Genomic DNA, 72089 nt, shown 5'->3' on the forward strand with positions numbered 1-72089 from the left:
TATTACCGTTTGAGTTATCACAACGGATAATTAACGTAATCAATTGCCACCCTTATTTCCCCTATATATATTATGATTCATAACCACCAAGATCTCACGCACTTTGCCTAATCATACTTTGCAATTACAAAAATTTGCAATTAACCTGTACGAATTCATAACCACCGCTTCATCTTCTTAAATAAAAATGAAGATTGACGAAGTTGATAGAAAGGTAGACCCCAAGGCTCTTATTACGAAACTACTAACCAGTCCGGAATCTAAATCAACAGCTTCCTCCGGCAGCCAAATCAAGCAGGAAAAACAGGCAATTCCTGTCGTTGATTTGACGTCGAAGTCGCCATCATCACAGCCAAGTTCCGAAAAACGGCCACTTCAAACTCCACCATCATCTCAGAGCAAGAAGCTCAAACAAAGCACTCCCCTGGTCGATAATCCAATTATATCGGATTATGAAGGGGAGAAACAAACTGGTATATCGCGTATTTTCACTCATATGTATGACGTTGCTTATTACACATTTCACTACTATAATACTTGTTTTGTTTTGTAGGAGGCTCCCCATTCAATCTACGCTACCCAAGCCAGGAGTCGATGGAGCAGATTACAGAGCTGTTCCGCACTCCTCCAGACTCGTATGGGGTGCGGATTGATGGGTTATCAGGGTACACTTATGCCTCTGCTGCTGCTGCACTTGACCAGCGTGAACAGATGAAGTTGGCCATTCCAGGCGAGCTTCGTCGTGAATTTTCCAAGCTCTCTGCGCTTGATGCGCACAACAGTTTTGTTCAAAACTTTTATATGTGTTTCAACTCGGCATACAATGTGATATGCCAGCAAGAACAATTTTTCAATGTGCTTGAAGCTGAACAGCAGAAGTACAATGCTGAGAGGATTAAGGCTAAAAACAGCGAGAAACGCTGTGTTGATCTCTCTTATGAGCTCACCGAGGCCAAAACCGTGGTAGATGAATTGAAGCTACAGGTGTCTACTGCAGCTGACAAACAAAACAATCTTCAGACAACAATCTCCTCGCTACAAGAGGAGGTTTCAAAGCTTACTGCGGAGCGAGACAATGCTCTGGCCTCCGCAGCCTCTGCGAAATTTGAGTTCTCCCAACTCCGCAAACACTTACCGGAGTTTGCTAAAAAGGTTCTCAATTCGCGTCCCGTGAATGTTCTGTTTTCTACTTATGTAGCTGCTTTACGACTGCGCGAGAGAGTAGAGTTTCTGGATGAAATTGCTCCACATTGCACCATACCAGATCCAATACCTCCCGCCATTGGAGATCGTGTTTGTTCACTTGCAGAAGCACGTGAAGCAGCTGCTACTGCACAAGCAAGCTTAGCGGATATTCCAATCGACAAAGTTACTGCAATAAGTCAACAAGATGATGCCACTTTAAAAGACATCTTTGAACTTGACTTATCTAAGCTAGAATAGAATATTGTAGAAATTAGCGCGCAGCTATCTCTGCGCCGTTATCAATGAAACTTTATTTTTTCATATTTATTCGCGAGTACTCTTTATTTATATAGCGCTTTTATCAACAATATTCATAACACAAACTTGTCCTTTACAATTTCCAACATATATTATTGAGCACATAATAAATGCGTACTTTTGCGAAACAATCTGTATGCGTATATGCTTATACGTTATGAATCTTCTAAGTCCGCCGAAACGATCCTTAGGCAATTAATCAGCATTGTAAAGCATCTAAGCATTGGCAAAATCAAATACTTAGGATATAAAATTCCTTTCGCAATAATTCGCATGCAAAAGTGGGCAATTTCATCACTTTGCTATTTAAACACTGCGAAATACAATAACATTATAAAACAAACTGTAAAACATTTCATAACTATTCACATTTCACAAATAAACTTTTCGCATAATTTTACAAGTGACTATTCTTAAAATTTCTACAAGCGTGATCAAGACTTGCAAAAAATTAAAAACAAGATCACATAATAAGTATATCTGCCATATGCCTTGTATCTAATTTCGCACTTTGTACATATATCCTTGATATTTTTCGCAAAGCTATGCATAATATCACTTTAATAAAACAGCATGCCACGCATTAGGCAAAGTTCTCCCTTCCATATTCGCGAGCTTATATGAACCTGCCGCATTAATTGCCACAATTTGATAAGGGCCTTCCCAGTTAGGACCCAACTTGCCAAGCTTTTCTGCTCTGCTTTCTTCGTTATTTCGCAGCACCCATTCGCCTATAGCGAAGGATAAAACATGCACTCTTTTGTTATAATACTTAGCTATTTGCTGTTTATTATTCGCTTCTCTGATAGCAGCCATTAACATCCGCTCTTCAATGAAATTTAGATTCTCACTCAACGCAGCATCATTTGCTTCATCCTTAAAGTTAGTAATTCTATGCGTCGGTACCAGAATTTCTGCGGGGATTACTGCCTCAGAGCCATACACCAAACTAAAATGTGTTTCCCCTGTGCTTTTCTTAAATGTTGTGCGATGTGCCCATAACACATTGGGTAATTCATCTACCCAGCCAGTTCGCTTTTCGCACAACCTCTTTTTAATACCTCTTACTATATCGCGGTTGGTTACTTGGCATAAACCATTAGCTTGTGGGTGCGCCACTGATGTAAACTTTTGTACGATATTTAAATCAGTGCACCATGTCTTAAAAGGATCTTTCGCTATTTGAGCACCATTATCGCTAACCAATTCTCGCGGAATGCCAAATCGGCAAACAATGTATTCCCATACAAAATTTCGCACTTGCACACCAGTAATAGTGCGAACCGCCTTAGCTTCAACCCATTTGGTAAAGTAATCGATTGCGACAATCAGGAATTTAACATTGCCAGGCCCTGCAGGAAATGGCCCTACAATGTCAATAGCCCATTTATTAAACGGCCATGGTGAATTAACAGGAATCATATCATGCCGCGGCATTCGATTCTGCGAAGCATGCCTTTGGCAACTTTTACAGCGTTTAACAATTTTCGCTACATCGCGGTATAGGGATGGCCAAAAGTATCCCAAGTTTCGCCGAGTATCGGTTTTAGCGCGGTTCGCTCATTAATCACCTCTAACTCTCCAGACAGTTCAGCGAGATAATCCGCCATAACCTGACCTTTTTCAGCACTACGCGGAAGGTAAGATATTTGATAAGCACCTAATTCTACAGCCCATAATGCGAGTCTACTAGATATCTCTGGTTTGGTTAAGACTTGCTTGATTGGCATATTAGTTAATACATGCACTGGATGCCCTTGAAAATATCTTCGTAGCCTTCGCGTTGTTAAAATAAGTGCATACACAAACTTTTCAATCGGCGCATAGTTTATTTCACTTCCCGCAAGAGCTTTACTAACAAAATACACCTGCTTTTGTATTTTGTTCCTTTCCGCAATCAAAACTAAACCGAAAGCTTCGTTTGCCACTGAGATATAAAGATAAAGAATTTCGCCCTGAACTGGCGCTGTTAATGTAGGCAAAGTTTTCAACAACTTTTTCATCTCTTGAAACGCTGTTTCTGCTTCACTGGACCAAACAAAATTCTTTTGCTTCAAACACCCTTTTAGAGTTTTGAAAAATGGCAACTGCCTTTCGGCAGCTTTAGACAAGAAACGCGTTAATGCGGCTAGTTTTCCAGTCAAACTTTGCACTTCTTTAACCGTTTTTGGCGCGGTCATATTTTCTATAGCCGCAATCTTTTTTGGATTAGCTTGAATACCTTGTTCTGTAACAAGATATCCCAAAAATTTTCCTTCAGTTTCGCCAAAGCTACATTTTAGCGGATTAAGCTTCATGTTTATTTTTTGCAGTTTGTCAAATGTTTCGCGCATATCTTCAATGATTCGCTCTTGTGTCGTGCTTTTGATGACTAAATCATCTACATAAGCTTCAAGATTACGCCCTATTTGTTTTTCAAAAGCGGTATCAATCAACCGTTGATATGTCGCACCCGCATTGATTAAACCGAAAGGCATCATTATATAGCAATATATGCATTTGCCCGTATGAAATGCGGTTTTATCTGCGTCTTCTTGTGCCATAGGAATATGATGATAACCTGCCGCATCCAGAAAACATTTATATGGAAAAGCATGTAAAGATTCCACTTTTAAATCAATTTCTGGAAGCGGATAGTTATCCTTGGGGCACGCTTTATTCAAATCTTTTTAATCAATACACATTCTCCAGGAACCATCAGGTTTTTTCACCAACACTGGATTTGCAATCCATGATTGGTATTGAATTTCGCGCAGAATTCCAGCTCTCACCAATTTTGTTACTTCTTCGCATAGCCATTTTACACGATCTGGGGCCATGCCCCTTCGCTTTTGCACTACGGGTTTTAGAGCTGGATTTACATTAAGCCTGTGTTCCGCAATATGACGCGGAACACCAGTCATATCGTTTTCGCACCAAACAAAAACATCCATGTATTGGACAAGTAATTGCACGATTTATTTCCTAGTATCCGCACTAACATTGCGTCCTACTTTGATTTTCTGCTCTGGATATGCGGGATTAATTATTTCCATAGTATCCGCATCATCAACAGGTTCCTGCCCTGTGGTTTTTTCGTTAATAGCTGCACAAATAGGCATAATGCTCATTGAACATATTGTGGCAACCCCTTTATATGTTGGAAACTTAATCATGCCATGAATTGTGGATGGGACAATTCCAAATTTACTTATAGCGGTTCTTCCCAGCAGCATGTTATAGCGAGATGAGGCTCGCATAACATAAAAATCTAATCGCGCTTGTCGCACCAAAGCATCATCGTTTACATCAGCTAGCTCGATGTTTAATGGCAAAACACCTATAGGTAATGAAGATTCTCCTGCAAAACCGGTTAGCTTAACCGTGGTTGTTTGCAGGTTCGTTTTAATACTTTCTGGCAGTTGAGCGAAACATTGTTCGTAAATAATATCAACGCTACTGCCGTTATCGACATGGACTTTCATGACTGTGATGTCAGCTTCCGCGATTTTGCACGATACCACTATCGGCATTTCAGAGAAATCATCGCTCTGCATTTTCGGGAAACTAATTGGCGCAAATTGCCAATTATGATACATTTTAGCGGACTTTCGCTTTTTTCCTCTTTTTTGGGCATTCGCTCGCACAACGACCAATATATCACTATCATTTCCAATATTACTCATTATTCTAAGCAATCAAGCAATTCACCGCCGATTTTAGATGTATGCACCTGCAAATCATCATAACAAAAACACGATTGGAATTAAACCAACGAATTAATTGTTTGATGTCACGAAACAAAAAATTTTCAGTTTAATTTGTAAAACGTGTTCCACGGATGGCTTCAATTGATCAATCCTTAATTAGCGATGTTACTTAATTACGGATTGAGTGCAATAAGATTACAATGGAGGATAGGATGTTTGATGATTATTTTGGGCCCCGATGATCGTCTTTCACTTTAACTATCAAGTGATCAACCACCCCGACCCGGTCTTGATTGTTAATTAGCATAATTCACCTTTGCTCGAAGTAAAAATCCCTTGGGCAAGATCACAAGTGGAAATTACAAAGGCTTAGGCAAAATGGCAGAGAATCAACAACCTATAAATGAGAGGTCAAGCTCCCTATTTATAGTATTCGAGATATCTGCGGTCTGCGAACTACTTATCCATCCGCAGAAACTCAGCGGATTAAACCGCAGTCCCTTATTAACGCGGAAATATAACTACTGCACTTTATTTTCAGTGAATATTGCATATCTTAGCTTTAGGATCCGCGTAATTCTGCTTTTAGCCTTTAGCAAATAAAACACACATATACAATGCCATGTATATGATCACTTATTGAACTTGGAATTGAGGCCACATGTTTTTTTTAGTTTGTTTAGACCGGTACCAACGGTGTTGTCTTTGCTCCATCATTTTTCAAAATATAAATGACACCATAGTTAGCATGATGTCTTTTTTCGTCGGTAGATTGAAGTTTTCTGAACTCGTCCATATAGAGAAAGTAAAGGACGGTTTGGCATGGACCCCACAAGCAATTCTCTTTCTTTTTGTTAAAGTATTTTGTCTCATTTCTACTTGGATCACCGATTTTTATATCTTTATTATTATTCCGTATTATTAACTAACTATTAAAATTATATTTTAATTATATAAATACCACTTTATAAAAAATATTTGTATTTCATTTTAAAAAGTTTATTTATATTTATTAAATAATGTGTGGGGTCTCGGTCTTTATTTAGAATTATATCATTGTTGGTAGCAATAAGTCTTTTTCAGTCTTTTTGAAGGAGTGGTGAAGTGGCGCTAATGTGGCAGTCCGTCTTTTTTTTGAACTACGTCATGGTTGTGAGTGGTCTTAGAAGAAGTTTAAAGATTAGCATGAATGAATTATTATTATTAATTTTTTTCTCAGTACTTTTGTTTACATTTCAATTTTTACTATTTATTTGTAATCCTATCCTATTCTTTCCTATAAGAAGTTGTAAACTTATGTTTTTATTTACAAGTGTCCAATTATAGAAGATATTAATATTAATAGTATCACCTCAGTGAATCAACTTATGAGTTATAACTATATTACTCTTTGACAAGTTTAATTATATGAACGAACTCGAGCTTTTGCATAACAAGCTCGAGCTTTTGTTTATCGAGCCAAGAGCAATTCGAGCTAAAGCTAAGTTTTTTAAAAAAATGAGCCGATAACGAGCCGAGCTCGAGCTTTTAACATGTTTCACGAGCCGAGCTCGAGTTTGAAAATCAAAGCTCGATGCGAGCCGAGCTCGAGCTCGAGCTTTATGAAAATCGAATGAGCCGAGCTCGAACGGTAACAAGCTCGGGCTCGGCTCGGCTCGTTTACACCCCTAATTATTAGTAGTAGATCATTATTATCTAAAGTATCATTTTAACAAATAAATCTTTGGTACATTATATATACTTATTACATATACTAGGATTATAGTAATATTTAATATAACAAACTAATGATATTTCATAAATGAAACACTAATTGCATATATATATGTATATAGATATATTAATATAAATAAATATATATAAATATTAATCATTATAAATCTATATACACAAAATCAATATATATATATATATAATATAATTTAAGATATAATATAAGTATACGTTTTAAAATGGAATTTAGTATAAAATCTATATAACTATAAACATATAAATAATACATATTAATAAATGAAAGTTTGTGATTTACATTATATGTATTAATAGATATACAATTGTTATAGGTTCGTGAATCCAAGGCCAATCCTGCATTGTTCAGTATCGTCGTATGAATATTTTTACTACAAAATATTGGATTGTGAGTTTCATTTGCTCCCTTTTTAAATGCTTTTACAATATATATTTTTGGGACTGAGAATACATGCGCTGCTTTTATAACTGATTTATGAAATAGGCACAAGTAATCGAAACTACATTATATGGTTGAATGATCGAAGCCGAATATGCCCCTTTTAGCTTGGTAGCCTAAGAATTAGGGAACAGACCCCCTAATTGACGCGAATCCTAAAGATAAATCTATTGGGCCCAACAAGCCCCATTCTGGAATTTGAAATGCTTTAGTACTTCGATTTTATCATGTCCGATGGGTGTCCCGGAATGATGGGGATATTCTATATGCATCTTGTGAATGTCGGTTACCAGGTGTTCAATTCATATGAATGATTTTTATCTTCTATGCAGTTTGCGAAATGGCTGATACGAGATGTGTATTTATGGCATTAAAATCTTGTGGTCTATTAAAAATTATGGAAATGATTGTTTATGATAAACTAATGAACTCACCAACCTTTTGGTTGACACTTGAAAGCATGTTTATTCTCAGGTATGAAAGAAATCTTCCGCTGTGCATTTGCTCATTTTAGAGATATTACTTGGAGTCATTCATGACATATTTCAAAAGACGTTGCATTCGAGTCGTCAAGTTCATCAAGATTATTAATAATTCAATTATAGTTGGATATATTATGAAACGGTATGCATGCCGTCAACTTTCGATGTAATGAAAGTTTGTCTTTTAAAAACGAATGCAATGTTTGTAAAATGTATGATATAGAGGTCAAGTACCTTGCGATGTAACCAACTATTGTGAATCATTTATAATCGATATGGACTTCATCCAGATAGATTAGGACGGGTCGTTAGAGTAAGTAGTTGACTTAGCTTGTTCATATCAGCAAGGGTACGACCTCCAGTAGGCCTAACCCACTGCCAATTTATCATTTGTTGCGAGTCAAAAGTGCTCATTCTTTCAGCAACAGTTACGTCCTCATTTGTTTCCAATACAAATAGTCTATTGAATCTAGTTTGCGAACATTGTTCTCCAATCCAAGTGCCTTTCCAGAAGCTTGTTGTTTCACCATTTCCGACTTTTTTCTCGAATGATTTGGAGAAGTTTATCTCTAGGCCATCAACTTGTTTCCCTGCTTTTATTATTTGAAGCCAAGTACTACTACCAGATGAGAACCTACACAAGTTAGATTCAGAAAGATCTCCATCCGACCCATTTATACTTGTGATTATTTTACCCCAAAATGCTTTAGGTTCGTTTTTAAAATGTCACCACCATTTTCATAATAAAGAAAGATTTTTAGCATGTAAAGATCCAATATTTAGGCCTCCTTTTTTATAAGATAGCAAAGCCCGATCCCATTTTACCCATCATAGTTTTTTTGTTGTGTCATTACCACCCAAAGAAATTGCGTCTCAAGGATTCAAGTATATTAATGGTACTAGAAGGAGCACGAAATAAGGAGAAAAATAAAATGGTAGACTACTAAGGATAGATTTCACCATTGTTAATCTTCCACCGAAAGATATCGCTTTGGCCTTCTAATCCACTAGTCTATTCTTGAACTTGTCTACAATGGGTTGCCAAGTCATTGCCTTGAATGTCTTTAACCCTATTGGCATACCAAGGTAAATAAATGGTAAGAAGCCCGCCGATCATTCAATGCGTTTTGCCAATTCTTATACTTCTTGCTTCATTACACCGATCCCATATAAATTACTATTTTAGAAGTTTATTTTAAGCCCCGAGAGTTCTTCAAAGCACTTTTGTAGTTTTGCGCTATCGGATGCATTGTGTTTACTCCATTCCCCGAAGAATAATGTGTCTTCGGTGTATTGTAAATTTGAGACCACGATTTTTTCACATTCCACCTCGACGCCTCTTATATACCCATTTTCCACGACCCTTTTTGTTAAAATGTTGAGGCCTTCTGGCGCAATAATAAATAGGAATAGAGATATTGGATCGCCTTGTCTGACCCCACGTTCCAGGTTGAATTCCTTAGTGGGAGAGCCGTTGATTAATACCGAGATGGAGGCTGATGATAAGCATGCATATATCCATTTAATCCACTTCTGGCCGAAACCTAAACATCTCATGGTGTTGGTTAAGAAATCCCAACTTATACAATCGAAGGCTTTTTCGAAGTCAATTTTAAACATAAGGCCTTTCTTCTTTTTTCTTTTAGTTCATCTACTATCTCATTTGCAATCAACACATTATCCAGGATGCTATGACCTTTCATGAAAGCCATTTGTTCCGAACTAATGATTTTATGTATTATCTTAAATAGCCGAATGGATATGATTTTCGTTAAGATTTTGTAGTAGCTTCCAATTAGGCATATTTGTCAAGCCCTATGGATCCATATACAACTATTCGCGCCCACCAGTTCTTATAACTGGCAGCTACTAGTTACCAAAGCTAAGGGATTTTCGGTTTAAACTCGGTGTAGAATTAAGTATGTACTTGTGTCCATTACATATAAAATAAAGTGCATGTATTCTCAGCCCAAAAATATACATTGGAAAAGTATTAAAAAAGGGAGCATATGAAACTCACGTTAGCAGCATATAAAGTCGTTCACCAAAATGTGACCGAAACTCGGATTACCAAATAACCGTAGATCTCAACCTAGAGAACATATGTTGGTCAATAAATGTCTATCAAGCTAGGTCAGGTCATAGTGTATCACAATCCTAATGCTCGAGATCGACATACAAAAGTTATCCAAAGTCATTTTAAAAAGTCAATTTTGACAATAGTTCAACAAAACGAGACGTGCCTTATATAAGGATTCATTTACTCGGCTGGTAATATTCAAAAATCTAATTTATCAATCTTACAAACAAGTTGTTTAAATATTAATTGTAGATTCAAAAGCAATTCCAATTAACGTCAATCATAATTCAGTTGGCCATATCTTTAATTCGTTCATCGAAATTACGCGATTTCTAAATGAAAAGTTATTGATTTTTTGCCAGCTTTCCAAAAACATGCATATCATATACCTTTTATCAGTAATATATGTATTTAATTCATGATCCATCATAAACTGTTTAACGACGAAATTTAGCATACAAGCATGCATAAATATATATACTCGAGCACTAGACATGGATACACAATTAATATATAAAAGATAAGATATGAATGCTCACGTATCAATATTGTGATTCAATATTGCAGGAAAGTACGTAGACGCAACATAGATGATAAACACTAGGTTTGCTTGCCAATAATACCCACGTACATTACCCATAACCTCCATAGCTATAGCCCATAGTTTCCTTAGCTTTGACTCATTTGAAAACTCGGTTTGAAATTATTTAGACATGACCTCGTCGTAGTATTTTATGTATAATACTAATAATATTAATATTAATAATAATAATTATATTAATAATAATATTAAACTTAATCTTAATAATAATAATAATAATGATAATAATAATAATAATAATAATAAATAAATAAATATTATGGAGTATATATCTATATCTGTGTAAATATGTGTGTGTGATATTCGTTCGAGAAAAAACACTTGAATTTATAGTACCTGGCCAGTTGTTTAGCCCCATACGATCGTATGGTTTAGAGCTGCAATGGCCATGCGATCGCATGGCCCCTTTTTCCAGCTCAGTATGTTTTTGTCCATAAGCTTGTCGACATATTTATTAATTATATTTATAATATATATATAATTTATATTAATTATATATATATATATTATATTATATTCTCGTGCATAGTGGACTTGTAAATTTAGTCCCGTTATTTTGTACGTTGATGCCCGATTTAAGTCCCGGTTTCGGTTTTTCAAACGTGGTTTCGTACACCTAGAAAACTAGCATTTTACGTTTCATGACTCGTACCTTTGTCAAAATATAGACTTAAATTACCAATAAACTATATTACTCAATATATAACTTATACATTTGAGTGTTTGGGTCATTTACTTCTATAAACCATCTTCTCGTTATTTGTTAATATATATATATAATAACAAATCATTTTATAACCAAGTTAATAGTATATTTTATCGTATTGTTAAATACATATTTTCAATATTAATAAACACGTTTTAAATACACGTCGCAAGTTATTCATACAATTAATATTCCAACTTATCATATATATTTAAATAGATATTTAAGCCAAAAACATATTAACAATCAATTGAATATTAATCTGTTTAGTTCACCACTAACTTTTATCTAACCTTCGTCATCTAACACTTTACCATTTATTCCGAATACCGTAAAAATAAATGATTTTTCAAATTAGTGTGGACCTTACAACAGAGACCCGTAACAATATCATAATCATTAAGAGGCCTGATAAATATCTTTTAATTCAATCGTTTGGCATTATCTTTTAACTCCGTAGTTAAATATATCAATCAGATAATTAAACCAATAAGTTTAATGCACAGTAACGCATAATTAATACTTTGTTACACTTTTAAGTTATAGCATATATATGTATCTATTTACATATAATTGTTCACGAATCGTTGAGAACAATCGAAGGGTAATTGAATAGTTCAAGAATTTTGAGATTCAACTTCATAGACTTGGCTTATCATATCAGAAATATTAATTCATTTATAGAATTTGGTTCAAAATAAGTCAAAATTTTCCGGGTCATCACAGTACCTACCCGTTAAAGAAATTTCATCCCGAAATTTGAGTGAGGTCGTCATGGCTAACAATAAAAATGTTTTCATGACGAATATGAGTTGATAAATAGAGTTTTATCACCGTTGAATAATATGGATAAAACAATCTGATTATTCGAAGCGTATGAGAGAAGTTATCGTAAAAGAGTGAAATGGAGAATAGAGATTCGTCTTATCTCTTGACGTAGTAACAAATGATTTCTAGAATTTAAGGAATAGAAAATCTTCATAATCTAAATAAGATTTGATTCTTCGAGAATTAAGGAGATTAAGATCTTCTTTAATTATATGCGGTCATCTGCCTCGATTGCTCTATCTGATATTTTGCTATAAATTGAGCTCTTCCATTTCATTTATTTTCACCACTCCTATAATCTTCTTCCTTATTTCATACTTTCAAAAGATTGTGAAAATGCTTCATCCAGTTCTGATTCTTGATATACTCCTAACTTTCATATATGTCATTCTTCTTTTTCATCTACTACCAGAGGAAGTTATTTTCTTCTACCACTACCTTGGGGTTATAGTATTTTTCATTCTCCCGTGTATTTATATTGCTATACGCATTGATATACACAGTTTGTAATATATGTGTTGTTGTCAGGCTTTATATTTTCCTTTATATTTAAGAGCTCCATGCTTTCATTTTTCATTCCCGACTTCTAGTCAAGCGAATAATGGTCCAGAATTCGTAGGTATGAAGTTTCAGATGAACATAACTAATGTTCGAAGAAAGAAATGGTAATAGCACGATCTGATTTGTCAAATTACTAGAATATTTGGAAAAGACCAAATCATCAAGAAAAATATTTTCTTGTTATGTTTAGAGGTTAAATAGAATGAAAGAGTTATGTAACATGGTTCATGATGAGGGTATGATCTGTGAACCTTTATCACGTTCCATTAGAAACTCAGCATGACTTACTGTAATATAATCACGTTAATCAAGTGTCATTATATTATACTAACTCATGCTTCAATTCCCAACATTACTTCAAACATCCATTTTTCGAATTTTTCAGATTTTTGAAACTAAAATAGTTTCTTTTATGATGTAACACAGATAGCGCGAAGAGATGAATGATTTCAGATAAGAATAGTTATGAAGATATCTACAGAAATATCGAGGATATTTATAATGAAAGATACGATGATATCTTAGAATTTCTAATATCAACGGATGGTGAAGAAGATTTGTCTGTGAAGGTTTAGAGTCAGAAGCAAGGTATTCGTTAATGACTTCAGCACACACTGAATCATTTGGATTCTTTGAAGGCACGTTTAGTCTTTGTGATCTGTCCGCAGCCTTCTTCATAGTTTGCTCAATCCGTTTTCCAGTTCCAAACCTTCTCTTTTTCTGTGCTTTTCCAACACACTACTCTTTATCATCAAACTTTTGACTGTTAAAGTCGTTTACAGTTTTTGCTGCTTCATCAACATTTTTCCAAAGTTCGAAGAACTAGTTTCGCAGTTCGGGGTGTTTTTCAGAAACTTCACATTCGGAGTAAGTGAGTCTAGGAAATAGACATTATATGTATATATATATCTGTTGGCGTGGAATTGCTGCAAAATTCAAAATACTGATTGCTAATTCCCGGTAGTTGGTATGGCAATTATTGTTACAAGATGTAGATGAGTACATGATAGAGTTTCAATGAGTATAATGATTTTTCAGAAGGTCAAGGATAAATGAAGTTGATGGTAAATTTACTGCTAATGTGGTGGGACATGAAAGGTTCCCCGGTAATAAGAACGTATATGTTAAGGTTATAATAAGGCTAATCTGAAAAGTCAAAGTTGACTGGTTGAAAGTGGGGTAAAACTGGATACTTTTAAAAGGAATTGCAAGATTAATTTCGTTAATAATAATGCTAAAGGATCTTGCACATTTTTGAAGTCAAAGTATAGCCTTGAAAGATGTAGAGATCTAAGAATGATGTCATCGGTTCAAAGTTATGACTTGAATTCTGATCCGTCAATATCAGAATATGCAATTGAATTTGTATGAGATGATTGTGTATCACTGTGAAGATAGCGAGTATATGTTAATGATTTTTGAATCAAAGTTGAAGAATGTAAAGTGTAACCTATTAATTGTGAACTTAAATATTTTTCGAGTATTACCTACCCGTTAAAGATTTCACAATTAATACTTTGTACAAAAGAATTTTTATTACCGTCTTTATGAAAATATATGTATGTATATTTTCTTCAGATGTAATACAGATTTAATGAGTTAATATCATATTAAGCTCATTTGATTTTCGGCTTGACTTAGAAATGATTAATCTCTAAAACATTAATGATTACTTAATCTTTGCGGAGTATTTCACTAATGAAATCAATACGTCATTATTTTTCTTATTGATATTCCTTGGTGAAGGATGTTGGTGCTCGTGGAATTTTTGGTGAACCTTACAAGGTACAGATGATGTTTTCTTGAAAGTTTAGAGTACATCGAAAATGAAAATGTAAAATCAATTATGTAATTGAATAATACACTTGGTTTATTAGGAAATGGAATTCATTGAGTTGAAATAGAGATTGTAGTTAACGATGGTTATGTTGTTAACGAAGGATGTACATCATAGCATATTAGTAATATGAATTAACCGAGTAGTATCTACCCCTTAAAATTCACGCGTAATAGCTTAGTACGAAAAGATATATTATGGTTTCAAAATTTATATATATATATATATATATATATATATATATATATATATATATATATATAATATAAATTCTTTGGAAATAATAAGTTAATACTTCATAACTCATTATTACAATATACCCATTGGTGATTGTGGTGTTGATATCATTGGTGGTTATGGAGCTGGTGGAGCTTGTGGTGATACAGGTGTTGCTAGTGGTACTTCTGGTGATGTTGTATAACAAGTCTAGCTTGTAAATCACGTACCATTCCTGTCAGGGTTTCTATTCATCTGATTTACGATTAGAACTGGGATAAATAATCTCTAAGATTTTGGAGATTACATAATCGCCGTAAAATGTTTCTCTGATGAAGTTATGAATCAATACTTCATCGTTTTGTTGTTGGTACTCCTTGGTACCTATGGTACGTATGATGTTGATATCCGAGGTACAGATTGTGATGTTGAGGCTTGCGGTGCAGATGTTGTTGGTGGTGGTAATGGTACTGTTGGTGTTGTTTTCGGTGGTACTGTTGATGCCGGTGATTTTGCTGGTGCTTGTAACCTTTGCACCATATTCTCCAAAGCCACTACCAGAGCGCGAAGCTCGTTGACTTCTTCTACTACACCGGGATGATTGGCGGTTCAGACGAGCAGATGAATAAGATCCAGAATTTGAGAGAGTATATAATTATGACGAGATATTCTGGAGATGAAAGAGAAAATGGTATTACGAACAGGTTCACCGGTAAGTGCTTCAGGTTCTTCGCCAAGAGGGCAATGTGGTGGATGGAAGGGATTGCTTTCTTCTTGTCTCCAATGATTAAGTAAGCTACGAACCCATCCCCAATTCATCCAGAATAGGTGATGGCTGATTGGTTGATCCATTCCGGTTACACTGTCTTCGAAATTCAGGTGAATATCCATATCGGAATAGCTGTCGGAGTTTAAGGAATTTGAACAAGATGCGGGATCCATCTTGTATAATTAGGGAATTGATTTTTGATTAGAATTAGATTATAGAACTTAGATTGATATTCTTCAATACATAATTTACATATGTATATATAATACCAAAATCCCATAAATTACGGAGAAATTTTTGGAAGATGTCAGGAAAAGTTTACAGTAACATATACGCTAAGATATGAATTTTTGTCTATACACTATTTATGCAATAAATGCAGAAAAACGTGTCTAGAATTAAGAATGATAAGCAGGTAATTTCCGACAAGAAATGATAAGCAAAACGTTTGACATGCAGACACGGTCGAAGTCCAGACTTACTAATGCATCCTAACAACTATCAGTTAGACACACTCATGCAAGACCTGGTTCGCTAAGACCAATGCTCTGATACCAACTGTGACGATCGCTCCAAATTCATATGGACGAACACGTCATTCATCGATATCATTGCGAGGTATTTGACCTCTATATGATACGTTTTGTAAACATTGCATTCTTTTGAAAAGGCACACCATAAATGAATATTTAAATCAAAAGTTTTCAACATCTGATGATTTCTACATATAGACAATCACCGTAAATAATAGTTAACAATAGTACTTCCGTTGACAATGCAGTCAAAATAAAATAGATGGTGATGATTTGTGAATGCAACGTTTTCTCGAATAAAGCATGTATGACTCCATGCACATAGCTTGTCTAACATATAAGCAAACAGCGGAAGACTTCTAGGGAACCTGAGAATAAACATGCTAACAAGTGTCAACACAAAGGTTGGTGAGTTCATAGTTTTAATGTTTCGTATAATCTGTATATAAAGGTGGATCACAAGATTTCAGTTGTTTCATCCAGAAACGTTTATCAAAATATTCTACAAGATTGAGCACCCTGGTAACTAAACTTTAACGTTATAATAAGTACCCCTGTTTTAACATACATGCAACCAACATGTACAATACACGCAATCTAACGTGTACTAAACTCAAATAGCATACGTCTGTTTTATAGTTCAGGCTAAGGTTTCTATACCTGGAACAGACGGGGATGTCAAGCCCTATGGATCCATATACAACTATTCGCGCCCACCAGTTCTTATAACTGGCAGCTACTAGTTACCAAAGCTAAGGGATTTTCGGTTTAAACTCGGTGTAGAATTAAGTATGTACTTGTGTCCATTACATATAAAATAAAGTGCATGTATTCTCAGCCCAAAAATATACATTGTAAAAGTATTGAAAAAGGGAGCATATGAAACTCACGTTAGCAGCATATAAAGTCGTTCACCAAAATGTGACCGAAACTCGGATTACCAAATAACCGTAGATCTCAACCTAGAGAACATATGTTGGTCAATAAATGTCTATCAAGCTAGGTCAGGTCATAGTGTATCACAATCCTAATGCTCGAGATCGACATACAAAAGTTATCCAAAGTCGTTTCAAAAAGTCAATTTTGACAATAGTTCAACAAAACGAGATGTGCTTTATATAAGGATTCATTTACTCGGCTGGTAATATTCAAAAATCCAATTTATCAATCTTACAAACAAGTTGTTTAAATATTAATTGTAGATTCAAAAGCAATTCCAATTAACGTCAATCATAATTCAGTTGACCATATCTTTTAATTCGTTCATCGAAATTACGCGATTTCTAAATGAAAAGTTATTGATTTTTCGCCAGCTTTCCAAAAACATGCATATCATATACATTTTATCAGTAATATATGTATTTAATTCGTGATCCATCATAAACTGTTTAACGATGAAATTTAGCATACAATCATGCATAAATATATATACTCGAGCACTAGACATGGATACACAATTAATATATAAAAGATAAGATATGAATGCTCACGTATCAATATTGTGATTCAATATTGCAGGAAAGTACGTAGACGCAACATAGATGATAAACACTAGGTTTGACTTGCCAATAATACCCACGTACATTACCCATAACCTCCATAGCTATAGCTCATAATTTCCTTAGCTTTGACTCATTTGAAAACTCGGTTTGAAATTATTTGGACATGACCTCGTCGTAGTATTTTATGTATAATACTAATAATATTACTAACAATAATTAGATTAATAATAATATTAATCTTAATCTTAATAATAATAATAATAATAATAATAATAATAATAATAATAATAATAATAATAATAATAATAATAATAATAAATATTACGGAGTATATATCTATATCTGTGTAAATATGTGTGTGTGATATTCGTTCGAGCAAAAAAACTTGAATTTATAGTACTTGGCCAGTTGTTTAGCCTCATGCGATCGCATGGTTTAGAGGTGCAATGGCCATGCGATCGCATGGCCCCTTTTTCCAGCTCAGTATGTTTTTGTCCATAAGCTTGTCGACATATTTATTAATTATATTCATAATATATATAATTTATATTAATTATATATATATTATATTATATTCTCGTGCATAGTGGACTTGTAAATTTAGTCCCGTTATTTTGTACGTTGATGCCCGATTTAAGTCCCGGTTCCGTTTTTTCAAACGTGGTTTCGTACACCTAGAAAACTAGCATTTTACGTTTCATGACTCGTACCTTTGTCAAAATATAGACTTAAATTACCAATAAACTATATTACTCAATATATAACTTATACATTTGAGTGTTTTGGTCATCTTCTCGTTATTTGTTAATATATATATAATAACAAATCGTTTTATAACCAAGCTAATATTATATTTTATCGTATTGTTAAATATATATTTTCAATATTAATAAACACGTTTTAAATACACGTCGCAAGTTATTCATACAATTAATATTCCAACTTATCATATATATTCAAATAGATATTTAAACCAAAAACATATTAACAATCAATTGAATATTATGCTGTTTAGTTCTCCACTAACTTTTATCTAACCATCGTCATCTAACACTTTACCATTTATTCCGAATACAGTAAAAAATGAATGATTTCTCAAATTAGTGTGGACCTTACAACAGAGACCCGTAACAATATCATAATCATTAAGAGGCCTGATAAATATCTTTTAATTCAATCGTTTGGCATTATCTTTTAACTCCGTAGTTAAATATATCAATCAGATAATTAAACCAATAAGTTTAATGCACAGTAACGCATAATTAATACTTTGTTACACTTTTAAGTTATAGCATATATATGTATCTATTTACATATAATTGTTCGCGAATCGTTGAGAACAATCGAAGGGTAATTGAATAGTTTAAGAATTTTGAGATTCAACTTCATAGACTTAGCTTATCATGTCAGAAATATTAATTCATTTATAGAATTTGGTTCAAAATAAGTCGAAATTTTCCGGGTCATCGCACATATATACCTCATTTTCCTCGAACTTTGCCTCAAGCAACTCATTATCAAAATAGGAAATATATTCGTGATTTGGCTTAGAACTGAAATGACATGAATTATGCAGCTCTTTAGCTTTGAATATATTGCCAAAATAGTGCCAAGCATTTTATTTTATCGTAGTCGGATCTTCAGTCCATTTTCCATCAACTGTGATTCCACGAATGTTATTTTTATTCGTTCTACGCCTTATATAATTGTAAATAATTGTGAAAGTATTTTGAGTTTTCATCGCCTTCGAGCACCCATTTTACCCTTGCCTTCTGGTTCAACATTTTCGTTTTTATTTTCTCTTTATTCATCCATTTCTTTTTTTCCTCTAACCATTGCATTCTTTCTGAATCTGTTAGTACACGACTTTCGGCCTGTTGCTCCCATATCGCAATAGCTTGCAAGTGAGACTTTATTTGATCATCAATGTTACCATCAGCTCTATTTTTATCTTTTAAAGCGGACTCAACCTTTTTTAATTTATTTCGGAGGATACAATCAGGACGACTACCTATTATCAAAATATTCCATGTGGATTCAATGATAGACTCGACATCTTTATCTTCTAACCAAGTGTTGAAGATCCGAGTGGGTTTAGGACCAAAGTCAAGATGGGACTCTTCAAGAACAATAGGGCAATGATCGGGAAGACCCCTATCTAAAGTGAGTATAGATGAATTTTTCCATATTTTCATCCATTCCTCCGACACTAGAAATCGGTCGAGTTTGCTAAGTTTGAGACCATCGTCGCTAATTCTAGTGAATTTTCCCCCGGATGGGTAAGTCAATGAGACAAGATTTGTTGATGAAGTTATTAAAATATTCAGCTCATGTTTTGTTAAAGACACAGTTGAACCTTTCTTGTCCGTTTCTAATTTCGTTAAAATTACCACAAAACACCCATGGCATATCTTTGAAGTTTATTAAATTAAAGAGGCATTCCCAAAATCTAATTTTCTTTCCATTTGAATGTGGCCCATAAACGTTGATTATGGCTATTTCCGAATCTGACCCCGCCCAATGACCTTTGATAGCTAGATAATATTCCCCTTCTATGGCTTGCTTGACATTTAACAAATTTGAATCTCAAATTAAGATCATACCTCCGGAGTATCCCCTCGATCCCCTTGATTCTTTCTGCACATAGTTGAAGTGAGTCGAACCCCATATGGATTCAATCCAACATTCTTCTACTTGCTTACACTTTGTTTCCTGAAAAGCGATAACTGTAGGTCTTTCCTTAAGACATATATTCTTCATCCAATTTAGCTTCCCATCATCACCTACACCACGTATATTTAGGGATAGTATATTCATTGAAAAAACTTACATATAACGATTGATGATGATGGACTGGCTTTACGGGTTGCCACAGTTCCATCGTATCCCAAGGTTTTTGCCTAGTTCTTTGGTTCCAACACTCGAGTTAGTTGATGCCTTCGAACTCTGCTTCTGACTTTTCAAATCTTCTTTGGATTTCATGTTACCTTTCTTTGATGATACTCCACTTATTTTAACAGGTAGAGCTTTCCTAATTTTTTTCCCACTTCTAGCCAAATGTTTGACGTAAAGAAATTTAGAGGAACCATGCCATGAGTTGGGTTTATGATTACGTTTTTGTTTGTGCTATACCCTAGGTGTGTCAGTTGGAGCGGTGTCACGGGCCACCCTTTTGAAATTGCATTGATCCGGGCGTTTTTCTTTCCTTTTCCAGTTCGATGTGAGGCCTTTTTTTTCTTATCTTTGAAATTACATTTGGTATAAGTGATATCAGTCGTGGGTGAGTTCATTGATTTGGACAGGTGAGGTGTGTTGGTAGGGTTCGATTTTGATATTTCCTCAGATGAGTTTGTATGTTGATTGGGAGAAATAGGTTCATCAAAAATATCGAGACCAAACATTGGTGATGCATCTGAATCGTTGTATGTTTTGTTCTTTGTTTGTGGAGTGTTGGTTGTTGGGCTTGTGGAGTTAGGTTTAGAAGAGGATCATTGTTGATGGATGATTGTGGCGTGTTGGCCTGTTGGGCTTGTGAATTTTTATTGTTGTTATAGGGTTGTTCTTATTTTTGGGCTTTGGTTGATATTAGTTGCCTGTTGAAAATTATAGTTGGGCTTGGTTTGTTGTGTGTTATTGGGCTGATTGTTTACTGATGGGCTCAGTGATTGAGAGTGGGTTGTATTGGGTTTTGTGAAGTTTGTGTCCGATATATAGGTGTCATATGAAACGCCGTCATGATTTTCTTTACACTTACCGTTGTTGTTAGTTTTATTGGAAATCTTCACTTCATTAATGTGATTTGAAAAGGTTTTGATTGTTTCCATGCATCTCGATGACTGTCCCGATGTTTATTTACTCTGAGGGTTACCGTTGCAGTCCATGGTGTTGACTTTGCCGTTGCCGTTTTTGCTCCGATCATTGTTACCTGATTGATGTAATTTTCCGTCAACATTTATGAAGTTTTCGGCATCGTCAACATCAGAATCTATAGGGGATTCTTCATTTGAAACGAAAACATCTGACCCAGATCCATCGTCCCATTCGCTAATATCCTCTGATTCCAAGTCCATCTCCACTTTCTCAGACATATCTTCGAATACATATGTGTAGATTAGGCTATTACTTGTGATTAACTCGACAAAATTGTTTATGAATGATCTGCTACTTGTTTTAACGAGAACTTTCCCAAAGATTAAATTTTGATTACCAGAAAGATTGCAATTTTTCATGTCAATCACATCGCCCCACCAATTTGCAATCGACTTGAAGGTCTTTTCATTCCAATGAGACACCGGGACACCGCATGTTTTCATTTATTTATTCGAGAGTTTTGCAGTCAAAATAATAACATTCGTCACAAAGTATCTTTTTTAAATGTTCATATTTTCATGTGATCTTAATGTTTGAATTATTTTTTTTAATAAAAGAAAAAAAAAATTACTTTCCACACTTCTCTTCAAAAAAAATACTTCTCTATTGATTAAAACACTACATATATATATATATATATATATATATATATATATATATATATATATATATATATATATATATATATATATATATATATATATATATATATATATATATATATATAGGGGCAGGATCAATGGGGAAGTAATCATTCGGGGGAAGCGGGGGGAAGCAAAAATTATTATTTTTTCGTTTTTTTGGAATTTTTTTTTCCGGCATCAAGATCACACGAAAATATGAACATTTAAAAGAGACACTTCGTGATGAATGTTATTATTTAGGCGGGAAAACGATCGACAAAAATAACATTCAAGATAATATTGTTCGTGAAGAATATGAACGTTTTTTTTCTTCTTCATGTTTTGTGAAGTAAAATTTAGCCCGATTTAGAGTTTAGAGTTTAGGGTTTAGGGTTTAGAGTTTGGTGTTTTGGGTTTATTCCATAAACCCAAAACACCAAACCCTAAACCCTAAACCCTAAACTCTAAACCGTTCGTGTTAAAAACTCAATCTAAATCCTAAATCTAAACCATAAATCTAAACCCTAAACCCTAAATTTCTAAACCCTAATATCTAAACCCTATAAACCCTAATATCTAAACCCTAAATATCTAAACCCCAATAGCTAAAACCTCAACATACGCTCGAAAAACACGATAATTGTTATATATTATTTCTTCGAGCGTTTTCCCGCCAAAATAAAAACATTTAGCACAAAATGTCTTTATTAAATGTTCATATTTTCAACCCATCTATAACGTTCGTGAACAAAGTTTTAAAAAAAAAAAAAAAAAATTGCTTCCCCCCGATTACTTACTTCCCTCTTGATCCTACCATTATATATATATATATATATATATACTTAATCAAAAGTAAGAGAGAATCGTAGAACTCACTTATTGAATACAAGGGTCAACAATAACAACAAATCCAATACCACATAAGTGGTGTATGAGGGAAGTGAGATGTAGACAATTCTTCCCTTATCCGAGAATAAAAGCAACTCATTTCTCCACCTAGAGTGAAACACTCTCAAATATAGAGAAAGTCATCCCTCTCTCTATTCGACGGATAAAGAGATTGCTTTCTAGTGGTCCTCCGGCCAATAAGTAGGAAATTTTTTTTTTTAAAAATAGTAAAATAAAATTATAAATAAAATTGAGATGTCATGAAAATGTTAGAATCAAATTTTCATAAATTTTAAATCCTGCATGGAATTCAATTTAGGCTTTAAACGGCAGTCAATACGCCAATAAATCGACGCTCGTTAATAGAGCCGAAACGGTCAACTTACCGTAAATATATATATATATATATATATATATATATATATATATATATATATATATATATATATATATATATACTGATTGTTCTGTTTTTGCTTGCAACCTACTTACCCTGGCTTTCCCCTTCCTTCTTCACCAACATATAAATACAAGGGTAAGATATCCCTGAGATCACAAAGCATATTTAATACTATTATATTATGGCCGGTGATAATACAAAGTATGTCACCGACAACCCAAGTCTATTCTCTCCATACAAAATGGCCAACTTCAATCTTTCTCACAGGCAGGTTTTCTAAGAATATTTTTTTTTTTTTTTTTTTATTGGTCTGGTGGTACTATAGACGTATGTTTGATAGTTTGATTAATTGAATCTTCTTGTTGTTGTTTAAATAAATAATAAATATAAATAAAATAATTAAAAATAAACAGGGTGGTGTTAGCTCCGATGACACGGTGTAGGGCGCTGAAGGGTATACCAAATGAAGCATTGGTTGAATATTACAGGCAGCGTTCAACCTCCGGTGGTTTTCTCATCACCGAGGGCACTATGATCTCTCCTACTTCCGCCGGGTATTTCTATTTCTATTTCTTTCCCTTTCAATTAAATTCAAAACCCACCTACTTCCCCATTATTACATTCTCTTTCAAATATGAAAAATCAATTTTAGGTTTTACTAATCATATCTCGCCACGTGCTTCTTCTTACTTTGCCGGGCCCACCCACCCACCTTGCAATTCAATTCAACTTCAATTATTAAAGTTAGATCCACAATACTCAATTATTCATTCATGCCTTTTAGATATGCTGCTGCTTGTACCTATTGCATTAACATATGTGTTCACTCCCCTTTTTAGATGCGTCCGTCCTTTGCCTATGTCTTTTACACAGCTTATTGGATTTTATTTTCTTCATTTTTACTTACAACTCCATAAAATAACTATACTTAGTTTAAGGGCCGTCTCATATGCAGACATAAAAGGGGCCCCTAAATGTTAATTATCTTTTGATTAAACTAATTCGATTCGCATTGTGTGAACACTAATTCGGCTCAACATTAACTTTTTAGGTCAAATGTACTCATATAATTATAAAGGATTTACAAAAGTTTGGGCACCTTAAAAATGTTTGGGCCCTGCAACTGCACACTTTACACACGCCGCAAGTTAGTTTTAGGTACCACATGTGACCTCAAACGTTTAACCTTTAAAAAACAACGAACGAGCAAGGAAGAACATACAAACTAGTGTCCCCCGGCCACCACCTTTTATAGAGGGTGAGGGGTCGGGGTATAATCACAATGGAACAACCTTTAAAGTTTAAACGCACTTGAAATATAGCAAATTAAACAAACCATAGCTAGCTTTGCTAACATGTTCAAATGCTTTGCTTTCTCATTCCAGTGTACACAACACTTGAATCAACTGGCTTAATAAATGTTTGGCTACTTTTTCAATCAAGTGCGTGTGTTGAATATTATTATTAATTGTTGGGCGCTGGATCAGGTTTCCACATGTACCAGGTATATATAATATACAACAAGTCGAGGCTTGGAAAAAAGTCGTCGATGCAGCTCATCAACAAGGCGCTGTCATATTTTGTCAATTATGGCATGTTGGTAGAGCATCTCACCAAGGTACTACTAGTATATATGTTATTTCATCTCTCAAATTTCTGCTTAATTTCTTCAACTCAATACACACCATCAACTCTGTATTCCTCTTCTTTGGACTGACTGCAAGTACAACTGTCGTATAAATAAAAAAAAGTACACAAGTTCTTTAAAGCATTGAGCTAAACATAACTGCATTTAACCATATAAGAAATAATAAAATATAACCATGAATTGATGGTAAAGAATAGAAGATCAGTTTACCATATATATATATATATATATATATATATATATATATATATATATTAATATTAACCCTAAACTCTAAATCGGGCTAAATTTTACTTCACAAAACATGAAAAAAAAACGTTCATATTCTTCACGAACAATATTATCTTGAATGTTATTTCTGTCGATCGTTTTTCCGCCTAAATAATAACATTCATCACGAAGTGTCTCTTCTAAATGTTCATATTTTCGTGTGATCTTGATGCCGGAAAAAAAAAATTTCAAAAAAAACGAAAAAAAAAAAAAAATTTTGCTTCCCCCCCTTCCCCCCGATTGATTACTTCCCCATTATTGATCATGCCCCTATATAGTGGTAGGATCAAGAGGGAAGCATAAACCCAAAACACCAAACCCTAAACCCTAAACTCTAAACCGTTCGTGTTAAAAACTCAATCTAAATCCTAAATCTAAACCCTAAATCTAAACCCTAAACCCTAAATATCTAAACCCTAATATCTAAACCCCAATAGCTAAAACCTCAAAATACGCTCGAAAAACACGATAATTGTTATAAATTACTTCTTCGGGCGTTTTCCCGCCAAAATAAAAACATTTATCACAAAGTGTCTCTACTAAATGTTCATATTTTCATCTCATCTATAATGTTCGTGAACAAAGTTTTTTCAAAAAACGAAAAGAAAAAAAAAAGTTTTTGCTTCCCCCTTCCCCCGAATAGTTACTTCCCTCTTGATCCTACCACTATATATATATATATATATATATATATCAGTTAAGTTTTAGGGGAAGTTGATTTTGTGGTGCTATATTTTGTTGAAAAAACAGAGTACCAACCTGGTGGCGCGGCTCCAATATCATCTACAAGCAAGCCCATATCAAACAGGTGGAAAATATTAATGCCAGATGCAACCTACAGTCCATATCCTGACCCTCGCCCATTGGCAACCCATGAAATACCAGAAGTTGTGGAAGACTATCGTCTAGCTGCAATTAACGCTATCAAAGCAGGTTAGCTTTTTACTTATGAAAGTAGGATAGTTATAAGACAACAGGTATATATTTACTATAGTAATCAATCTCTTTAATTGCTACATTATTATTATATGCTTATATATAATATAAGACGTACTCTAGATAGATAATTGGCCAAATAGTATACTACTGCTTTCTTTATTCATTGTCTTCTAACCAACTATAATAATAGTTCTTCATTATTATTACTTTTTGTTGGAAAAGGTTTTGATGGCATTGAGATACATGGTGCACATGGGTACCTGCTTGATCAATTCATGAAAGATGGGATAAATGACAGAACAGACGATTTTGGTGGATCATTAGAAAACCGCTGCAAATTTTTAGTGAAGGTGGTACAAGCAGTAGCTGCAGCCATTGGTCCAGACCGAGTTGGTGTTAGAATCTCTCCAGCAATCGATCATTTGGATGCCATGGACTCGGATCCACTCACATTGGGACTAGCAGTCATACAGAAACTCAACAAACTCCAATCTGAATTCGGTTCAAAGCTAAGTTATCTTCACGTGACTCAACCACGTTACACGGCGTACGGTCAAACAGAATCAGGAAACCATGGAAGTGAGGAACAAGTGGCTGAGTGGATGACAACTTGGAGAAGAGCTTATGTTGGTACTTTTATTTGCAGTGGTGGCTACACTAGAGAACTTGGGCTCCAAGCTGTGGCTCAAGGAGATGCTGATTTGGTGGCCTACGGTCGCCTTTTTATTTCAAATCCGGATCTCGTTTTAAGACTCAAGCTCAATGCACCATTAAACCGTTATGTAAGGGCTACATTTTATACACATGATCCCGTTGTAGGGTACACCGACTACCCTTGTCTCGAGAAAGGAAATGAACCGCGTTCACGCCTTTAGTTGTGATTACATTATTGAATAGCACTTGACAAGTAAGTATATGCTATATGCTATATAATTATAATTTATAAATAAAATAAAAATCTATTTCTTAAAAGCAAAATAGCTCTTTCTTTTGAGGGGTTGTTCTTTTGTATGTTCATGTATAACCCCGGCCACTCGTGCTGTTATTTCTGATGATTGTACAAGTATATGACAAGTTATATATCTATTTATGTGTATATATTTGTTTGGGAGATATCTAACACACAATAGAAATTTGTGCTAATATCCGAGTTATTGTATCCTGAACACCTTCCGCAATGGGGGGCTATAAATCATTTCAGAATGGGAACTGTTGGGAAATTACGGTCTCACTAATTCCCACCACCCAGCCCAACAATAATAGTAAAGAAATAAGAACAATACACAACACAAGATTTAACGTGGAAACTCAAAAACAGGAGAAAAACCACCGGCCCTCAAAGAGAGAAAATACACTATATCACAAATTGTTACAATGATATAGACGACTCTCTTAAGCCAACTACACTCTCCAAAATATTTAACTAATACAACTCTCAAACAAGGGTAAGAAAGAAAGAAATAATCAAATACTTAAAGTGTATTGATCGGTGCAATTTGGAATGAAGACTTAGCCCCTCTTATATAACCAAGTCACTCACCCCTCACATCTTCCTCCCACCAATGTGGGATAAACATATCTTCTACTAGCCAAAATAAACCAACAAATCTCCACCTTTTGGATAGAAGAAGATAACCATGCTTCCACATTGCTAGGATAACCGATGTAGACGCTTCCTCGACGACAACTTCAAGATCCTCATCTTTATGCCGTTGACATTATCTCCCAAGAGACAAAACTTGCATCTTCATCGAACATTGTCTAAACCGACAATCATTGTCATCACAGACAAGCATAACTCTTAACAAGAATTATCATACTCCACCATTAAGAGTATAGCACTTAGAATATCACATTCCAAGCATTTCACCTCGGCACATGTTGTTGAACAACCAGCTGAAACTTTATGGTGCAACTTCCCTGTTTGGCTTTTCCGAAAGTCCCATCAGCTACAACATCAGTTTCCACCACACAACCTGCATAAATGCCAAACCAATGCCCATGTGTAATTGTGGAACCGCTAACGAACATCCCTTTCCACGGTGGCGCGGACACACCATGAGGATGACGTGACTTCAGAGGAATTCGTCACTCTCCGTAACAACGGAGACAATGTTAGCATCTTTGGAGCCATTTGCCGGATTAGCTCCACCGGGACAATTAACCCTTACATGCCCAGTCTTCCCGCACTTCCAGCATATCAGATTCTTTCTAGAGTTTCTCTTCTGCCTATCCGAACACAACAGTACCGTAGCTTCTGATGACGAGACCCCGTTACCTTCCAATCTTTTCTCCTCGGATAGGAGCTTGCTAGTAACATCTTCAAACTTCAACGTTTCTTTCCCGTACATTAGAATAGGTTTCATGTGCTCATAGGACGATGATAAAGATAATATCAACCTCAAAGCTTTATCTTCATCATCCGTTTTAACTCCAATAGCCTCCAGTTCCGAAACAATACCGTTAAGAATACTTAGATGATCTGAAATCTTTGAACCCCCATCCATACGCAGAGTATGAAATTGTTCTTTAAGACACAACCGATTTGAGATGCCCTTGCCCTGGTACAACTGCTCTAGTTTAACCCAAAGCTCATTTGCCGTTGATAACCCGTGCACATTTGCAAGCACGTTCTTTGCAAGACACAAACGAATCGCACTTGCTGCCCTCAAATCCATATCATCCCATTCTTCTTCATCAAACTTACTGCTAGAATCACTGCCAGGAAACAAAGGTGGGTTTACCTTTCAATGCCTTGTGTAACCCGGACTGAATCAACACATCCTTGACTTGAACCTGCCATAAGCCAAAATTGATCCTCCCATCAAATTTCTCTACATCAAACCTCATTGGACTGAACTTCGACATCGTATCCGTATCCTATAGACAACAACTTTCTCTGATTTTGCTCACGTTTCGAATAGCCAAAAGATGTAGCAGGTAGCCAGGACCCTTTAAATCGGAAATCCACAACTAGGCCACTAACAAATCCAACTATTACTACGAATCAGAAAAAATATTGTCTAACCAGATACCCTATACGATCAATAGAACTCGTTTCTGATGTGGACGATCCACTCACGTGGCAACCACAGAGCATACTCCGACTCCTATAACCGAGACCCCCGTCAAACCTGACGCTCTGATACCAGTTGTTGGGAAATTACGGTCTCACTAATTCCCACCACCCAGCCCAACAATAATAGTAAAGAAATAAGAACAATACACAACACAAGATTTAACGTGGAAACTCCAAAACAGGAGAAAAACCACCGGCCCCCAAAGAGAGAAAATACACTATATCACAAATTGTTACAATGATATAGACGACTCTCTTAAGCCAACTACACTCTCCAAAATATTTAACTAATACAACTCTCAAACAAGGGTAAGAAAGAAAGAAATAATCAAATACTTAAAGTGTATTGATTGGTGCAATTTGGAATGAAGACTTAGCCCCTCTTATATAACCAAGTCACTCACCCCTCACATCTTCCTCCCACCAATGTGGGATAAACATATCTTCTACTAGCCAAAATAAACCAATAGGAACTTGGCTAAATACTTATTTTCATTAATAAATGATGATTATGTTTATGATATTTTCTTGTCATTACAAAAACTAATGAAGAGACTGCAAAGGTTTAGACCATACACAACAATGATAACACTCCGTTATGTAATTGTTGTGGACTCCATTGTTGTGGTGTGGTGGTAAGAACCACGATGGCCACAACAAGATTGGCCCCAATCACCTTTTTTTTTTAAATTATAATATTAATTAACTCAATACAAATTATATTTTACCCACAACATAACAATATCGCAACAATGCATTTACCATAGCGCCCCTTCATCCCCCAACAATGCCACATCAGCAAAAAGCACTCTCACAACATCAGAACAATACTCTTACGTGTAGAGAATGAATGGTCTTATGTTTAGATGATAGAATACTCTTACGTGTAGAGAATGAATGGTCTTATGTTTAGATGATATGTAGACTGTAACTAAATAAATATACGATAGAAATGCCCAAAAGGATAGGCAACTTATAAGATCCACACAATTTCTCTGGAGAGAACAACTTCCAAAATGACAAATTGTCAAAAAGTGTCTTTTTGCCCCAATGGTTGACATAAGGAGTAAGGACCACTGACATCTTTAGATATTATAATTTTCTCTATTGCTCAATTGAACAGTAAAAAAATCTAAACAAACATGATTATGCTATAAACCCGAATCATTTTCAATCATCTTCATTGAAATCCCATAAGTAGATTTGTAGAGCAAGGACCTCCTAAGCTTATATGCATACATTTGATTCATTCCTTTTCCCGCGTGGGATATGATTTGCACACCTTAACCGATTATACTCCAACAGATTGTATAATAAGGAATTAACGCACATTATATAAGATAGTGACTTCCAATTGGAATTTTGACGATTTGAGGCATCTTAATGTATAATGGCATATAGTCACAACACAATCATTTTAAAGCTATATTTTGGTTTAAGATGCTGATGGAGTGATGTGCTCCTATGTCCGAAAACTGTGGGAGAATAGCGATTCAACAGTTTAGCGCCAGCTGTCAGTAAGCATAAAGATTTAAGGCTAACAGAATGAAGAACATATATATCATCTGACTATCCATATTTATGACTAAAAACATGCTCAGGTAGCTAAAAAGTGGTTTGATTAACGTACTATTTTGATATCGTCTTCAGATAAACTAGCATACATACAGAGTAAGGAATCCCTTACGTATCCGTGTGTATCAATGTGTGGGTGAAAAATTTTTTCTTATCGCCTTCTCTGTTATTTGGGTAGGATATGCTTTTAAATGCTCTGTATAATAAAACTTAAACAGTCAATTAAAAAAAATTGTTACTATCTGAATTGAAGTAATATAGTCACATGTATGATAGACAAAAAATATATGGCATTTCATTCTTAATAGTTGCTGCACCCAGGCCACACTCGTTCACGAGAAGCCCTAATATAATTGCGTGCATGGCCATGGCCATACCCATCGTATCGTATCATATCTCATCCCATCCCTTCCTTGCTTGTATATAAATTCCCTTCTTATATCTCAATTTCAAACACACACTCACTATAACAAAAACTCTCCAATCCAATCCAATCCAATTGCATTAAAAATGTATAATAATATTAGTGCCGTTGTTGTTGTTGTGTTGTGTCTTGTGTTTGTCGGCTCATATGCATCAGTGCAAGACTTCTGTGTAGCCGATTTGTCATTACCTGACACACCTTCTGGTTTCCCCTGCAAGGATGTCAAGAAACTGTCGGTAGCTGATTTTGCTTACTCAGGTCTTGGTGTTGCCGGTAACACGAGCAACATTATCAAGGCTGCTGTGACACCAGCATTCACAGCTCAGTTTCCAGGTGTGAATGGGCTGGGTATATCTTTAGCTAGGTTGGACCTTGCTGTTGGTGGTGTTATCCCGATGCACACTCACCCTGGAGCATCTGAAGTTTTGGTAGTCATACAAGGGACCATTTGTGCTGGATTCATATCATCCTCTGCTAACACTGTCTACTTCAAGACTTTATACAAAGGAGACATTATGGTTTTCCCTCAAGGTCTGCTTCACTTCCAGATTAACTCTGGCAAGGGACCTGCTCTTGCATTTGTTAGCTTCAGTAGTCCAGTCCCAGGCCTACAAATTACTGATTATGCTCTATTTGCTAATGATTTGCCCACTGAATTGGTGGTCGCCACAACATTCCTCGATGCAGCACAGGTTAAGAAGCTCAAGGGTGTTCTAGGTGGGTCAGGCTAATTACTAGCTTAATTAATCGGGTGTTCAATTACCTAATTTCTTGATTTGTCATGAAGTTAGATATGATATGATATGATGGTGGTAGTGGTGTTTAACTTAATAGTCTGTTTAATGTATTTTCTTTAAGTGCCAAACATTTTGTTGTTTGGAGTTTTATTTAAGGGTTTTTGTTTTTATGAGAGCTTAGGATTATGGTGCTGAATGTAATTCTGTCTAGGAGTAAGCTTTACATGAGTGTACGTTTTACTTAACTGGTCATAAGCTCTTGATGCCTATTTCTACCAAGGAATAGCAAGACTGAATAAATTTTATATTCAATAATTGAATCAATATCAAAATCCCTATGACACTAAAAAATACAAATATTAACACTCCAAATCACCACTACAACAACTGATAAAGTTTATAACACAATTATTGTACCATATTCATGTAGTCAAATAATTAGCATATAAGTATTCAAATGATACAATTATATTGTGCAAAAGGAAATTAAATAAAAGACGAATAATTTGTATAAAGGGAACGGCCCATCACTACTTAGCTAAATTACCAACCTAAGCCCAAGGCAGTCAGGTTATGTAACATTTGGGATGGTTCTTCTAATTGCTATTTTACTATTTCATCAATTACAATTATGTAATTGATTCCGTTGCCGCTTTTTTTTTTTTAACAACGATTGGGATCACACGAGGGGGTCATTTCCCGTTTCGACTATGCCGATGCAGCGATAATTGAAATATCCAGTTCTTATTGATTAAAATCGTTCCATATTAATTGATTTCGTTGCGAGGTTTTGACCTCTATATGAGACGTTTTTCAAAGACTGCATTCATTTTTAAAACAAACCATAACCTTTATTTCATAAATAAAGGTTTAAAAAGCTTTACGTAGATTATCAAATAATGATAATCTAAAATATCCTGTTTACACACGACCATTACATAATGGTTTACAATACAAATATGTTACATCGAAATCAGTTTCTTGAATGCAGTTTTTACACAATATCATACAAACATGGACTCCAAATCTTTTCCTTATTTTAGTATGCAACAGCGGAAGCTCTTAGTATTCACCTGAGAATAAACATGCTTTAAACGTCAACAAAAATGTTGGTGAGTTATAGGTTTAACCTATATATATCAAATCGTAACAATAGACCACAAGATTTCATATTTCAATACACATCCCATACATAGAGATAAAAATCATTCATATGGTGAACACCTGGTAACCGACATTAACAAGATGCATATATAAGAATATCCCCATCATTCCGGGACACCCTTCGGATATGATATAATTTCGAAGTACTAAAGCATCCGGTACTTTGGATGGGGTTTGTTAGGCCCAATAGATCTATCTTTAGGATTCGCGTCAATTAGGGTGTCTGTTCCCTAATTCTTAGATTACCAGACTTAATAAAAAGGGGCATATTCGATTTCGATAATTCAACCATAGAATGTAGTTTCACGTACTTGTGTCTATTTTGTAAATCATTTATAAAACCTGCATGTATTCTCATCCCAAAAATGTTAGATTTTAAAAGTGGGACTATAACTCACTTTCACAGATTTTTACTTCGTCGGGAAGTAAGACTTGGCCACTGGTTGATTCACGAACCTATAACAATATATGCATATATATCAAAGTATGTTCAAAATATATTTACAACACTTTTAATATATTTTGATGTTTTAAGTTTATTAAGTCAGCTGTCCTCGTTAGTAACCTACAACTAGTTGTCCACAGTTAGATGTACAGAAATAAATCGATAAATATTATCTTGAATCAATCCACGACCCAGTGTATACGTATCTCAGTATTGATCACAACTCAAACTATATATATTTTGGAATCAACCTCAACCCTGTATAGCTAACTCCAACATTCACATATAGAGTGTCTATGGTTGTTCCGAAATATATATAGATGTGTCGACATGATAGGTCGAAACATTGTATATGTGTCTATGGTATCTTAAGATTACATAATATACAATACAAGTTGATTAAGTTATGGTTGGAATAGATTTGTTACCAATTTTCACGTAGCTAAAATGAGAAAAATTATCCAATCTTGTTTTACCCATAACTTCTTCATTTTAAATCCGTTTTGAGTGAATCAAATTGCTATGGTTTCATATTGAACTCTATTTTATGAATCTAAACAGAAAAATTATAGGTTTATAGTCGGAAAAATAAGTTACAAGTCGTTTTTGTAAAGGTAGTCATTTCAGTCGAAAGAACGACGTCTAGATGACCATTTTAGAAAACATACTTCCACTTTGAGTTTAACCATAATTTTTGGATATAGTTTGATGTTCATAATAAAAATCATTTTCCCAGAATAACAACTTTTAAATCAAAGTTTATCATAATTTTTAATTAACTAACCCAAAACAGCCCGCGGTGTTACTACGACGGCGTAAATCCGGTTTTACGGTGTTTTTCGTGTTTCCAGGTTTTAAATCATTAAGTTAGCATATCATATAGATATAGAACATGTGTTTAGTTGATTTTAAAAGTCAAGTTAGAAGGATTAACTTTTATTTGCGAACAAGTTTAGAATTAACTAAACTATGTTCTAGTGATTACAAGTTTAAACCTTCGAATAAGATAGCTTTATATGTATGAATCGAATGATGTTATGAACATCATTACTACCTCAAGTTCCTTGGATAAACCTACTGGAAATGAGAAAAATAGATCTAGCTTCAAAGGATCCTTGGATGGCTTGAAAATTCTTGAAGCAGAATCATGACACGAAAACAATTTCAAGTAAGATTTCCACTCGAAATAAGATTGTTATAGTTATAGAAATTGAATTAAAGTTTGAATATGATTATTACCTTGTATTAGAAAGATAACCTACTGTAAGTAACAAAGGTTTCTTGATCTTGGATGATTACTTGGAATGGATTTAGAAAATTTGGAAGTAAACTTGCAATCTTAGAAGTATTCTTGATTTTATGAAACTAGAACTTTTGGAATTTATGAAGAACACTTAGAACTTGAAGATAGAACTTGAGAGAGATCAATTAGATGAAGAAAATTGAAGAATGAAAGTGTTTGTAGGTGTTTTTGGTCGTTGGTGTATGGATTAGATATAAAGGATATGTAATTTTGTTTTCATGTAAATAAGTCATGAATGATTACTCATATTTTTGTAATTTTATGAGATATTTCATGCTAGTTGCCAAATGATGGTTCCCACATGTGTTAGGTGACTCACATGGGCTGCTAAGAGCTGATCATTGGAGTGTATATACTAATAGTACATACATCTAAAAGCTGTGTATTGTACGAGTACGAATACGGGTGCATACGAGTAGAATTGTTGATGAAACTGAACGAGGATGTAATTGTAAGCATTTTTGTTAAGTAGAATTATTTTGATAAGTGTCTTGAAGTCTTTAAAAAGTGTATGAATAGATATTAAAACACTACATGTATATACATTTTAACTGAATCGTTAAGTCATATTTAGTCGTTACATGTAAACGTTGTTTTGAAACCTTTAGGTTAACGATCTTGTTGAATGTTGTTAACCCATTGTTTATTATAACAAATGAGATTTTAAATTGTTATATTATCATGATATTATGATATATAATATATCTTAGTATGATATATATACAGTTAAATGTCGTTACAACGATAATCGTTACATATATGTCTCGTTTCGAAATCATTAAGTTAGTAGTCTTATTTTTACATATGTATTTCATTGTTAATACACTTAATAATATATTTACTTATAATTTAACATAATTAACCAAGTGTATCAATATCTTAATATGATTCATATGTACCTAGTAAGACGTTGTTATAACGATAATCGTTATATATATCGTTTTCGAGTTTCTTAAATTAATAGTCTCATTTTTATGTATATAACTCATTGTTAAAATACCTAATGAGATACATACTTATAATAAAATCATGTTAACTATATATATAACCATATATATGTCATCGTATAGTTTTTAAAAGTTTTAACGTTCGTGAATCACCGGTCAACTTGGGTGGTCAATTGTCTATATGAAACCTATTTCAATTAATCAAGTCTTAACAAGTTTGATTGCTTAACATGTGGGAAACACTTAATCATGTAAATAACAATTTCATTTAATATATATATAAACATGAAAAAGTTCGGGTCACTACAGTACCTACCCGTTAAATAAATTTCGTCCCGAAATTTTAAGCAGTTGGAGGTGTTGACGTATCTTCTGGAAATAAATGCGGGTATTTCTTCTTCATCTGATCTTCAGGCTCCCAGGTGAACTCGGGTCCTCTACGAGCATTCCATTGAACCTTAACAATCGGTATCTTGTTTTGTTTAAGTCTCTTAACCTCACGATCCATTATTTCGACGGGTTCTTCAATGAATTGAAGTTTTTCATTGATTTGGATTTCGTCTAATGGAATAGTGAGATCTTCTTTAGCAAAACATTTCTTCAAATTTGAGACGTGGAAAGTGTTATGTACAGCCGCGAGTTGTTGAGGTAGCTCCAGTTGGTAAGCTACTGGTCCGACACGATCTATAATCTTGAATGGTCCAATGTACCTTGGATTTAGTTTCCCCCGTTTACCAAATCGAACAATGCCTTTCCAAGGTGAAACCTTAAGCATGACCATTTCTCCAATTTCAAACTATATATCTTTTCTTTTACTGTCCGCGTAGCTCTTTTGTCGACTCTGGGCGGTTTTCAATCTTTGTTGAATTTGGATGATTTTCTCGGTAGTTTCTTGTATTATCTCCGGACCCGTAATATGTCTATCCCCCACTTCACTCCAACAAATCGGAGACCTGCACTTTCTACCATAAAGTGCTTCAAACGGCGCCATCTCAATGCTTGAATGGTAGCCGTTGTTGTAGGAAAATTATGCTAACGATAGATGTCAATCCCAACTGTTTTCGAAATCAATAACACAAGCTCGTAGCATGTCTTCAAGCGTTTGTATCGTCCTTTCGCTCTGCCCATCAGTTTGTGGATGATAGGCAGTACTCATGTCTAGACGAGTTCCCAATGCTTGCTGTAATGTCTGCCAGAATCTTGAAATAAATCTGCCATCCCTATCAGAGATAATAGAGATTGGTATTCCATGTCTGGAGATGACTTCCTTCAAATAGTGTCATGCTAACTTCTCCATCTTGTCATCTTCTCTTATTGGCAGGAAGTGTGCTGACTTGGTGAGACGATCAACTATTACCCAAATAGTATCATAACCACTTGCAGTCCTTGGCAATTTAGTGATGAAATCCATGGTAATGTTTTTTCATTTCCATTCCGGGATTTCAGGTTGTTGTAGTAGACCTGATGGTTTCTGATGTTCAGCTTTGACCTTAGAACATGTCAAACATTCTCCTACATATTTAGCAATATCGGCTTTCATACCTGACCACCAAAAATGTTTCTTAAGATCCTTGTACATCTTCCCCGTTCCAGGATGTATTGAGTATCTGGTTTTATGAGCTTCTCTAAGTACCATTTCTCTCATATCTCCAAATTTTGGTACCCAAATTCTTTCAGCCCTATACCGGGTTCCGTCTTCCCGAATATTAAGATGCTTCTGCGATCCTTTGGGTATTTCATCCTTTAAATTTCCCTCTTTTAAAACTCCTTGTTGCGCCTCCTTTATTTGAGTAGTAAGGTTAGTGTGAATCATTATATTCATAGATTTTACTCGAATGGGTTCTCTGTCCTTTCTGCTCAAGGCGTCGGCTACCACATTTGCCTTCCCCGGGTGGTAACGAATCTCAAAGTCGTAATCATTCAACAATTCAATCCACCTACGCTGCCTCATATTCAGTTGTTTCTGATTAAATATGTGTTGAAGACTTTTGTGGTCGGTATATATAATACTTTTGACCCCATATAAGTAGTGCCTCCAAGTCTTTAATGCAAAAACAACCGCGCCTAATTCCAAATCATGCGTCGTATAATTTTGCTCGTGAATCTTCAATTGTCTAGACGCATAAGCAATCACCTTCGTCCGTTGCATTAATACACAACCGAGACCTTGCTTTGATGCGTCACAATAAATCACAAAATCATCATTCCCTTCAGGCAATGACAATATAGGTGCTGTAGTTAGCTTTTTCTTCAATAATTGAAACGCCTTCTCTTGTTCATCCTTCCATTCAAATTTCTTCCCTTTATGCGTTAATGCAGTCAAGGGTTTTGCTATTTTGGAGAAATCTTGGATGAATCTTCTGTAGTAACCAGCCAATCCTAAAAATTGACGTATATGCTTCGGAGTTTTTGGGGTTTCCCACTTTTCAACGGTTTCAATCTTTGCCGGGTCTACCTGGATACCTTCTTTGTTCACTATGTGACCGAGGAATTGAACTTCTTCCAACCAAAATGCACACTTTGAAAATTTAGCGTACAATTCTTCCTTCCTCAATACTTCTAACACCTTTCTCAAATGTTCACCGTGTTCTTGGTCATTCTTTGAGTAAATAAATATGTCATCAATGAAAACAATGACAAACTTGTCAAGGTATGGTCCACACACTCGGTTCATAAGGTCCATGAACACAGCTGGTGCATTAGTTAAACCAAACGGCATGACCATAAACTCGTAATGACCGTAACGTGTTCTGAAAGCAGTCTTTGGAATATCATCTTCTTTCACCCGCATTTGATGATACCCGGAACGTAAGTCAATCTTTGAATAAACAGACGAGCCTTGTAGTTGATCAAATAAGTCGTCAATTCTCGGTAGTGGGTAGCGGTTCTTGATGGTAAGTTTGTTCAACTCTCGGTAGTCGATACACAACCTGAATGTACCATCTTTCTTCTTGACAAACAAAACAGGAGCTCCCCACGGTGATGTGCTTGGTCGAATGAAACCACGCTCTAAAAGTTCTTGTAATTGGCTTTGCAGTTCTTTCATCTCGCTGGGTGCGAGTCTGTAAGGAGGACGAGCTATTGGTGCAGCTCCTGGTACAAGATCTATTTGAAATTCAACGGATCGATGTGGGGGTAATTCCGGTAATTCTTTCGGAAATACATCGGGAAATTCTTTTGCGATGGGAACATCATTGATGCTCTTTTCTTCAGTTTGTACTTTCTCGACGTGTGCTAGAACTGCATAGCAACCTTTTCTTATTAGTTTTTGTGCCTTCAAATTACTAATAAGATGTAGCTTCATGTTGCCCTTTTCTCCGTACACCATTAAGGGTTCTCCTTCTTCTCGTACAATGCGAATTGCATTTTTATAATATACGATCTCTGCTTTCACCTTCTTCAGCCAGTCCATGCCAACTATTACATCAAAACTCCCTAACTCTACTGGTATCAAATCAATCTTAAATATTTCGCTACCCAGTTTAATTTCTCGATTCCGGCATATATTATCTGCTGAAATTAATTTACCGTTTGCTAATTCGAGTAAAAATTTACTATCCAACGGCATCAATGGACAACTTAATTTAGCACAAAAATCTCTACTCATATAGCTTCTATCCGCACCCAAATCAAATAAAACGTAAGCAGATTTATTGTCAATAAGAAACGTACCCGTAACAAGCTCCGAGTCTTCCTGTGCCTCTGCCGCATTAATATTGAAAACTCTTCCGCGGCCTTGTCCATTCGTGTTCTCCTGGTTCGGGCAATTTCTAATAATGTGGCCCGGTTTTCCACATTTATAACAAACTACATTGGCATAACTTGCTCCGACACTACTTGCTCCGCCATTACTCGTTCCGACACCATTTGTTCCTTTCGTTCTATTAACCCCTGGTCCGTAGACCTCACACTTCACCGCGCTATGACCATTTCTTTTACACTTGTTGCAAAATTTGGTGCAGAACCCCGAGTGATACTTTTCACACCTTTGGCATAGCTGCTTCTGATTGTTGTTGTTGTTGCGGTTGTTATTGTTGTTGGGACGATTGTTGTAGTTGTTGTTGTTGTTGTTGTTGTTGTTGTTGTTGTTGTTGGGCCGTTTGTTGTAGTTGCGATTGATGTTGCGATTGTTGGGATAATTGTTGCGATTATTATTGTAATTGCTTTTGTTGTTGTATTGGTGATTCTTATCACCGTTTTCCTCCCACTTTTTTTTGACTTGCTTCACATTGGCCTCTTCAGCCGTCTGTTCTTTAATTCTTTCCTCAATCTGGTTCACTAGTTTGTGAGCCATTCTACATGCCTGTTGTATGGAGGCGGGCTCGTGTGAACTTATATCTTCTTGGATTCTTTCCGGTAATCCTTTCACAAACGCGTCGATCTTCTCTTCCTCATCTTCGAACGCTCCCGGACACAATAGGCACAATTCTGTGAATCGTCTTTCGTACGTGGTAATATCAAATCCTTGGGTTCGTAACCCTCTAAGTTCTGTCTTGAGCTTATTGACCTCGGTTCTGGGATGGTACTTCTCGTTCATCAAGTGCTTAAATGCTGACCACGGTAGTGCGTAAGCATCATCTTGTCCCACTTGCTCTAGATAGGTATTCCACCATGTTAACGCAGAACCTGTGAAGGTATGCGTAGCGTACTTCACTTTGTCCTCTTCAGTACACTTACTTATGGCAAACACCGATTCAACCTTCTCGGTCCACTGTTTCAATCCGATCGGTCCTTCGGTTCCATCAAATTCCAAAGGTTTGCAGGCAGTGAATTCTTTTTAGGTGCATCCTACACGATTTCCTGTACTGCTAGATCCAAGGTTATTGTTGGTATGTAGCGCAGCCTGTACTGCGGCTATGTTTGAAGCTAGAAAAGTACGGAATTCCTCTTCATTCATATTCACGGTGTGTCGAGTAGTCGGTGCCATTTCCTTCAAAATAGTCAAATGGAACAAGTTAATCATACAGAACATTAAGAGTAGTTAATAGTATTTCGCAGCATAATATGAACTCATTTATAAAAGCTTTTTCTTCATATTAGCGTTTTATAAGTTTAAATTCGGGTAGTACCTACCCGTTAAGTTCATACTTAGTAGCTAATATACAATTCAACTACTACAATTCTATATGAAAAACTGATTATAATAATATTTCGCGTTCAAACTTTTACACAATATTTTACAAACTTACAATACCGCTTATTTTACATAAAGCATGAAATATAGCACACAATAACTTTGATACAAGATAGTTGTGAAGATAATTCTAGCTAGTACACAAGTCGTTCAGCAAAGGCAATAAAGACACGTAATTCATACGTCCAGAAACAAGTCATGCATTCTGGTTTTACTAGGACTACTTCCCATCCTTGGTCTTGTGGAACATAACCGTTATGGCCGTTGATAAGACAGCGTGTTGTAACGTCGTCAAAGGGACGAGGGTTACGTAATGACCAACAGTCTCGTAATAACCTAAAAACCTCATTTCTTACCCCAATTACCGACTCCGTCACTTGTGGGAACGTTTTGTTTAATAGTTGTAGCCCGATGTTCTTTTTCTCACTTTGGTGAGAAGCGAACATTACTAACCCGTAAGCATAGCATGCTTCTTTATGTTGCATGTTAGCCGCTTTTTCTAAATCATGAAGTCCTATATTCGGATACATTGAGTCAAAATAATTTCTTAACCCGTTGCGTAAAATAGCCTTTGGGTTCCCCGCAATATATGCGTCAAAGTAAACACATCGTAACTTATGGGTTTCCCAATGTGATATCCCCCATCTTTCAAACGAAAGTCTCTTATAAACCAAGACATTCTTGGAACGTTCTTCGAATGTCTTACAAACTGATTTCGCAGTAAATAGTTGTGCCGAAGAATTCTGACCGACTCTAGACAAGATTTCATCAATCATGTCTCCGGGTAGGTCTCTTAAAATATTGGGTTGTCTATCCATTTTGTGTTTTTATACTGTAAAATAGACAAGAGTTAGATTCATAAAAAAAATACTTATTAATACAATCAATTTTTACATATATCATAAAGCATAAGCACACTATATTACATATATTACACCACACGAATACAACTATCTTATTCCGACTCGCTCGTTTCTTCTTCTTCGGTTTTGGTTCGTTTTGCCAAGTTTCTAGGGATATATGATGTTCCCCTAATACGAGCTGTCGTTTTCCACAACGGTTTAGAAAAACCTGGTGGTTTAGAGGTTCCCGGGTCATTGTTACAACTTAAGGGCTTCGGGGGTTGACGATACATATAAAGTTCATCGGGGTTGGAATTAGATTTCTCTATTTTTATGCCCTTTCCCTTATTATTTTCTTTTGCCTTTTTAAATTCAGTTGGGGTAATTTCTATAACATCATCGGAATTCTCGTCGGAATCCGATTCATCGGAGAATTGGTAATCCTCCCAATATTTTGCTTCCTTGGCGGAAACACCATTGACCATAATTAACCTTGGTCGGTTGGTTGAGGATTTTCTTTTACTTAACCGTTTTATTATTTCCCCCACCGGTTCTATTTCCTCCTCCGGTTCCTCCTCTTCCGGTTCTGATTCTTCTTCCGGTTCTGATTCTTCTTCCGGTTCTTCTTCGGGAACTTGTGAATCAGTCCAATATATATTCGACTCTTCGTTATTATTAGGTGAGTCAATGGGATTTGTGCTAGAGGTAGACATCTATCACACAATATCAAACATGTTAAGAGATTAATATATCACATAATATATACATGTTAATAATATATAGTTTCCAACAAAAATGTTAAGCAATCATTTTTAAAGAAAACACGGTCGAAGTCCAGACTCACTAATGCATCCTAACAAACTCGATAAGACACACTAATGCAAATTTTCTGGTTCTCTAAGACCAACGCTCGGATACCAACTGAAATGTCCCGTTCTTATTGATTAAAAACGTTCCATATTAATTGATTTCGTTGCGAGGTTTTGACCTCTATATGAGACGTTTTTCAAAGACTGCATTCATTTTTTAAAACAAACCATAACCTTTATTTCATAAATAAAGGTTTAAAAAGCTTTACGTAGATTATCAAATAATGATAATCTAAAATATCCTGTTTACATACGACCATTACATAATGGTTTACAATACAAATATGTTACATCGAAATCAGTTTCTTGAATGCAGTTTTTACACAATATCATACAAACATGGACTCCAAATCTTGTCCTTATTTTAGTATGCAACAGCGGAAGCTCTTAGTATTCACCTGAGAATAAACATGCTTTAAACGTCAACAAAAATGTTGGTGAGTTATAGGTTTAACCTATATATATCAAATCATAACAATAGACCACAAGATTTCATATTTCAATACACATCCCATACATAGAGATAAAAATCATTCATATGGTGAACACCTGGTAACCGACATTAACAAGATGCATATATAAGAATATCCCCATCATTCCGGGACACCCTTCGGATATGATATAATTTCGAAGTACTAAAGCATCCGGTACTTTGGATGGGGTTTGTTAGGCCCAATAGATCTATCTTTAGGATTCGCGTCAATTAAGGTGTCTGTTCCCTAATTCTTAGATTACCAGACTTAATAAAAAGGGGCATATTCGATTTCGATAATTCAACCATAGAATGTAGTCTCACGTACTTGTGTCTATTTTGTAAATCATTTATAAAACCTGCATGTATTCTCATCCCAAAAATGTTAGATTTTAAAAGTGGGACTATAACTCACTTTCACATATTTTTACTTCGCCGGGAAGTAAGACTTGGCCACTGGTTGATTCACGAACCTATAACAATATATGCATATATATCAAAGTATGTTCAAAATATATTTACAACACTTTTAATATATTTTGATGTTTTAAGTTTATTAAGTCAACTGTCCTCGTTAGTAACCTACAACTAGTTGTCTACAGTTAGATGTACAGAAATAAATCGATAAATATTATCTTGAATCAATCCACGACCCAGTGTATACGTATCTCAGTATTGATCACAACTCAAACTATATATATTTTGGAATCAACCTCAACCCTGTATAGCTAACTCCAACATTCACATATAGAGTGTCTATGGTTGTTCCGAAATATATATAGATGTGTCGACATGATAGGTCGAAACATTGTATACGTGTCTATGGTATCTCAAGATTACATAATATACAATACAAGTTGATTAAGTTATGGTTGGAATAGATTTGTTACCAATTTTCACGTAGCTAAAATGAGAAAAATTATCCAATCTTGTTTTACCCATAACTTCTTCATTTTAAATCCGTTTTGAGTGAATCAAATTGCTATGGTTTCATATTGAACTCTATTTTATGAATCTAAACAGAAAAATTATAGGTTTATAGTCGGAAAAATAAGTTACAAGTCTTTTTTGTAAAGGTAGTCATTTAAGTCGAAAGAACGACGTCTAGATGACCATTTTAGAAAACATACTTCCACTTTGAGTTTAACCATAATTTTTGAATATAGTTTGATGTTCATAATAAAAATCATTTTTCCAGAATAACAACTTTTAAATCAAAGTTTATCATAGTTTTTAATTAACTAACCCAAAACAGTCCGCGGTGTTACTACGACGGCGTAAATCCGGTTTTACGGTGTTTTTCGTGTTTCCAGGTTTTAAATCATTAAGTTAGCATATCATATAGATATAGAACATGTGTTTAGTTGATTTTAAAAGTCAAGTTAGAAGGATTAACTTTTATTTGCGAACAAGTTTAGAATTAACTAAACTATGTTCTAGTGATTACAAGTTTAAACCTTCGAATAAGATAGCTTTATATGTATGAATCGAATGATGTTATGAACATCATTACTACCTCAAGTTCCTTGGATAAACCTACTGGAAATGAGAAAAATAGATCTAGCTTCAAAGGATCCTTGGATGGCTTGAAAATTCTTGAAGCAGAATCATGACACGAAAACAATTTCAAGTAAGATTTCCACTCGAAATAAGATTGTTATAGTTATAGAAATTGAATTAAAGTTTGAATAATGATTATTACCTTGTATTATAAAGATAACCTACTGTAAGTAACAAAGGTTTCTTGATCTTGGATGATTACTTGGAATGGATTTAGAAAACTTGGAAGTAAACTTGCAATCTTGGAAGTATTCTTGATTTTATGAAACTAGAACTTTTGGAATTTATGAAGAACACTTAGAACTTGAAGATAGAACTTGAGAGAGATCAATTAGATGAAGAAAATTGAAGAATGAAAGTGTTTGTAGGTGTTTTTGGTCGTTGGTGTATGGATTAGATATAAAGGATATGTAATTTTGTTTTCATGTAAATAAGTCATGAATGATTACTCATATTTTTGTAATTTTATGAGATATTTCATGCTAGTTGCCAAATGATGGTTCCCACATGTGTTAGGTGACTCACATGGGCTGCTAAGAGCTGATCATTGGAGTGTATATACTAATAGTACATACATCTAAAAGCTGTGTATTATACGAGTACGAATACGGGTGCATACGAGTAGAATTGTTGATGAAACTGAACGAGGATGTAATTGTAAACATTTTTGTTAAGTAGAAGTATTTTGATAAGTGTCTTGAATTCTTTCAAAAGTGTATGAATACATATTAAAACACTACATGTATATACATTTTAACTGAGCCGTTAAGTCATATTTAGTCGTTACATGTAAACGTTGTTTTGAAACCTTTAAGTTAACGATCTTGTTGAATGTTGTTAACCCATTGTTTATTATAACAAATGAGATTTTAAATTGTTATATTATCATGATATTATGATATATAATATATCTTAGTATGATATATATACAGTTAAATGTCGTTACAACGATAATCGTTACATATATGTCTCGTTTCGAAATCATTAAGTTAGTAGTCTTATTTTTACATATGTATTTCATTGTTAATACACTTAATAATATATTTACTTATCATTTAACATAATTAACAAAGTGTATCAATATCTTAATATGATTCATATGTACCTAGTAAGACGTTGTTATAACGATAATCGTTATATATATCGTTTTCGAGTTTCTTAAATTAATAGTCTCATTTTTATGTATATAACTCATTGTTAAAATACCTAATGAGATACATACTTATAATAAAATCATGTTAACTATATATATAACCATATATATGTCATCGTATAGTTTTTACAAGTTTTAACGTTCGTGAATCACCGGTCAACTTGGGTGGTCAATTGTCTATATGAAACCTATTTCAATTAATCAAGTCTTAACAAGTTTGATTGCTTAACATGTTGGAAACACTTAATCATGTAAATAACAATTTCATTTAATATATATATAAATATGGAAAAGTTCGGGTCACTACAATAATAACCCCGCCCCCATCGCTGCCCGGGAGGAAACCTTGAAGCATATCCAAGGACACGGCCAAGTAAAACCCCTTCCCCTTTACCCCCAAAACGATATGGGAAATGTGTCATGGGTGAATACTTCATGACAGAGATGAAATTGTGTTTTTTAATATGTAGCCAACGGGGGTCGAACTTCTGACCTCCCCTAAAGGAGGCATGCCACCAACCGCTGGACCACATCACAACTTCATTCCGTTGCCGCTTACCCTACTCTCCATCAATTATGGTCCAATCAGAGCAACTCCCTATCACCACTTGATTCAACATGAGAAGATCGAACTCTTATCTTCTCAAATGAGAGATCTGGAATCCGCTATACATACATCCATCAACGAAATCATTGATGAGAGTATTGATGGGAGAACAACTATGAAATTGATTGTATATTATAGCAACATTATCACGTGACAATCAAATTCATGGTTATATTCATCATTGTTATCTCACCAAAACCATATATACATGTTCATCACTGTTTTATACGTTTCATAATCCTAAAACACGAATCGAGCACGTTCAAGTAATTACATATTGTAGTCAAAAGAGAAAATACAACCACAAACTTGTACAGCCAAGACAGTGCCAGCAGTACTTGGTGACAAAAGACGTAACCGCGAGTGATGATGAGTCGCTGATGATAACGACAGTAGCAAGTAGGAGGATTCTGAATGGAAGCTTTTCCTACTTCTGATACCTAACATTCCAATGTGATGGAGCAAGACTAATCGATTTCTTATACAATGTTGTGGGTTCAGATATCGTTCTAGAGAAATTTTTTTTTTTTTTTTTTTTTTTTTTTTTTTTGCCAAAAAAACGAAAACTCATACAGAAACGAAGTTGTTTTCCAAAGGAAAACGCCTTCAACAAAGAATATAAAGAAACGAGGGAAACAGTGAAGCTCGCACCTAGGAAGCAACGAACTAAACGCATACTATCTATAATCGAGTCTTCCCTAACAACCCGATAAACGTTAAAGCAAACTAACCAAAACTATAAACCGAATACTAGACGATAATAACAAGAACCAAACCGAACCAAACCAAATGCACAAAGTGAAAATAAATAAAAAACCGGAAAAAATATGCGAAAAAGTATGAGACAAACCTAATCAATCAACTTCTAGGTCCCGCCCTTTTCAACTTACCATTAACCGTCTCTTTCAAAGTGTTCTTCCCGGACCGGATTTCTATCTTGTAAGATAACACATTGGCGGATATAACGTCCGGTTCACTCTCCTCGGCCAAACATGTCATCATTTTATCGAATGCCGCATAAGCCTTCACGGACATTTTTCCATTCCCGTTACCCGATGAACCGCCGTCTCTACTCTAACGACCCGTCCTAATCCATCCGGACGAAGTCCATATCGATTATAAACGATTCATAATAGTTGATTACATCGCGAGGTACTTGACCTCTATATGATACATTTTATAAACATTGCATTCGTTTTTAAAAGACAAACTTGCTTTACATCGAAAGTTGACGGCATGCATATCATTTCATAATATATCTAAACTATAAATGACTTGATAATAATCTTGATGAAATCGACGACTCGAATGCAACGTCTTTTGAAATATGTCATGAATGACTCCAAGTAATGTCTCTAAAATGAGCAAATGCACAGCGGAAGATTTCTTTCATACCTGAGAATAAACATGCTTTAAAGTGTCAACCAAAAGGTTGGTGAGTTCATTAGTTTATCATAAATAATCATTTCATAATTTTAATAGACCACAAGATTTCATATTTCCATTTCTCATAAACATACGTCCCATGCATAGAGACAAAAATCATTTATATGGATTGAACATCTGGTAACAGACATTAACAAGATGCATATAAGAATATCCCCTATCATTCCGGGAAATCCTTCGGACATGATATAAAACAACATCGAAGTACTAAAGCATCCGGTACTTTGGATGGGGTTCGTCGGGCCCATAGATCTATCTTTAGGATTCGCGTCAATTAGGCGTGCACTAATTCTCAAAATTAGTGATGGTCCCTAATTCTTAGGCTACCAAGCTAAAAGGGGCATATTCGGCTTCGATCATTCAACCATATAATGTAGTTTCGATTACTTGTGTCTATTTCGTAAAACATTTATAAAAATTGCGCATGTATTCTCAGCCCAAAAATATAAAGGGTAAAAAAGACAAATGAAACTCACCATATTGTATTTTGTAGTAAAAATACTTATGACGATATTGAACAACTGAACAATGCAGGGTTGACCTCGGATTCACGAACCTATATCATTTGTATATAAATTAATACATATAATTGTGATCGAACAACTATATTATTATTAGTGATGTAATTCATTTATATAGTAGATTAATAAGTTTCATTATATATATTTTTATATATAATCTTTATTTTTATGCTTATAACTTTAATAATGTCATTAATACTTTTATTCTCATAATCATAATTATTTTAATAATAATGATATAGATAATACTTATACTAATAATAATGAAGTTGTTCGATCACAATTATGTGTATTAATTTATATACAAATGATATAGGTTCGTGAATCCGAGGTCAAAAAACCCTGCATTGTTCAGTTGTTCAATATCGTCATATGTATTTTTACTACAAAATACAATATGGTGAGTTTCATTTGCCTTTTTTACCCTTTATATTTTTGGGCTGAGAATACATGCGCAATTTTTATAAATGTTTTACGAAATAGACACAAGTAATCGAAACTACATTATATGGTTGAATGATCGAAGCCGAATATTCCTCTTTTAGCTTGGTAGCCTAAGAATTAGGGAACATCACTAATTTTGAGAATTAGTGCACGCCTAATTGACGCGAATCCTAAAGATAGATCTATGGGCCCGACGAACCCCATCCAAAGTACCGGATGCTTTAGTACTTCGATGTTGTTTTATATCATGTCCGAAGAATTTCCCGGAATGATAGGGGATATTCTTATATGCATCTTGTTAATGTCGGTTACCAGGTGTTCAATCCATATGAATGATTTTTGTCTCTATGCATGGGACGTATGTTTATGAGAAATGGAAATATGAAATCTTGTGGTCTATTAAAATTATGAAATGATTATTTATGATAAACTAATGAACTCACCAACCTTTTGGTTGACACTTTAAAGCATGTTTATTCTCAGGTATGAAAGAAATCTTCCGCTGTGAATTTGCTCATTTTAGAGACATTACTTGGAGTCATTCATGACATATTTCAAAAGACGTTGCATTCGAGTCGTCGATTTCATCAAGATTATTATCAAGTCATTTATAGTTTAGATATATTATGAAATGATATGCATGTCGTCAACTTTCGATGTAAATCAAGTTTGTCTTTTAAAAACGAATGCAATGTTTATAAAATGTATCATATAGAGGTCAAGTACCTCGCGATGTAATCAACTATTATGAATCGTTTATAATCGATATGGACTTCGTCCGGATGGATTAGGTCGGGTCGTTAGATCTACCATCTTGAGACCCCAAAAACAAGTTTTGAATTGCGTCCCCATAATCCATATCATCAATGTGATCTTTAAGCTTAAAAGTATCCGAAGTGGAAGCCTCATTCGTCTTCTTTCTTGACCTCGGATTAGCATCCCCAAGTAAATTTCTTGAAACATCCCTAATCAAAACGTACCACGATTTACAAAAACCTTCACACGAGGGGGCCTCGCAGTATCTTCTTCCACTACGACCAATCAACACCGGTAGAGGCCTATCTTCGTTCGATTCTACCATACGTTTAGCCAATAATTCTTCTCTCTTTTTCTTCTTCTCCTTCTTCAAACGAGCCAATCTTTCCGCAAACGTTATGTTATCCAAATTATCTAAGTTATTACCAAACACATTAACTTTCGACTTGTCCGTCAAATTTTCCATGATAACGTCAATACCAGAACCATTATCTACACCTTTGTTACCCATCTTCTTGTTTATATCATCAGATTGACAATCTTGATTTGCATTTACGAATTGATCAAGTTTGGTTCTCGTGTATTTGTTTTAGAGAAAAGCTTGAGCTACTAAATGCTTACAAAAAATAAGCACAAAAGAACGAACCTAGTTGCTTAACACCATTCGAAGCATTGGCCACATCCAACACCACTCCGAATTTGGTAGCTACCTCCTTATAATCGTCCACAGAGGCGTAACTGACCGGCCAATCACGACATTCAAGCCACACCATCCTATTCAGCCCAGTTGGCCATAAGAACCGTCAACAAGAACTCAGACATTGCCTTACCTGGTGAAGAGGAGTCAATAAGCCTCCTAAAACCATCTTAATCCGCACAATGTACCACACATCCAAAACTCCCATTTGCGAATATGGTTCACAAGAACCACATGTTTCAAGAGGCACTTCCAACAATTTAGCTTTTAAAAACAAGAACCCGTCGACAGCCAAAACACATAGAGCAAGACAATCCACCACAACTATACTGGATTGAATATAACATAACGAACAAGGGACTAAGCCAAATGCCGAGCAGAAATACAACCAAAGAAGGATCGATTTCGAGTGGCCCAACCAACAAAAACCGCCTTTCCTTCCAATAACTTATCATTCATTTCACAAACAACTACCCTATCAAAAAGCGGGATTCAAACCTGCTAAAAGCATAACTTCATTTTTATGTCGACGATTGATCCAAACCGGCCAAAAGCGAGAAAGGTGACTCCCGAGGCAAACATCCAACAAAAGTAGATCCCAAACTGTCAGCTCTCTTTTATCTATCTAATGTACCACTTTCATTCATCAGGTTAAAATAGTAATTTAATGTCATTCAATCAAATCATTAAGTACGAAAGTAAGCTGGCAATTTTTTTTTTTTGTTTTTTTTTTTCTTACTATTCATTATCAGTATTACCATATATATATATATATATATATATATATATATATATATATATATCCATGCATAACTTTATTTCCTTAGGTCACAGAAAAGATAAGCAATCAAACAAAGCACTGGTTGCACATCTCTACATTTTAACAAGTCTTTTATTTATACTTATTTTATTCAAAAATCACCATGATGCTGAGAGAAAAAGAAATGAACAGATGTGTTTAACAAAACTATTATTAAGCCCGATGCTGGCAAAAACTGTCTTTCTGCAAACTAAAAATTTCAAGCTTAACAGCTTTTCTTCGTAAATCCTTGCAATGAACCTCCCACCCCTGCACCGACAGCTTCTGCAAAATATTTCACCTGAAAAGATCACCCCACAAATTACGTTAAAATTCAAGATGAGTGCAAACGCACGTCATGTTTTCTCAAATAAACCTCCCAGGTAGACAACCTCTTGGAATGTCTTCTTTAAATCAAAAGCATCTCTGACACGGTCATTTAAGAATATCCATGTATCCTCATAATCTGAAAGTAAAAAAAAAAAAAACCAACACCAGCATCAATCACAATATGCTTATTAGTCCTACAGAACCCCAAGTCCACTTATTTCAAGTTGTCAACATTCCATTCCATAACTATAAGAAAAAGATACACACTTTCATAATTAGACCATGAATAACCTCCTTCAAAGCCATGGAATCCAAGGATAAAGGAGGGTTGGTCATCGCTCCGCATAGACATAGTGGTGAGAGATAGGTTAATGTTCTCCTCCCATTTAGAGGGGTTTTGTATTACATATCATCATCCCCTTAATTACCCATTAGCTACATGATTATTAGAACATCATTAAACTTTTAGCCAAACAATCAAGATTCCAGATCATTTTGTATTATTATTATGCAATAAAATACAAACCCGCCCAGATGTTATGGTCTTAAATAATAAACTCTTCAAATTGCCAACGTAGACATAATTTAAGCAGAGTAGATGGATTGTGAAAAAAGTAATAAACCTGTAGAATTATCGGTTAGCATGTATAACTCAGTTGTTGAGTATATCCCACCAAGAACAGTGCGCTTTAGGTACCAATCCACACCACCACTTCCTTCCTCACTTGAAGCATGCCAGAACTCATCAACCAGCATTGCTCGTTGTTTGAAGCTTGTTGGAAAATTTGCAGGTTGGGCCTATGTATATATGTATGTTCTTAATCAATCAATCAATCAATCAATCAAAGATTATTTGCTTCACTTTATTTTAGGGTTATGTTACGAAATACAATCTGGAGAGCTAAATAATTTACCTGAATGCTAAGAGCTTGAGGCCACTTTGATATGTACGGAGTTTGCAATAGTAAGCGAGCTTTAACAAGCTTTGCAATGCGCTCACTTGGTACCAAATCTTGTAACTGTAACTCACCAGAGTCGATTATATCAACAAGCCTTTGCAAACACTCATCCATAAAATACTGTTACAAGAGTGATAAATATGTGAGAACCAACTTCAAAGTTCAAACTCAGTAGCTAGTTCAAACTTCTCATCATAACACAAAACAAAATTCACATATTACATGCACAACTGTTTTCAAAAGCATATGAACAATTTAAGAGTCATGGAGAGCCCCACTAGACCAAAGTTTCTTCTCTAATTTAATCATCAATTCTATTCGATTAGTTTGTAAAGTATCAATAAAAGTTTTCCTGTATAATTACTATATCAAGCTCTTTACAAAACAGCAGGTAAGATACCACCCACCAGAAGGAAAAAAAGAAAGAAAGAAAGTAACGTACATGAACATGCATATAGAGCTCAGTGTAGAGTGATCATGTACACAAACAAACAATTAAAGACGCAATACACAAAGAAGAAACAGTAGTGAAATGATCTTAAGCAGTTTGTATATAAAAACTGCAGTCTGCGTGATTTTGATTATCAAATGATACCATATAATATAATATAAAATATAAATATAATTACAAATTATATTGGAAATAGTAATGGTAATAAAGAGAGGTGAAAGAAAGCGGTAGTATAAAGTAGTAGATGCACCTCCACTAAGGCAGCTTCTTTACGTGGAATAGCTCCAACAATGGAAGGGGAAACACCGACATCCCTAGCACCTGCAATCATAGCTGCCTCGGTCCATCCCAACCTAATCTGCAAAATAAAAAATAGATAAATAATAATTATGCTTGTTCATACTCTATACAAACGAAAACGAATGAAGAATAACAAATGAAATGTTTGTGCATATGATTGGATAGGAGGATCCGATAGAAATGGAGGTATTGTTGGGATCGACCCCTGGTCTGATACCACTTGTTGAGATCCATAAACCACACAACAAATTATACAACCATGTATAAAGTATAAACCAAGAAAAAAAAACAAAAAAAAAACGTGTTGTGTCAAAAATCTCTCAAAGGAGAATGAAAATCATGGGACACCTAAGCCACTTAACATCCACTATATGATAAATATAACAAGTTGAAGACGCTCAAATCTAGACACTCTTGAATATCATCACATCAATCTCAACAATAGATTACGATAACGGGATCCGCCCATGTCGTTATTTAATTACAGGACAGAGTCTTTTTGTCTCAACCTCCTCACCTAAATCTCCACACAACCCTCAACTTGTCCTCAGCAACTTGTTACCTACCTAAATTACTTGATCTCCAAATCTCGCTAATCTAAGAAATTGAATCATATCCCAATAGAAATAGAAGGTATTGCCGCTGCTATTAAAAAAGAGTGATTGAAGAAAAACATTTCTGTTCTTTCAAAGCTACAATAGTAGATATGTAGCCACTCTCTATAGACAGTGTATGTCAAGTAGTACTGTAATAGACGACTATTTTAATTCCAATCCCAATCCCAATCCCATTAATAAAGTAGTTAATAATAGGGTAGCAAACTAGTAGTGTAATTAATAATAATAAAATACTGCAAATTTTAACAGTAAAACCTAACAAGCGAGACATTGATTTCAATTAGCAAACAGAGACGACGACTGGAAAGGAGATACTGATAGAAAATAAAGGTAGTACCACGTGCATAAGAGATGCGGCGAGAACGCGAGCTTGTTCGTCTTGGTAATTAATATTAGGTCTAGGTCTAGATGATGATGATGATGATGATGATGATGATGATGATGATGATTTGAAACCAGAATCATTGGAGGTGGTTTGATTGGGGACAGGAGGTGATGCTTCGGATGAAAGAAAACGATGACTAATGCCAAAACCAAAAGGAGGCGTTGCGAATCTAAGAGCAGGGTAAGAAGGGTTAGGGATAGTGATAGGTTTAGGTTTAGGTTTAGGGTTCGTTTTAGCATACAAACACGAATTTGATTTTGACGAATACTGAATAAGCAACCGTCTTGCTGCCGATCGATACATTATGTATGATCGATCGTATGATACTACAATCAACAAAAACGCCGAATGCCTGGAATGACCCTAAAAAATATATATATATATATTTAACTATTTCGATTTTTAATTTATGTGTTAGTTGCAACTTTTTTCTGGGAAATTTATTGATTCTACCTTGCCTCTCTCTTTTCTTTACACGTGACTATATATGTCTATTATACCTAATTTTAAATTTTAATTTAAAGTGGAAAATCATCACCCATTATTAAAACTTGATAAAATTGCATAGGGTTCCCTATGATTTGTTCGATACAATAAGTAGAGTTCAAAAGAATTTTTTCACTTGGGGGTCATTTTGGTTTGCAATAGTTTCATCAGGGGTCCAACGTCCTAACGTCTGTCAATATTTAACAGTTTTGGGCCTCACATGAATTGCACATGAGGGTAGTTCCGTCTTTTTAATTAACCCTCCAGCTTTTTTTTTCTCTTTTCTGTTTCTCTCTTTTCTATTCTATCTCTAGCATTAGACATAAAACCCTAACCCACCCATCTGTTTTCCATCTCTCTTTTCTATCTCTCGACACTTGTTGCTGTGTTTCTGCATCAAACAATTAGGGTTTGATTGTGAAGGAGTTCGATTCCTTTCTGAGTTTACAGCGGAAGCAAAGTGATGAAGTTAATCAGTGAAAGCAAAGTGATGAATCAGGGCTTCAAACTACATGGAATCATGTGAAGTATGCCAAACTCCAGGTTGCTTCAATCAACCTGACCAAAACCTTCAATATCAAATACCAAACTCTAATTAAAATCAAACAACAATTTCATCTCCACCTCCATCAATTTTATCAATTAATTTCAAGCCAAAATCCTAAACTATAAGAATGAATCAAACCTCTTATTCATGTATTGGTCCATCGACGAGCTTTTGTTTGGTGGCGAAACTTTAATTTCAAAAAAGCTAGAATCAAACATCAATTGATTCGGTTGGATTTATAACCGGAACCACCACCTTGTTAACGTTGAAGCCTGACTCTGAAAAAAATAGACCACTAAGAAAACGAGATTTAGATCTGCAATCACTGTTGGACACATCGCCCAAACTGCCGCCGTCGTTGCCATCTGCCGTCGCATTTTTGAAACCAGGTTAATTATGGTTGATAAATGTTTGATAGATCTTGAGTTTGATTTGATAATTGTTACATTAGACTTATGTATTTGAGTTTGGGTTTTGAAAAGAAATTTACGAATCAGGGTTTAAAATTATTGTTCATATATTTTTTGAACACCATTTCTATTTTTGTAGATGAAAGAATGAGCAAAGGTGGTGATCACGTTTACAGTCGAATGAGATTGAAAGAGAAAAGGAATTAAACGCGTTTTAATTACATAACTACCAGGTTTTAATTAAAAGACAATAATACCCTCATGTGCAGGTCATGTGAGGCCCCAAAACGTTAAAATTAGACAGACGTTATGGTGTTGGACCTCCCGTGAAACATCTCCAAACCATATTGACCCCCCCAAGGTGAAAAAATCTTTTGGACTCCACTTGTTGTATTGAACAAACCACAGGGACCCCATGCAATTTTGTCTTAAAACTTTACACTTAATTCTCTTTCATTCTTACTAGTTTAGTGACTTACTAGTGAAATAACCCGTGGAATCACAGATTTGTTTAAACAAAACAATTTAATGATATGTTTTAGCTATTAATTGAATGTAACTGCTAAAGTCACTTATTTTAATTACCCGTGGAACCACGGATTCCTACTAAAAAACTTGTCGTTGTTTTTACAAGTATATAGAGACATGTATTTTCGCATACATGTGTGACGTAATGAAAGAGAATCCATATTTAGATGTTAATAATATAATATAATAATTATAATTATTGTAATAAAAATAAATAATAATAATAATAATAATAATAATAATAATAATAATAATAATAATAATAATAATAATAATAATAATAATAATAATAAAGTTTGCTCAAAGTTGAGTATTTATATTTTTCATAATAATTATTGTTAATAACAAATGTCTTTGAATTTTTTTTAGAAAATTAAAATACAATTATTATATAAAGGTTGTACAATATGCTTTAAAATTTAAAAATGTGTTCGTTGGGTATTTTGTAGAAGATTGTACAAGTTGTTTTAAAGTTTGTACATATGATCATGTGAGTGTTTTATCATAAGGTTGTACATAATGCTTCAAATATTGTACATATGATCATAGGGTGTTTTTACCATAAGATTGTACATAATATTTTAAATATTGTACATATGATTATGGAGGTGTTTTATTTTCTTTCCATAATAATATGGGAGTTTACTTTTTTGTTTGCATAATTCTCGTACATAATTCACATACATATAATCATGGTTGTGCATTGTTATTTATTTATTTTATTCTAATTAAGAATGACATCATCATTAAGGATGGATTATCTTATTGATGACATCATCATTATAGAATTTTAATAAAAATTATAGATAAATTTACGAGTTTTAATAAAAAAAACATACACAATAGTTTGAAAAAATACCAACATGAATATTCACTTCATCAATAATCAATAAATATTATTCACACCCTTATATAAAGTCGTTGTTTTCAAATTCGAAAATAAAAAATAAAAATAATAATATCATATTAAATATACATTGTGTAAGTGTAAGATGGACCAAATTGAATTTATCTTAACCTTATGTGTCATTTCAAAATTCCTAAACCTAGCTTATCTAAAATGGATATAGACTAAAAACGTGTTGATCCCAATGAATAACATGAAGTATTCTAGAGGTGGGGTGAATACAATTCTTTTGCTAATTATATATTATGTTATAATTAAGCAAATAAATTAAACTAACACTAGTCCAAGTAATTTTCAACATATTTTTTTATTGATATAATCTCAAAGAATCACGATTATCTTAGAGGAATAGATAATCAATTGATGCGAATTAAGCCTTGAGATCTCAGACACACTGAAAGCATATACAAGATTTTACAGACTCGATATTTAAAAATCTCACACAACTGAATATTACGTTTGTGGACTTGTCTATTTATAATGAGTCTATTAACCATGTAATGGTCCTATTGCTTGCTTGTTCAAATGAATGGATTTTAAATGACACACATATGTGTGGATCATATCAAGGGGTCGATTTTTTGTTCAACCGATTTGAAAGATGATCTCGTTAATTTAGCTTTAACACACGTTTAACATTTATAGTTTGAGTCAATATGGAATGTTGGCATGTAATTCACTTAAATTAAACGACTAATGAAAATAAAGTTAACACGACCAAGTGTACCATGCCACATAATAGAAGACTCAAGCAAATAAGCAGAATTAGTACTAGTTTTATTAGATTCACTGTTAACTACCATTACATTTAGCTTAAACATACCATTAAGAACATTACCCTTGCCAACATAAATACCACTCTTCATCAACACTAATAACGTAAATAAATAATAACAATAAATAGATTTAGCTTAGTCCTCAAGAAACTAGATTCTATTATATTTATTCTAGGATTCATTCCTTATTTAGAGGACACCTTGGTTAACAACCACCCAAACATTATTCAAAAGCCAAACTTATTTAACAACCACCCAGGCACAAAATTCTTACGAATCTCAGAAACATACAACATATTCGTCAAAATGGCTTCTTTTCCAGAGGTCATCTTTAAGATCACATTCCCTTGTCCCTTATCACCACAATCTCAGAAACATACAACATATCGACAGTGGCAGAGTTTTCCATGCAGAGCTTATCTCCACTAGTCACATCCTTGAAGGCATTGAAGATGCTCTTATCACCACAAACATGACCGGTATGTAGTGACCCGAACTTTTCCATGTTTATATATATTAATTGAGATTGATATTTACATGATTAAATGTTTCCAACATGTTAAGCAATCAAACTTGTTAAGACTTGATTAATTGAAATATGTTTCATATAGACAATTGACCACCCAAGTTGACCGGTGATTCACGAACGTTAAAACTTGTAAAAACTATATGATGACATATATATGGATATATATATATATATATATATATATATATATATAGTTAACATGATACTATGATAAGAAAACATATCATAAAGTATATTAACAATGAACTACATATGTAAAAACAAGACTACTAACTTAATGATTTTTAAACGAGACATATATGTAACGATTATCGTTGTAAAGACATTTAATGTATATATATCATATTAAGAGATATTCATACATGATAATATCATGATAATATAATAATTTAAAATCTCATTTGATATTATAAACATTGGGTTAACAACATTTAACAAGATCGTTAACCTAAAGGTTTCAAAACAACACTTACATGTAACGACTAACGATGACTTAACGACTCAGTTAAAATGTATATACATGTAGTGTTTTAATATGTATTTATACACTTTTGAAAGACTTCAATACACTTATCAAAATACTTCTACTTAACAAAAATGCTTACAATTACATCCTCGTTCAGTTTCATCAACAATTCTACTCGTATGCACCCGTATTCGTACTCGTACAATACACAGCTTTTAGATGTATGTACTATTGGTATATACACTCCAATGATCAGCTCTTAGCAGCCCATGTGAGTCACCTAACACATGTGGGAACCATCATTTGGCAACTAGCATGAAATATCTCATAAAATTACAAAAATATGAGTAATCATTCATGACTTATTTACATGAAAACAAAATTACATATCCTTTATATCTAATCCATACACCAACGACCAAAAACACCTACAAACACTTTCATTCTTCAATTTTCTTCATCTAATTGATCTCTCTCAAGTTCTATCTTCAAGTTCTAAGTGTTCTTCATAAATTCCAAAAGTTCTAGTTTCATAAAATCAAGAATACTTTCAAGTTTGCTAGCTCACTTCCAATCTTGTAAGGTGATCATTCAACCTCAAGAAATCTTTGTTTCTTACAGTAGGTTATCATTCTAATACAAGGTAATAATCATATTCAAACTTTGGTTCAATTTCTATAACTATAACAATCTTATTTCAAGTGATGATCTTACTTGAACTTGTTTTCGTGTCATGATTCTGCTTCAAGAACTTCGAGCCATACAAGGATCCATTGAAGCTAGATCCATTTTTCTCTTTTCCAGTAGGTTTATCCAAGGAACTTAAGGTAGTAATGATGTTCATAACATCATTCGATTCATACATATAAAGCTATCTTATTCGAAGGTTTAAACTTGTAATCACTAGAACATAGTTTAGTTAATTCTAAACTTGTTCGCAAACAAAAGTTAATCCTTCTAACTTGACTTTTAAAATCAACTAAACACATGTTCTATATCTATATGATATGCTAACTTAATGATTTAAAACCTGGAAACACAAAAAACACCGTAAAACCGGATTTACGCCGTCGTAGTAACACCGCGGGCTGTTTTGGGTTAGTTAATTAAAAACTATGATAAACTTTGATTTTAAAGTTGTTATTCTGAGAAAATGATTTTTATTATGAACATGAAACTATATCCAAAAATTATGATTAAACTCAAAGTGGAAGTATGTTTTCTAAAATGGTCATCTAGACGTCGTTCTTTCGACTGAAATGACTACCTTTACAAAAACGACTTGTAACTTATTTTTCCGACTATAAACCTATACTTTTCTGTTTAGATTCATAAAATATAGTTCAATATGAAACCATAGCAATTTGATTCACTCAAAACGGATTTAAAATGAAGAAGTTATGGGTAAAACAAGATTGGATAATTTTTCTCATTTTAGCTACGTGAAAATTGGTAACAAATCTATTCCAACCATAACTTAATCAACTTGTATTGTATATTATGTAATCTTGAGATACCATAGACACGTATACAATGTTTCGACCTATCATGTCGACACATCTATATATATTTCGGAACAACCATAGACACTCTATATGTGAATGTTGGAGTTAGCTATACAGGGTTGAGGTTGATTCCAAAATATATATAGTTTGAGTTGTGATCAATACTGAGATACGTATACACTGGGTCGTGGATTGATTCAAGATAATATTTATCGATTTATTTCTGTACATCTAACTGTGGACAACTAGTTGTAGGTTACTAACGAGGACAGCTGACTTAATAAACTTAAAACATCAAAATATATTAAAAGTGTTGTAAATATATTTTGAACATACTTTGATATATATGTATATATTGTTATAGGTTCGTGAATCAACCAGTGGCCAAGTCTTACTTCCCGACGAAGTAAAAATCTGTGAAAGTGAGTTATAGTCCCACTTTTAAAATCTAATATTTTTGGGATGAGAATACATGCAGGTTTTATAAATGATTTACAAAATAGACACAAGTACGTGAAACTACATTCTATGGTTGAATTATCGAAATCGAATATGCCCCTTTTTATTAAGTCTGGTAATCTAAGAATTAGGGAACAGACACCCTAATTGACGCGAATCCTAAAGATAGATCTATTGGGCCTAACAAACCCCATCCAAAGTACCGGATGCTTTAGTACTTCGAAATTTATATCATATCCGAAGGGTGTCCCGGAATGATGGAGATATTCTTATATATGCATCTTGTTATTTTCGGTTACCAGGTGTTCACCATATGAATGATTTTTATCTCTATGTATGGGATGTGTATTAAAATATGAAATCTTGTGGTCTATTATTATGATTTGATATATATAGGTTAAACCTATAACTCACCAACATTTTTGTTGACGTTTTAAGCATGTTTATTCTCAGGTGATTATTAAGAGCTTCCGCTGTCGCATACTTAAATAAGGACGAGATTTGGAGTCCATGCTTGTATGATATTGTGTAAAAACTGCATTCAAGAAACTTATTTTGTTGTGACATATTTGTATTGTAAACCATTAGGTAATGGTCGTGTGTAAACAGGATATTTTAGATTATCATTATTTGATAATCTACGTAAAGCTTTTTAAACCTTTATTGATGAAATAAAGGTTATGGTTTGTTTTAAAATGAATGCAGTCTTTGAAAAACGTCTCATATAGAGGTCAAAACCTCGCAACGAAATCAATTAATATGGAACGTTTTTAATCAATAAGAACGGGACATTTCAGTTGGTATCCGAGCGTTGGTCTTAGAGAACCAGAATTTTGCATTAGTGTGTCTTATCGAGTTTGTTAGGATGCATTAGTGAGTCTGGACTTCGACCGTGTTTACTTGAAAAATGATTGCTTAACAAATTTTGTTGGAAACTATATATTTTTAACATGTGAATATTATGTGATATATTAATCTCTTAACACGTTTGATATTATGTGATAGATGTCTACCTCTAGAACAAGTCCCATTGACTCACCTAATAATAATGAAGAGTCAAATGTAAATTGGAATGATTCGTGGACTGATTCACAAATTCCCGAAGAGGAACCGGAAGAAGAATCGGAACCGGAAGAAGAATCGGAACCGGAAGAAGAATCGGAACCGGAAGAAGAAATAGAACCGGTGGGGGAAATAATAAAACGGTTAAGTAAAAGAGAATCCTCAACCAACCGACCAAGGTTAATTATGGTCAATGGTGTTTCCGCCAAGGAAGCAAAATATTGGGAGGATTACCAATTCTCCGATGAATCGGATTCCGACGAGAATTCCGATGATGTTATAGAAATTACCCCAACTGAATTTAAAAAGGCAAAAGAAAATAATAAGAGAAAGAGCATAAAAATAGAGAAATCTAATTCCAACCCCGATGAACTTTATATGTATCGTCAACCCCCGAAGTCCTTAAGTTGTAACAATGACCCGGGAACCTCTAAACCACCCGGTTTTTCTAAACCAATGTGGATAACGATGGCTCGTATTAGGGGAACATCATATATCCCTAGAAACTTGACAAAACGAACCAAAACTGAAGAAGAAGAAACGAGCGAGTCGGAATAAGTTAGTTGTATTCGTGTGGTGTAATATATGTAATATAGTGTGCTTATGCTTTATGATATATGTAAAAATTGCTTGTATTAATAAGTATTTTTTTATGAATCTAACTCTTGTCTATTTTACAGTTTAAAAACACAAAATGGATAGACAACCCAATATTTTAAGAGACCTACCCGGAGACATGATTGATGAAATCTTGTCTAGAGTCGGTCAGAATTCCTCGGCACAACTATTTAAGGCGAGATCAGTTTGTAAGACATTCGAAGAACGTTCCAAGAATGTCTTGGTTTATAAGAGACTTTCGTTTGAAAGATGGGGGATATCACATTGGGAAACCCATAAGTTACGATGTGTTTACTTTGACGCATATATTGCGGGGAACCCAAATGCTATTTTACGCAACGGGTTAAGAAATTATTTTGACTCAATATATCCGAATATTGGACTTCGTGATTTAGAAAAAGCGGCTAACATGCAACATAAAGAAGCATGTTATGCTCACGGATTAGTAATGTTCGCTTCTCACCAAAGTGAGAACAAGAACATCGGGCTACAACTATTAAACAAAACGTTTCCACAAGTGACGGAGTCGGTAATTGGGGTAAGAAATGAGGTTTTTAGATTGTTACGGGACTGTTGGACATTACGTAACCCTCGTCCCTTTGATGACGTTACAACACGCTGTCTTATCAACGGCCAAAACGGTTATGTTGCACAAGACCAAGGATGGGAAGTAGTCCTAGTAAAACCAGAATGCATGACTTGTTTCTGGACGTATGAATTACGTGTCTTTATTGCCTTTGCTGAACGACTTGTGTACTAGCTAGAATTGTCTTCACAACTATCTTGTATCAAAGTTATTGTGTGCTATATTTCATGCTTTATGTAAAATAAGCGGTATTGTAAGTTTGTAAAATATTGTATAAAAGTTTGAACGCGAAATATTATTATAATCAGTTTTTTATATAGAATTGTAGTAGTTGAATTGTATATTAGCTACTAAGTATGAACTTAACGGGTAGGTACTACCCGAATTTAAACTTATAAAATGCTAATATGAAGAAAAAGCTTTTATAAATGAGTTCATATTATGCTACGAAATACTATTAACTACTCTTAATATTCTGTATGATTAACTTGTTCCATTTTAACTATTTTGAAGGAAATGGCACCGACTACTCGACACACCGTGAATATGAATGAAGAGGAATTCCGTACTTTTCTAGCTTCGAACATAGCCGCAGTACAGGCTGCGCTACATACCAACAATAACCTTGGATCCAGCAGTACAGGAAATCATGTAGGATGCACCTACAAAGAATTCACTGCCTGCAAACCTTTGGAATTTGATGGAACCGAAGGACCGATCGGATTGAAACGGTGGACCGAGAAGGTCGAATCGGTGTTTGCCATAAGTAAGTGTACTGAAGAGGACAAAGTAAAGTACGCTACGCATACCTTCACAGGTTCTGCGTTAACATGGTGGAATACCTATCTAGAGCAAGTGGGACAAGACGATGCGTACGCACTACCGTGGTCAGCATTCAAGCACTTGATGAACGAGAAGTACCGTCCCAGAACCGAGGTCAATAAGCTCAAGACAGAACTTAGAGGGTTACGAACCCAAGGATTTGATATTACCACGTACGAAAGACGATTCACAGAATTGTGCCTATTGTGTCCGGGAGCATTCGAAGATGAGGAAGAGAAGATCGACGCGTTTGTGAAAGGATTACCGGAAAGAATCCAAGAAGATATAAGTTCACACGAGCCCGCCTCCATACAACAGGCATGTAGAATGGCTCACAAACTCGTGAACCAAATTGAAGAAAGAATTAAAGAACAGACTGCTGAAGAGGCCAATGTGAAGCAAGTCAAAAGAAAGTGGGAGGAAAACGGTGATAAGAATCACCAATACAACAACAACAGCAATTACAACAATAATCGCAACAATTATCCCAACAATCGCAACATCAATCGCAACTACAACAAACGGCCCAACAACAACAACAACAACAACAACAGCAGCAACTACAACAATCATCCCAACAACAATAATAACCGCAACAACAACAACAATCAGAAGCAACTATGCCAAAGGTGTGAAAAGAATCACTCGGGGTTCTGCACCAAATTTTGCAACAAGTGTAAAAGAAATGGTCATAGCGCGGCGAAGTGTGAGGTCTACGGACCAGGGATTAATAGAACGAAAGGAACAAATGGTGTCGGAACGAGTAATGGCGGAGCAAGTAGTGTCGGAGCAAGTTATGCCAATGTAGTTTGTTATAAATGTGGAAAACCAGGCCACATTATTAGAAATTGCCCGAACCAGGAGAACACGAATGGACAAGGCCGTGGAAGAGTTTTCAATATTAATGCGGTAGAGGCACAGGAAGACCCGGAGCTTGTTACGGGTACGTTTCTTATTGACAATAAATCTGCTTACGTTTTATTTGATTCGGGTGCGGATAGAAGCTATATGAGTAGAGATTTTTGTGCTAAATTAAGTTGTCCATTGACGCCTTTGGATAGTAAATTTTTACTCGAATTAGCAAATGGTAAATTAATTTCAGCAGATAATATATGTCGGAATCGAGAAATTAAACTGGTTAGCGAAACATTTAAGATTGATTTGATACCAGTAGAGTTAGGGAGTTTTGATGTGATAATCGGTATGGACTGGTTGAAAGAAGTGAAAGCGGAGATCGTTTGTTACAAAAATGCAATTCGCATTATACGAGAAAAAGGAAAACCCTTAATGGTGTACGGAGAAAAGGGCAACACGAAGCTACATCTTATTAGTAATTTGAAGGCACAAAAACTAATAAGAAAAGGTTGCTATGCTGTTCTAGCACACGTCGAGAAAGTACAAACTGAAGAAAAGAGCATCAATGATGTTCCCATTGCAAAAGAATTTCCCGATGTATTTCCGAAAGAATTACCGGGATTACCCCCACATCGACCCGTTGAATTTCAAATAGATCTTGTACCAGGAGCTGCACCAATAGCTCGTGCTCCTTACAGACTCGCACCCAGCGAGATGAAAGAACTGCAAAGCCAATTACAAGAACTTTTAGAGCGTGGTTTAATTCGACCAAGTACATCACCGTGGGGAGCTCCTGTTTTGTTTGTCAAAAAGAAAGATGGTACATTCAGGTTGTGTATCGACTACCGAGAGTTGAACAAACTTACCATCAAGAACCGCTACCCACTACCGAGAATCGATGACTTATTTGATCAACTACAAGGCTCGTCTGTTTATTCAAAGATTGACTTACGTTCCGGGTATCATCAAATGCGGGTGAAAGAAGATGATATTCCAAAGACTGCTTTCAGAACACGTTACGGTCATTACGAGTTTATGGTCATGCCATTTGGTTTAACTAATGCACCAGCTGTGTTCATGGACCTTATGAACCGAGTGTGTGGACCATACCTTGACAAGTTTGTCATTGTTTTCATTGATGACATACTTATTTACTCAAAGAATGACCAAGAACACGGTGAACATTTGAGAAAGGTGTTAGAAGTATTAAGGAAGGAAGAATTGTACGCTAAGTTTTCAAAGTGTGCATTTTGGTTGGAAGAAGTTCAATTCCTCGGTCACATAGTGAACAAAGAAGGTATTAAGGTGGATCCGGCAAAGATAGAAACTGTTGAAAAGTGGGAAACCCCGAAAACTCCGAAACACATACGCCAGTTTTTAGGACTAGCTGGTTACTACAGAAGGTTCATCCAAGACTTTTCTAGAATAGCAAAACCCTTGATTGCATTAACGCATAAAGGGAAGAAATTTGAATGGAATGATGAACAAAAGAAAGCGTTTCAGTTATTAAAGAAAAAGCTAACTACGGCACCTATATTGTCATTGCCTGAAGGGAATGATGATTTTGTGATTTATTGTGACGCATTAAAGCAAGGTCTCGGTTGTGTATTAATGCAACGAACGAAGGTGATTGCTTATGCGTCTAGACAATTGAAGATTCACGAGCAAAATTATACGACGCATGATTTGGAATTAGGCGCGGTTGTTTTTGCATTAAAGACTTGGAGGCACTACTTATATGGGGTCAAAAGTATTATATATACTGACCACAAAAGTCTTCAACACATATTTAATCAGAAACAACTGAATATGAGGCAGCGTAGGTGGATTGAATTGTTGAATGATTACGACTTTGAGATTCGTTACCACCCGGGGAAGGCAAATGTGGTAGCCGATGCCTTGAGCAGGAAGGACAGAGAACCCATTCGAGTAAAATCTATGAATATAATGATTCATAATAACCTTACTACTCAAATAAAGGAGGCGCAACAAGGAGTTTTAAAAGAGGGAAATTTAAAGGATGAAATACCCAAAGGATCGGAGAAGCATCTTAATATTCGGGAAGACGGAACCCGGTATAGGGCTGAAAGGATTTGGGTACCAAAATTTGGAGATATGAGAGAAATGGTACTTAGAGAAGCTCATAAAACCAGATACTCAATACATCCTGGAACGGGGAAGATGTACAAGGATCTCAAGAAACATTTTTGGTGGCCGGGTATGAAAGCCGATGTTGCTAAATACGTAGGAGAATGTTTGACGTGTTCTAAGGTCAAAGCTGAGCATCAGAAACCATCAGGTCTACTTCAACAACCCGAAATCCCGGAATGGAAATGGGAAAACATTACCATGGATTTCATCACTAAATTGCCAAGGACTGCAAGTGGTTTTGATACTATTTGGGTAATAGTTGATCGTCTCACCAAATCAGCACACTTCCTACCAATAAGAGAAGATGACAAAATGGAGAAGTTAGCACGACTGTATTTGAAGGAAGTCGTCTCCAGACATGGAATACCAATCTCTATTATCTCTGATAGGGATGGCAGATTTATTTCAAGATTCTGGCAGACATTACAGCAAGCATTAGGAACTCGTCTAGACATGAGTACTGCCTATCATCCACAAACTGATGGGCAGAGCGAAAGGACGATACAAACGCTTGAAGACATGCTACGAGCATGTGTTATTGATTTCGGAAACAGTTGGGATCGACATCTACCGTTAGTAGAATTTTCCTACAACAACAGCTACCATTCAAGCATTGAGATGGCGCCGTTTGAAGCACTTTATGGTAGAAAGTGCAGGTCTCCGATTTGTTGGAGTGAAGTGGGGGATAGACAGATTACGGGTCTGGAGATTATACAATAAACTACCGAGAAGATCATCCAAATTCAACAACGGTTGAAAACCGCCCAAAGTCGACAAAAGAGCTACGCTGACATTAAAAGAAAAGATATAGAATTTGAAATTGGAGAGATGGTCATGCTTAAAGTTGCACCTTGGAAAGGCGTTGTTCGATTTGGTAAACGAGGGAAATTAAATCCAAGGTATATTGGACCATTCAAGATTATTGATCGTGTCGGACCAGTAGCTTACCGACTTGAGTTACCTCAACAACTCGCGGCTGTACATAACACTTTCCACGTCTCGAATTTGAAGAAATGTTTTGCTAAAGAAGATCTCACTATTCCGTTAGATGAAATCCAAATCAACGAAAAACTTCAATTCATCGAAGAACCCGTCGAAATAATGGATCGTGAGGTTAAAAGACTTAAGAAAAACAAGATACCAATTGTTAAGGTTCGATGGAATGCTCGTAGAGGACCCGAGTTCACTTGGGAGCGTGAAGATCAGATAAAGAAGAAATACCCGCATCTATTTCCAGAAGATTCGTCAACACCTTCAACAGCTTAAAATTTCGGGACGAAATTTATTTAACGGGTAGGTACTGTAGTGACCCGAACTTTTCCATGTTTATATATATTAATTGAGATTGATATTTACATGATTAAATGTTTCCAACATGTTAAGCAATCAAACTTGTTAAGACTTGATTAATTGAAATATGTTTCATATAGACAATTGACCACCCAAGTTGACCGGTGATTCACGAACGTTAAAACTTGTAAAAACTATATGATGACATATATATGGATATATATATATATATATATATATATATATAGTTAACATGATACTATGATAAGAAAACATATCATAAAGTATATTAACAATGAACTACATATGTAAAAACAAGACTACTAACTTAATGATTTTTAAACGAGACATATATGTAACGATTATCGTTGTAAAGACATTTAATGTATATATATCATATTAAGAGATATTCATACATGATAATATCATGATAATATAATAATTTAAAATCTCATTTGATATTATAAACATTGGGTTAACAACATTTAACAAGATCGTTAACCTAAAGGTTTCAAAACAACACTTACATGTAACGACTAACGATGACTTAACGACTCAGTTAAAATGTATATACATGTAGTGTTTTAATATGTATTTATACACTTTTGAAAGACTTCAATACACTTATCAAAATACTTCTACTTAACAAAAATGCTTACAATTACATCCTCGTTCAGTTTCATCAACAATTCTACTCGTATGCACCCGTATTCGTACTCGTACAATACACAGCTTTTAGATGTATGTACTATTGGTATATACACTCCAATGATCAGCTCTTAGCAGCCCATGTGAGTCACCTAACACATGTGGGAACCATCATTTGGCAACTAGCATGAAATATCTCATAAAATTACAAAAATATGAGTAATCATTCATGACTTATTTACATGAAAACAAAATTACATATCCTTTATATCTAATCCATACACCAACGACCAAAAACACCTACAAACACTTTCATTCTTCAATTTTCTTCATCTAATTGATCTCTCTCAAGTTCTATCTTCAAGTTCTAAGTGTTCTTCATAAATTCCAAAAGTTCTAGTTTCATAAAATCAAGAATACTTTCAAGTTTGCTAGCTCACTTCCAATCTTGTAAGGTGATCATCCAACCTCAAGAAATCTTTGTTTCTTACAGTAGGTTATCATTCTAATACAAGGTAATAATCATATTCAAACTTTGGTTCAATTTCTATAACTATAACAATCTTATTTCAAGTGATGATCTTACTTGAACTTGTTTTCGTGTCATGATTCTGCTTCAAGAACTTCGAGCCATACAAGGATCCATTGAAGCTAGATCCATTTTTCTCTTTTCCAGTAGGTTTATCCAAGGAACTTAAGGTAGTAATGATGTTCATAACATCATTCGATTCATACATATAAAGCTATCTTATTCGAAGGTTTAAACTTGTAATCACTAGAACATAGTTTAGTTAATTCTAAACTTGTTCGCAAACAAAAGTTAATCCTTCTAACTTGACTTTTAAAATCAACTAAACACATGTTCTATATCTATATGATATGCTAACTTAATGATTTAAAACCTGGAAACACAAAAAACACCGTAAAACCGGATTTACGCCGTCGTAGTAACACCGCGGGCTGTTTTGGGTTAGTTAATTAAAAACTATGATAAACTTTGATTTTAAAGTTGTTATTCTGAGAAAATGATTTTTATTATGAACATGAAACTATATCCAAAAATTATGATTAAACTCAAAGTGGAAGTATGTTTTCTAAAATGGTCATCTAGACGTCGTTCTTTCGACTGAAATGACTACCTTTACAAAAACGACTTGTAACTTATTTTTCCGACTATAAACCTATACTTTTCTGTTTAGATTCATAAAATATAGTTCAATATGAAACCATAGCAATTTGATTCACTCAAAACGGATTTAAAATGAAGAAGTTATGGGTAAAACAAGATTGGATAATTTTTCTCATTTTAGCTACGTGAAAATTGGTAACAAATCTATTCCAACCATAACTTAATCAACTTGTATTGTATATTATGTAATCTTGAGATACCATAGACACGTATACAATGTTTCGACCTATCATGTCGACACATCTATATATATTTCGGAACAACCATAGACACTCTATATGTGAATGTTGGAGTTAGCTATACAGGGTTGAGGTTGATTCCAAAATATATATAGTTTGAGTTGTGATCAATACTGAGATACGTATACACTGGGTCGTGGATTGATTCAAGATAATATTTATCGATTTATTTCTGTACATCTAACTGTGGACAACTAGTTGTAGGTTACTAACGAGGACAGCTGACTTAATAAACTTAAAACATCAAAATATATTAAAAGTGTTGTAAATATATTTTGAACATACTTTGATATATATGTATATATTGTTATAGGTTCGTGAATCAACCAGTGGCCAAGTCTTACTTCCCGACGAAGTAAAAATCTGTGAAAGTGAGTTATAGTCCCACTTTTAAAATCTAATATTTTTGGGATGAGAATACATGCAGGTTTTATAAATGATTTACAAAATAGACACAAGTACGTGAAACTACATTCTATGGTTGAATTATCGAAATCGAATATGCCCCTTTTTATTAAGTCTGGTAATCTAAGAATTAGGGAACAGACACCCTAATTGACGCGAATCCTAAAGATAGATCTATTGGGCCTAACAAACCCCATCCAAAGTACCGGATGCTTTAGTACTTCGAAATTTATATCATATCCGAAGGGTGTCCCGGAATGATGGAGATATTCTTATATATGCATCTTGTTATTTTCGGTTACCAGGTGTTCACCATATGAATGATTTTTATCTCTATGTATGGGATGTGTATTAAAATATGAAATCTTGTGGTCTATTATTATGATTTGATATATATAGGTTAAACCTATAACTCACCAACATTTTTGTTGACGTTTTAAGCATGTTTATTCTCAGGTGATTATTAAGAGCTTCCGCTGTCGCATACTTAAATAAGGACGAGATTTGGAGTCCATGCTTGTATGATATTGTGTAAAAACTGCATTCAAGAAACTTATTTTGTTGTGACATATTTGTATTGTAAACCATTAGGTAATGGTCGTGTGTAAACAGGATATTTTAGATTATCATTATTTGATAATCTACGTAAAGCTTTTTAAACCTTTATTGATGAAATAAAGGTTATGGTTTGTTTTAAAATGAATGCAGTCTTTGAAAAACGTCTCATATAGAGGTCAAAACCTCGCAACGAAATCAATTAATATGGAACGTTTTTAATCAATAAGAACGGGACATTTCACGGTAGCCCTAGTATCAATACCACTCAGCGTTAGAACCAACCAAACCTCAGAAATCATAATATGGAGGTCAGAAACCATAGCTACAAGGTTTCAGTATCATAAATTATGCTAGTTTATCGGGGAGTCTCTCTATTTAGCTTCTTGCACTCATTAACACGATGACCCCGCTGGTCATAGTTATAGCACTTCCCAGAGAACCCTTTCTTCTTGAAAACACCCCCTTTAGGTCAAAGCTTGAACCCTTTCCCTTTGTTACTCTTTTCAGTCATCCCTTTACTCTTGCTACCATTCGAGGAGTGATCGTGTTCAACAAAATTAACCTTTTCAGAATCACACGTAATGCTCCTTTTTAAGAGAAACTTTGTTGTATTCCTCAATACGAAGACGGACCACAAGGTCTTCAATGGACATTTCCTTTTGCTCATGTTTCAAATAATTTTTGAAATCAACACAACTTGGTGGTAGTTTCTCAATCATTGCTGCAACTTGGAATCCCTCACTGATTACCATTCTTTTAGCATGTATTTCATGAATAATGACTTGAAATTCTTGGATTTGACTCATGACAGTGAGATGACCCGTCCTAATCCATAAGGACGAATACAATAACATATGGTTACATTGCGAGGTATTTGACCTCTATATGATAAGTTTTACAAACA

The 72089-nt window shown here is 34.7% G+C and overlaps 3 protein-coding genes across 3 annotated transcripts; 2 read left to right on the top strand and 1 right to left on the bottom strand.

Annotated features, from left to right (window-relative positions):
• The first annotated feature begins 23385 nt into the window (after window positions 1–23385).
• On the top strand, window positions 23386–27265 carry LOC139871777 (artemisinic aldehyde Delta(11(13)) reductase). Its single transcript, XM_071859505.1, has 5 exons — window positions 23386–23543; window positions 23690–23830; window positions 24764–24894; window positions 25945–26127; window positions 26356–27265. Exons 1-5 carry the CDS (start codon window positions 23458–23460, stop codon window positions 27006–27008), a joined length of 1194 nt encoding a protein of 397 aa, XP_071715606.1. The 5' UTR covers window positions 23386–23457; the 3' UTR covers window positions 27009–27265.
• Window positions 27266–31224: 3959 nt separating this feature from the next.
• Window positions 31225–32263, top strand: LOC139872841 (auxin-binding protein ABP19a-like). Its single transcript, XM_071860768.1, has one exon. It carries the CDS (start codon window positions 31298–31300, stop codon window positions 31940–31942), a length of 645 nt encoding a protein of 214 aa, XP_071716869.1. The 5' UTR covers window positions 31225–31297; the 3' UTR covers window positions 31943–32263.
• An 18919-nt stretch (window positions 32264–51182) lies between these two features.
• On the bottom strand, window positions 51183–54507 carry LOC139872677 (uncharacterized). Its single transcript, XM_071860610.1, has 6 exons — window positions 54102–54507; window positions 53098–53205; window positions 52352–52516; window positions 52061–52235; window positions 51500–51573; window positions 51183–51408 (listed from the first exon to the last, which is right to left on the bottom strand). The coding sequence occupies exons 1-6, from the start codon at window positions 54450–54452 to the stop codon at window positions 51334–51336; spliced, it is 948 nt and encodes a 315-aa protein (XP_071716711.1). The 5' UTR covers window positions 54453–54507; the 3' UTR covers window positions 51183–51333.
• Window positions 54508–72089: the final 17582 nt, after the last annotated feature.

Source organism: Rutidosis leptorrhynchoides, chromosome 10, assembly GCF_046630445.1.
Source record: "Rutidosis leptorrhynchoides isolate AG116_Rl617_1_P2 chromosome 10, CSIRO_AGI_Rlap_v1, whole genome shotgun sequence".
Classification (NCBI taxonomy): domain Eukaryota; kingdom Viridiplantae; phylum Streptophyta; class Magnoliopsida; order Asterales; family Asteraceae; genus Rutidosis; species Rutidosis leptorrhynchoides.

Bases quoted from the DNA above. Each gene is read 5' to 3' on its own strand.
- LOC139871777 (XM_071859505.1), top strand. From the start codon at position 23,458: ATGGCCGGTGATAATACAAAGTATGTCACCGACAACCCAAGTCTATTC. The intron at 23,544-23,689 runs GCAGGTTTTCTA...AAAAATAAACAG, and splicing joins AACTTCAATCTTTCTCACAG to GGTGGTGTTAGCTCCGATGA. The intron at 26,128-26,355 runs GTTAGCTTTTTA...TTGTTGGAAAAG, and splicing joins AATTAACGCTATCAAAGCAG to GTTTTGATGGCATTGAGATA.
- LOC139872841 (XM_071860768.1), top strand. From the start codon at position 31,298: ATGTATAATAATATTAGTGCCGTTGTTGTTGTTGTGTTGTGTCTTGTG.
- LOC139872677 (XM_071860610.1), bottom strand. From the start codon at position 54,452: ATGTATCGATCGGCAGCAAGACGGTTGCTTATTCAGTATTCGTCAAAA. The intron at 52,236-52,351 runs GTAAATTATTTA...ATATATACATAG, and splicing joins CTCAAGCTCTTAGCATTCAG to GCCCAACCTGCAAATTTTCC. The intron at 51,409-51,499 runs GTTGTCTACCTG...TGATCTTTTCAG, and splicing joins TAAAGAAGACATTCCAAGAG to GTGAAATATTTTGCAGAAGC.